At 36.3% G+C, this 72,089-nt stretch overlaps 1 protein-coding gene across 1 annotated transcript; it reads right to left on the bottom strand.

Moving 5' to 3' along the window:
- Nucleotides 1–27,508: 27,508 nt before the first annotated feature.
- Nucleotides 27,509–58,881, bottom strand: ELOVL4 (ELOVL fatty acid elongase 4). Its single transcript, XM_041725605.1, has 6 exons — nt 58,474–58,881; nt 36,979–37,166; nt 35,315–35,395; nt 33,819–33,990; nt 32,077–32,204; nt 27,509–29,583 (listed from the first exon to the last, which is right to left on the bottom strand). The coding sequence occupies exons 1-6, from the start codon at nt 58,571–58,573 to the stop codon at nt 29,308–29,310; spliced, it is 945 nt and encodes a 314-aa protein (XP_041581539.1). The 5' UTR covers nt 58,574–58,881; the 3' UTR covers nt 27,509–29,307.
- Nucleotides 58,882–72,089: the final 13,208 nt, after the last annotated feature.

Genomic DNA, 72,089 nt, shown 5'->3' with positions numbered 1-72,089 from the left:
GGAGAAAACAAGTCCTAAGAGAAGGTGTGAAGCAATGGTTCTCTGATCAAAAACCTTTGGAAAATGCCTTTGCTATAACAGAACTGTGCCTTGTATATTCACAATGCATATTAGCATATTAAATATTCAAATACTAGCAACAAAAAATATTTAAACTTTCTATCATCTTCCAAATTCATGTCTGTATAGAATTCTTTTTTAAAAATAGCATCAAACATCTCAAGAAACATCCTTTGGGAAATTCTGCTAAAAGAAGCCGAAGCAAATTGACCTCATGATCATCAAGCAAAAAAAAAAAAAAAAAGAATGTATACTTGGAGAACAGGCCAATTATTTTTATGGCCTTGACCTTTACCAATAGCATAGTCTTGAGCAAGTCACTTGATATCTCCACATAGCAAACAAAATGATAACACATCCTCCTCAGATAGCCCTAGATAGAAGGATCATTACGAAAATTCATGTAAGGAAGGAATAGAAGTTGCCAAATAAAAGTTTCAGTGTGCATCCTAACTTTTGCCAGAATAAATGCCAAGATGCATTTCCTAAGACTAAAGCTTTTTGATATTAGATGGCTGGGAGGAGGTTGAGGTATGGTCAGGATATAGCTATTAACAAAAGCATAGCGTAAGTGTCAGAAATGAGTAGGCGTTAAGTCCGGGAAGATGGAGAAAAGAAGGAAGATAATTCAGTGCTGGCATGCTGAAACCACCAACAGAAATGGTGAGAAAAAACGAGTCAGAGTGGCAGAGGGGCAAAGTGAGACTCTTTTTTTGATGTGCTAGTTTTGAAGCTAACAAACCAACCGGTTGTGATTTCATCTATCTGGCCTTAGAAAAGCAATCAGAGCTTGAGAAATAAACTGGGGAATCTTTAGCACATTGTGGTGAATATTTTAAGAAAACGATCATGTCTTTTTCAGTTTCCTATCTTCAGTCTTTAACCTAGTGTCTGGTATGTGGTAGAAGCTTTTAAAATGTTTGGAAAATAAATGAACAAATTAATACTCTGCAAATCTGATAAAGTAGATTCCATGCCAAATGGCTAGAATAGGAAAAAAATATTAAGGGAATAAATAAAATGATAGTTGAAACAACGGAACAATGAAAGGTGTGTAAAGAAAAAAAGATTAAAAAAAAAAAAAGGAGACCAAGCACTAATATAAGAACTACAACCAGAGAAAACAGAGTCAGAGAGGCTGATGGAGAATCAAGTGTTTTCTAATATGACAGGAAGGAAAGAAGAAAGTGGGTAGTCAGCAATATCAAATACTCTGGGAGGTCAAGTAGGATGAAAATTTACTTCTTTCAGTCATGATCTGGAAAGAGCAATAGGACAATAATACCAAATCCTGATGTCTGGGATGTAAAGTCTCCCCTACATGCACATTAGAATGTGAACATAAAATAAGCTCACTCATAGGAGGAAAACGCAGACCTAACTCTTTGTTGTTTCTAACACAGGATAATTCTTTTTAAACTTTTAACTACAGAAAATTTTAAATTAAAAAAAAGAAAAATTTAAATATGCAAAAATAGAGAAGTGTAATGAACTCCCAGGCATCCAGCACCCAGCTTGAACCCCTGTCAACTTCGTTTTGTCTCTACTTTCATCCACTCTCCCACACACATACTAGATTATTGCAAGGCAAGGACTGGATACCATGTTATTTCAATCATAAATATTTTTGTTTGAGACGGAAGGGTATAAGGGCAGGCAGCAAAGAACACAAAAATTTGGTGTGGTAGGTCTCCTTCTGGAGCAGATGAACACAACAAACAAAAGCCCAACACCAAGAAGGGAAACCTTCCTCTCCCAGAGCATGTGACTATAACCAGCAGAAAGCCATCAGAGTGAGGCTTTTTTCTGAATGGGAAAATAGAGAAAAATTGCTAGCTTTATTATAGAAGAGAATGCCTTTGAATAGAGTTGAAATGCCTTTTTTTCCCTTTTTTTTAAAGATTTTATTTATTTATTTGAATGAGAGAGAGAGAGAACACAAGCATTGGGAAGAGCAGAGGGAGAAGGACAAGCAGACTCCATGCTGAGCACGCAGCCCGACAGAGGGCTTTATCCCAGGTCCCTGAGATCATGAATTAAGCCAAAAGCAAGAGTCAGACACTTAACCAACTGAGACACCCAAGTACACTGAAATGCCTTTCTCCTAGGTAAATTTACCTTTAAAAAAAGACAGTTTTCAAACCTTTCTAATTTGAGACAAAATTGTATCTATGAAATTAAGGTAAACAGTCTTGAGGAAGAAAGCAATCTGAAATCAGAAAAGTTTGGTACTTGAATTTAAAAACATTTAATGGGGATCCCTGGGTATATTCATATCAAGAGATATAGAATGTGGATCAGATGATTCAATATTATTAAGGTATCAATTGACATTCTCCTAAATTTGATCTATGATTCATTGCAATCCCAATAAAAACCCTAGCAAGATTGTCTGTAGTAACTAATAAGATGATTCTAAAATATATGGACAAGTCAAAGGACCTAGAATAGCCAAAAGAATTTTGAAAAAGAACAAAGTTGGAAGTTAAACTGCCTGATTTCAAGGCTTAGTAAAGATACAGTAATCAAGAGAGTGTGGTATTTGTGTAAAGATAAACATTTAGATACTTAGAATAAAATAAAGAATCCAGTAATAAAACTACATGTATAGATTCAAAAAATTTGTATTACCAAATTTTGTATTACCAAAATTTGTATTAGTGCCAAGGTAATTAAATGAAGAATGGAGAGTCTTTTTAATAAGTTCTGCTGGAAAAATTAAGTATTCATTTGGGAAGAAAATGAATAATCCCTTGTAGCTTACACAATATGCAAAACTTAACTGCAAATATATTATAAACCTAAACATAAAATCTAGAATTTAAACTTTTAAAGGATTTTAGGAGAAAATCTGTGACTTTTGGTATAGAAAAATTTCCTATATGGACACTCAAAGCACTAAACGTTGTAGGAAAAAAATTATAAAATGAACTTCATCAAAACTAAAAACTTCTGTTCTTCAAAAGCCACAGACGGAGAAAATATTTGCAACATACATATCTGACAAAAACATGTATCCAAAACATAAAAATAGAACACTTACAACCCATTAATAAGAAGATAAACAACTCAATGTAAAACAGGCAAAAGATTTGAACAAAACTTTGCAAAAGAAACACAAAACATGTGCAACATTGTTAGTATCAGGGAAATACAAATTAAAATCAATATGAGACACCATTACATACCAAATGGAATGGTTAAAATTAACAACAAAACTAGCAAAAACATTGACAATACTAAGTGCTTGTGAAGATATGAAAAACTGTAACTCTCATATGTTGTTGCTAAAAAGGTAAAATGGTATAATTACTCTGAAAAGCAGTTTTGTTGCTTTTTAAAATATTAAACCGGGATCCCTGGATGGCTCAGCAGTTTAACACCTGCCTTCACCCCAAGGCGTGATCCTGGAGTCCTGGGATTGAGTCTCACATCAGGCTCCCTGCATGGAGCCTGCTTCTCCCTCTGCCTGTGTCTTTGCTTCTCTCTCTTTCTGTATCTCTCATGAATAAATAAATAAAAATCTTAAAAATAAAATAAAATATTAAACCATGCAATTACCATAAAACCTACAAATTGTGTTCTTAGGTATTTAGCCATGAAAGATGAAAATATATGTCCACAAAAAGATTTGTACATGAATGTTCACAGCAGTTCTATTTATAATAGTCAAAAACTGGGAACAACCCAAATGTCCATCAATAGGTAAATAAAACGTGGTACTACTAATGCTACTCAACAGTAGAAAGGAATAATCTATTGATACACAACAACAAGGATAACTTTCAAAAACATGCTATGCAAAAGAAGGTAAGCACAAATGAGTACAAAATATTTAATTTTATTTATCTGAAACTCTAGAAATTTAAATGTTATATTTATATTTTAAAAATAGTAATATATATTTATATATTATATAAACATTATATATAATATATTATTAATAATAATATAAATATATTCATTTACTCTCAGGTATATTTTCTATAACAATGAGACACAAATGATAATGAAACAGCATCCAGAGGGTTGAGGGGAAAAGATGTGACCCAAGAACTTGATAATCATTGTGTAAAATCAATGTGATGAGGTCAACAGAAAGATATTTTCAGACAGATAGGAGCTAAAAAAGTCTGCCAACACTTACAGACTTAATGGGAAAAAATTACTTGGAGATATGTTTCCATCCACTGTGATATGAACTAAAACAAGAAACTGGGATGCCTGGTTGGCTCAGCAGTTGAGCGTCTGCCTTTGGCTCATGGTGTAATCCTGGAGTCCCGGGATCAAGTCCCACATCAGGCTGCCTGCATGAAGCTGGCTTCTCCCTCTGCCTATGTCTCTGTCGCACTCTCTGTATGTCTCTCATGAATAAATAAATGAAATCTTAAAAAAAAAAAAAAGAAAGAAACTGAAAATGTGCTACTTGTTGTATAAGGTGGTCAGTGGGCCTCATTAAATACAGTATGAAGGGTAGATATTATTGTGATAATAATAATATTGGCCTAATGGATAATGGGAAAAATAATCTTTAGAAGAGGATCTTAACAGCAACAACAACCAGGATATAGAATCCAAAATTATAGTAACAAATACTGGCTAGCAGTAAGTAATGGTAAGAGTGTTTTGAGTGCATAAGAATAGGAGCAAGTAAGTTTTTAAAAATTGAAAGCTAATCACTAATGAAATAAAATTTGCAACACACTTTCAAAATATCAGAATTAAAAAAAATCAGAATTTTAAAACTATAAAATAACATTTAAAAGAGTGGGGAATATAGAAATAGCATAAAATACATACGTTCTTAAAATGAGCAACAAATACCAGTTTGATGTTTTTTGATCATTGGTAATAAATGCAAATGGATTAAAATATTTTACTAAAAATGAAAGACTTTCAGGGGTATCTGGGTGGCTCAGTCAGGTAAGCATTTGCCAGCTCAGGTTGTGATCCCAGGGTCCTGGGATTAAGCCTTGCCTGAGGCTCCCTGCTCAGCAGGTAGTCTGCTTCTCCCTCCCCTTCTATCCCTCCCCCTGCTCCCTCTCTCTCTCATCTGAAATAAATAAAATCTTTTTTAAAAATAAAATAAAAATGAAAGGCTTTCCAAAAATTTGGATCAGAAAACCAAATCTAAATAAATACCATTTCTATAAGACATTCTTAAAATAAATACAATACTTAAACATTATAGGATGTGTTAAGAAAAACCAAGAAGGAAAAAGGAAAAGAAAGGAAGAAGTAGCAAAACTAGCAGGAGATAAAATAGGATTCAACAACAACAACAACAACAAAAAATAGGATTCAACAACTATACACACTAAATAGGACTGGTAGGTGATAAGTGATAAGGATTTAAAAATTTTGAATAATATAGTTAAAAGCCTGATGTAATAAACATATAATTTTATATACTAGAGAAAATACATCATTTTGAAACAACATGGCAATTTTACAAAAAATTCCAATGCATAGAAGTTCTTCACACCACACACTCTTGTTACAGTCAGAAATTAAAATATTTAACAATAATATAAAAACAGTCATTCATATAGATCTAAAATCACTCAAATAAATTTGTTTTCTTTTTAATTTTTTTTAAATTTTTATTTATTTATGATAGTCACAGAGAGAGAGATAGAGACAGAGGCAGAGTCACAGGCAGAGGGAGAAGCAGGCTCCATGCACCGGGAGCCCGACGTGGGATTCGATCCTGGGTCTCCAGGATCGCGCCCTGGGCCAAAGGCAGGCGCCAAACCGCTGCGTCACCCAGGGATCCCACTCAAATAAATTTGGAGTTAAAATAGATTGCCACTATAATTCAATCTCGTTGAGAAAAAGGATATAATGAAGAACACTGAGTTTTGAAATTTACAAGACAACATGGTAAATGAGCAAAGAGGAGCCCATATTTTTTTTAATTTAGTAAGAGGGATCTGTACGATATGACATTAAACATTAGGGAGCCATAATAATTAAATCAGCTTTCCTCTAACTCTTGTACATTAAATACCTGATCAAACTCAATCTGGCCTGGTAATCTTTCTTGTCCTTTTGATTTCCATCTTCAGTAGCAACACCCCACTCCCTGCTGGATACTTGATCCTCTGATACTCTAAAAGATTTGAGAAGTAAATCATGGAATGATGGCAAGGGAAAATGACAAGGTAGATATGGCCAAATCTATATTGGCTACATGAAAGTCCTGTAGTCATGAGGGTGACTTTCCAGCCACCTACTACTTAAAGTGTAGTTTACTGACTAGAAGCATCAACATCACTTGGAAACGTATTAAAAAGGTAAATTCATTGACTTCACCCAAACATACTGAATAACTCTCTGGAAGTAGAGCCCAATATGTATTCAACAATCTCTCCAGGTCATTCTTACATATGCTAAAGTTTGAGAACCCCTGCTCTAATCTATCCTTCCCTTTAGAACTCAGCTTTGTCTAGTACTGAGCCAGGTTGGTTTTCCATCAATGAGCCAATGCTCCCTTTAGATAAGCAACAAGTGTGTGGGGTTTGAGGGCTGTGTGTAGGGAATGGAGAAGGTAGAGGTGGGGAAGACAAGGTGGAAGTCATAGGAGGTGTGATTACATATTTTTCCTATGGGATAACACTTTATACTTCCTATTCCATATGAATGGAAAAGCTAAGTACTTCTTCTAAATGAAATTTGAGCTCAGTATTGGATTGGATAACCAGGCAAAAAACAGAATCATAGATTATCTCCCAATTGCATCTAGTTTGCTCTTCCTTTCTTCTTTTTCCCCCTAATTCTGGTATCTAAGAATTACTGCCATCAGCAACATTGTATTATGCTTAAATATTTCTTCCACAGATTGACAGTTTTCTTACATCAGATTCCCAAGTTTTCAGAAGAGGAGAAGGCCATCTGTTAGACTGGGGGTCCTCTATCCATACACTATGTAGGACCATGGCAACCATGCGAACCCCCCTGCCTAGAGAGCAGATACTATTAAAATAGTCTTATGTGTGTTTCCTGCAATATCATCACCTTAAAAAAATACCCATCTTAAGACTGCAAAAGAGGTACATATCCCTTCTTTTAAATTTTGGAGAGCATATGATCCATTCGGCACAGGAGTAGATCCTAACTAACACTTCCCTTCAAATGGGGCAGACCCACCCTTTCCAGGAATGAAGAATAGTGGCTATTAATCTGTGACAAAACAATCCATGTAGGATTCCTAATATTTTCACAAGGAGTAGCCAGGCTTTAGGAAATACGACATTGCTAATGTGATGTAGTAATTTTGCTGGAGGCTTAGCATAATTATTTCAAACAGGTCACTAGAATTTGTCTTTTGGGTGGAGTCCAGCAGAAACAAGCTAAGTGTTTACACTAACCAAAAAATAGCTTGAGTGCTTTTCAGCATGTTATACATACTTTCAAGGAATAATGATATTTTAGGAATGACATTGAGAAGATACAGATAATTTTGTTGCCTTAAAAATCATTACTCACACTAGAGTTATGATGCCATTTATCTTTAATTTTTAAACCAGGTGTGTGCTGCAAGTCATGATAATTAAATCAAATTTAGATTCTCTTACTCTTTCATAATTTTTTTTTCCATTTGAGACTAACGACAATAAAAACTCTCTCACCTTGTTATGCTATTAAAGCACGTGTTGTACTAGGTAAAAGTTAATGACTGGGTTGACAGGTGCAGCAATGAAGAATTGGGTGGAGCTTAGCAAAATTTTGAATTTCACTAGAAGAGATTTTGTTTATTAACAAAAAAACAACAACAACAAAAAGCACCTTTTTCCAGGTGCTTTTCTTTAGTTTCTAAGGTAAATTCTATTATATAAGAGTCAGATCATTTTAATGTAAATGTTTTCTCAAAAACTGTTTACATGTAAACATAAATGACTAATTCTTACATCATGGTTTTCCTGTTTTCATCTTTGCCTCTTTGTTAAGCTAGTGACTGTGTACCACAGGCAAACCAACCAGAACTGAAAAACCTGGTCACTGTAACTCATTGTGGTTCACCTGTGTGGCCACACCTCATGATAGGAGCCTGGAAACGCCAGTATTGCCCATCCCAGTCAAAAATTATCCACACCTCAGAAACTGATCCTCTCAGTTTCCCATCTCTTCCCTTTCTCCCTATGCACATATGATTTTCCTCTGAGGACATGAGTCTGCCCCTCCTTTTCTAGAAGGACTTGTCCTGATTCTATCCTTAATCCGATGTCTTTGAGATCATAATTAAGTAAGAGAAAGAGTCCAGGACCTGGTCTACTCTCAGGAGGCCTGTATCCTGCTCCACAGTTGCCACTATTGATCTGTCTGAGGTGGGTGAGAGGCACAAGTTCCTCTGCCTCACTTTCCTCACTGGCAGGAGGAGAGGGCTGGCCTGGCTTATGGACAACATTCTGTGACTCTAGTTCTCCATTTCCTTTGACACTGTCTCCAGCTGACCTACTCAATAAGTGCTGTACAGTTTGCAAAGCTCTTTCATACTTCTACAGTTTTAAAAGTCTTTCACACACCTGCTCTCATTAGATCTTTGTAGCAATTCTAGGGAATAGGCAACGTAGTTTGTATTACCTTCATTTTAGGAGTGAGGACACAGGTCAATGCTGACATGCTCAGTGGCTCATGGACTCTGAAGGGTGAAGCCAAGACAGCAGCCACGCTCTTAGCAACCAATCCCGTATTCCAGGTAGCTACATCTCATGGCTTATCAGTGCGTAACAACTTAGAAGTCGGGTCCTTCCACTCTAAGTTCCAATAGTTGAAAATACAAACTCCAATTTCTTCGTTTTTTGTTTCCGAAATATCTTCTCTAATCTAAAGCTCAGAAAATTTAAAAGTAATTCAAGGGATAGATTCCAAAACTAACCAATGTAAATGGGTTGAACAAGGATTATTACAGTAATTGGAATAGATGGGGACAGGTCTAGAGTGAAGGAAGTGAAGCCTTTGCTGTAGGCACAAAATTTAAGAGGATATAAAAAAATCAGTAATCTAGATTAATATTATAATGCAATATTTTTAAAAATCAGAATTAATGCAAAAAATGCATAACAAACAAAATAGCAACATCTTAAAGTTGGGATCAGTAGAGAAAAAGGGCTAAAATTATTTGAAGTCAAACATACTAACTAAATTAGTACTTTTGAGTCTCATTGGCTGAACATACCTATTCCCTAGAACAGCATTTTATACCAAGGAGATGCACAATAAATATGTATTGATCTGAAAGAAATTCAGATGAAATTTTTATCATTCAGATGAAAGAAATTCGTATTTAATTGAGAATATTTATAAAATAAAATGTTAATAAGTTATGGAGATAATTTGAAATTGCTGGGATAGACAGGGTTGAGAGGCAGTTGTGAGAGGGCCAAGGCAGGTATTCAATCATTAGCAGTATTATGTTTACTATTGATTGTTTGAGGGAATGCTGATTTTATTTCCAAAGATTTCTAAAAATGTGATACCTATCTTCTTTTGGTTCATGGATGCAGTTTAAGTTATCAGTTTACTCCTGAGGCAAATTATATATTATATATTAATGACTTTAGCCACTACTAGACAAATCACAGCAGCCACTTTTAAATACCTGCTTATGCCAAACTCTGAGGCTTGCAACATCTATTCAAAGACAAATAAGATACTGCTCAGCCCTCAAAGAACTCACCATTTGATAGGAGGCTTATAATTGGATGGGATCTTTATCTCCCATCGGCCTGTTTCCTCCCGCCTTTTGTGCCCCATACCTAGCCAGGCCTTGATCTTTGGTGGTCCTGCTCTAAGCTGTTGGAGCTGTCAGCAATGGCGTGCAACTCAATCGATTCCTGCTTCCACTGGGATGAGAATGTCAGCTATGGAATTGGCACCTCAAGTTAGAGCTCTGAACACTTCCCCCTAGATAAATACTATTGATTCACTTGATGGTTAAGTTTTAAGTACAACTTTTTATTCCAGATGAACTTTAAATAGCCCCTGTGGGTAGACCTGAGGTTTAATACCTACATATCACACTTTTAGCTGGAGTGCCAGACAGATGAATGATCCACAAATTTTGGAAAACAGCTCCACAAAAACTGGGAGACTACTTATATAAACGTTTAGTGCATTGTGTAATATCACCATGCCCAGGGAGTGTTCCCATAGTACCAACTTAAACTAGTAGCAATTAATCCAAACTTGCTTAGTAAGGCAAACTCCATCATCATCCTTTATGGATAATAAACACCTGGTTAGTTACTATTGCATAAATTAATAATTACAAAATGACCTGGTTCAACCTGGTCTCAACTAGCTCTTATTTTTGACAAGTTTAAAATTCTCCTTAATGTTCCCAAGCATTTATTATGTACACTCTAGTGATATGTTAGCAGTTGCCATTTTCCACAACTACATATCAAAGGAATGGATTAAAATATAGGGCATTCTTCAGCACCATATCAGCAATCTTTATTTCTACAACATTAACTCTAGAAATTTGTAATAAAAATCCACTGTACTAGTTTTAAAGGTTCTTTTTTTAAATTGCACCATCTTTTTATATTGAACAATAATCTCATTTCCAGTAGATATGAAACAAGCTGACAAATTACTTCTTTGAGTTTATTTTATTTAACCTCCCTCACATGTAGTAATGGCCTCTAATTATTAAAGGTGACAGTACAGACTAGGAAGGAGGGTTCTTAGAATCTGGCTGGCTGAAGAGCTTGGTCAAATTTTTCTGATTTGTACTCTGATTTTTTTTATACATAGTCAAATAAGGTGATTTTTAAATTAAATATCTTCCCAGATTCATGTTTCCATTAACACATTTCAATGAATTCTTCAATTAATTTATAGAAAAGTAGTACGTTTCATTAACATTGCATCAACATCTTCCATTATAATGTGACATGTAAGACTGCATTGGCTACCATAAATGTTAAATGGAAATCTGTTCGTCTAGGCATGAAAATATTATTCCAAAAAGCTCTTTACAAATTAGAAATGTGCTTTTCTGAAGTGGTTAAAACTCTTATCTTTGTCTAGACCTCTATTTTAGCACCTTTTATAATATAATTATTTGTTTCTTTGCCCATCTTCTCCACAAGTCATTGACTTCTTTATAAGCTTGATATGTATATTATTATCTCTCTCAGTCTAGCACAATTATTGGTACATAGAATTTTTTTAAAAAAAGAATCTGTTAAGTATTTATGAAATGAGTATATTCAACAGTAATGTAAGAATATAAAGTAAAATTACCATAGAAATGATAGGCAATGCTCTCTTTATATTACAGGTTCTGACATAAGCACATTATGTCTTGACAAAAAATGTTTCCAGAATTACATTGTTGCCCCTCTCCAAATGTTTACATAAATTATGGTTGTGATTAGGAAATCTCTGACTTAAATCTGAATATGAAGGGGTAAAGGTTGCATAAATTGTTGCAATTTTAACCTTTAAACAGCCTTTAAAACTTTTATAAATTGTAATTTTAATCATCTCTGAAGATGCTTAAAATTAAGTCTTTGAAAGATAGTTAATTTCAGGTGATAATATAATCCCATAGCCAGGTCTAGGTATCTAAGGAAGCACTTACACCATAATATTTATATATATATATATATATATAATTCATAATATAATATATATATATAATTCATAATATTATATATATATAATTCAGATATATATGTAAAACTTTCAGATTAAAATTTTCTTTATGTAAATGAAAGTTTCAAAGATCAAAACAATATATTAATTTATACTAGTTAATAAATCTATGAGAAAAATATTAATGACATGCATATCTGCTTTTTTTTTTTTTTTACTCTTCTCCATGTTACTATTGTCCCTTTCCCCTTACTAGAAAATAGTTAACATTGTGCACCCACAATGGTAAGAAGTCCCCTTAGGTCATGGTGCCCTACTTTATGTAATTCCATGAATAGAAAAATCAAAACTTTCTTCCAAGGCAGCCCGGGTGGCTCAGTGGTTTAGCACGGCCTTCAGCCCAGGGCCTGATCCTGGAGACCCAGGATCAAGTCCCACGTCAGGTTCCCTGCATGGAGCCTGCTTATCCCTCTGCCTGTGTCTCTGCCTCTCTCTCTCTCTCTCTCTCTCTCTCTCTCTCATGAATAAATAAATAAATTTAAAAAAAACTTTCTTCCAGTTGCATATGATATGCCTATCAGTTGTCCCTGAATCTGCTGCCTAAAAATAGGCTCCCAGTCCAGGGTATTTTGAAGGCAATCCCTTTCCTGAACTGAGCTGGCCACATGGTGCTGTGAATTCTACAGCAGATGAGCACTACTCCCCAAGTTTATTTATGTTGATATTTATTTATGTTTATCCCAAGTATATTTATTTTGATAAATATAAATCAAAATGAAATAAAAATAATTATTATGCAGATTTATAATTATATGACAGTAATAATAAAGATTACTATTATAGCAAAAATATTATGGAAACTCTATGATAATACTATTTGTTGAGCATTTAATATGTGCCAAACCCTAGGCTACATGCTTTTTAAGCAACATCTCATTGAATCCTCATCAAAACCATGACCACTCAGTTATGATAGAAAAGTGGGAAAACAGACATGAATTTTTAACACAAAAATGAAACATGAGGTGAGCTAAACTACCTCAATTTCTCACTGGAAAAAAAGAATTCTTCTGTCCCCTTTCCTTAACCATACTGATGGCAATATATATATATATATATATACATATATATATATATATTCGATTAATAATATCTACATAATACATAATAATATCTACATAAATACATAATAAATACATAAATAATACATAAATACATAAATAAATACATAAATACATAATAAATAATAAATAAATAAAATAAATAAATAATAAAAAATAAATAAATAAATAAATAAATACATAATAATATCTACATAAAACTAACTGAATAAATGAGGAACATAATTTTAAATGTCTGTGACTGATTATTCAAAGAACCAAATGGTAGTGCTTTATTAATAGTTTATGGTTGATATGACAATATATTTATAAAATCACAATTTGTCTCTAAAAAGCAAGAATTATATAACTTTGGAATATATTTACACCAGCTGTATCCCCTTAAGAATGATAAATTACTTAATCCAAAAACTAGGACTTATCAAGACAGCAAGAAGACAAGTCACAGAATAAGAGAAAATATTTGCAAAGGAAACATCTGATAAGGAACTGCTTCCCAAAATATACAAAGCATTCCTAAAACCACAATAAGAAAATAACTCGATTTTTGAAATGAGCAAAAAACCTGAACAGACACCTCACCAAAGAAGATGTATAGATAGCATATAAGGATATGAAAAGATGCTCCCATCATATGTCATTAGGGAATTGCAAATTAAAACAACTTTGAAATACCACTACACACCTATTTGCCTGGCAACACCAAATGCCGGCAAACCCTAGGATGTGGAGCAACAGGAACTCTCATTCATTGCTGAGGGAGTGCAAAATTAAGTACAGCCTCTTTGGAAGACAGTTTGGTGATTTCTTACAAAAGCCAAAATTCTCCTACCACATGATCCAGCAGTTTGCTCTTGAGTATTTACCAAGGATCTGAAAACTTATGTCTACACAAAACCCTATGTATGGATTTTATAGGAGCTTTATTCATAATTACACTTACGTTCAAACTGTAGGAGATTTATAGATGTATACAGGGATGGGCATGGTATTAATAATGTTTCTTAATCCATGGATCCATGGCAGGCCCCTCTGGATTTAAAGTCATTAATTTCTATTATTGTCACAGTGCCCAACCATGAGCCCTTAATCTGATTATCTCTCCTGCTATTGTAACCATAGCTATTCCAGCACTGTCTTGTAACAAGCACAAATTAATTCCTAATATAAAACAATAGGAGCTAATATAGAAATGTCTTCAAGTTTATTATCCTAGTAAGTAAACTTCAAAATGCTTCAGTACTTGATCATAAATCATGCTATTTCCTTTAGTGATTTTCTTTGCCTGAATTCAAATTGTAGTATACTAACCCACTATCAATAATATCAGGACAGCAGAGATACAATTAATACCCCAATAACTCTAATTGGAAGGTCTCCATCTGCACTAGAGATTTTATTTTTGAATCTCATTATAAATATTTCTCGAGGGGGCCCTAAATTCAGAGCATCACTGTAACTGGTTTGTAATAAATCATAATATATTAGCTATGCTATGCAAATAACCATGCACTGAATTCTTTACTAAACAGTTAATATACTCAGTGTATTATGTTATCTTTAAAAAGTTTAATACAATCAAATCATAAGAAGGGCTCCATAATCTTCTAATATAGCAAAGCAATTTGAGAAGTAGGTTTAAGCTATAAATAGAAAACAAGAAGAAAATCATAAATTGTCTTAAATAAGTAATGACTAGTTTGTTTCTTTGAGGGGAAAAATAACCTTTTTTGAAGGTGAAAATAAAAAGATTGTGGATAACTTCCAATTAGAAGAAAGCCTAGGGCAGTAGTCTTTTTCTTTTTATAACTATGGAAAGAATAACAGCCCTGAAAACTGTCTAATTACCACCACTACCACCTCACCTTACTGCCACAAAATAAATTAAGACATAAAAATAAAACAATTCTATCAGATCTGAGAGTGAATGAACTTTCTAGGAGGTGCCAAGAAAAATGTAAGAAATTCACATGAAGCAATTTCTATGAGCAACATACTGTACTAAATACTTTCTATACATTTTCTATTTAATTCTTACATATATTAACTATCTAAGTTAGACATTATTATCCCCATTTTACAGATGGCAAACAGACACAGAAAGATTAAAGAACTTGTTCAAGGTTTTATCAGTGACAAAACTCGGTTTTAAAATCCCCATTTGCTTTAAGAATGTCTTCAAAAATGTTTTCTTCTTCAGAAACATTAAAGAGCCCTCTGACTCAAGATAGTAGAGTGGGCTCACCTATTTATTTTACCTATTTTTTAAATCCTGTGTACCTATTTTATAATTATTACCTACTTCCATCCCTCTCAAAGCTCTATTTAAAAGATAATAAAAGAGTAGTAAAATGTCTAAACCCACAACAGGGAGAATATGAAGGGGCCACAGCAAGGGTGAGATTTCAATAATTTTCTGTAAGATGGAAAGGGGGTGGTTAATTTTTGAAGCACGAGGCAGGATAGAGGAAGCTGTTTCTGAGTCACGTGCAGAGTAGGCTATCGTGAAGAAGGGAGCCAACATTCCTTCCATAACGCCTCGGAAATACCACTCTGATGGAGATTGGGCATGAGAATTTGAGTTGAAGAGAGGGGTTTGGGAAGCCTGTGTAGAGCACAATTAAAAATTCCATTCCTTCTAGCACTCTCATCCACAAAATTTATAGCACTACAGTACCAACCTTCACTTCTTATACTGTCACTGAAAAAAACAAAGTTCTTATCTTGGACAAGAAAAATTATGGTAAGAACTAAGGCAGTTAGCACAGGTGTTGGTGCTTTAGATTACACTCCCTTTCATTCTGGTGTTGAGAGGCCCCCACTGTAACAGGTACTTGTCAGCTCACAGTTTAACAGACAACACACCCTGACGTGAGCACACAATTCTGAATCAGCCTTTGTCTTGGGTCATGCTCAAATATGAATTGCAAGCATGGATTATATAGCTCTGAAACAGTAAAACCAAGATAGATACACTGAAAAGTTGACCCTAGAGGAAACAGAGGTAGTTCAGAGAACAAAAATAATTTTGGTTTTTTTTTCAAAAATAATTTTGAAAAAAATTTTAAGAATGTTAGAAATATTCAAGAATATGCTGCACCTAAAAAACAAAAATAAATGCTATGGAGAAAATAAATAATCAGAATATAAATATTCTTATAAATTTTAAATGTGATTGATGAAACAAAAGTGCAATAGAAAGATTGAAATAAACATTAAGGAAGTCTACCAGAATGCAGAAGAAATAAAAGGCAAAATCTAGTAGCAAAAACATAAGGGATTCAGAGGATCAATTCAGGTGCTATAACATCCAAATAATAGTATCTTTAGAAACACCAGAAAAAGAAGGAAGCAAAGGAATTGTAGAAATAATAGAGAATGTTCCTTTATTGAAAAGAAATGTATTTGTCAAATTAAGAGACTTCCAGGTATGTAACAGAATACATGAAAAAAAAAAAATAACTGCCCAGAGACAAATCACTGTGGAATTTCAGGAACCTAAGAGTAAAGAAATACTGTCAGACAAATGCATGTTATTAACAAAGGAATAAAATTCAGACTGGCATTCAATTTTTCCTAAACAACATTAGTCATGTGAAGACAATGGGTATTTTCTTCCCAAATTTCCAAGGGAAAAAATATTGATATTCAACCTATAATTCTACACTCAGCCGAATTATTAAGCACATGAATAGACAATTTGAGGGATGTAAGCACTCAGAAAATATACCACTTACATAGCTTGTTTTAGGAAATGATATAATCCAAAAAAAATGAGAGACTAAACCAAGGAAGGGAAGATACAGAGCCAGGAAGCAGCATTTTCAACCCCTGTGAACCATGAAGGGAATTACTAGAATGACTGCTGTATAAAAGGTCTGGGGAGGACACATTCTGCAAACCTCAAGGTGTGAGATAGCTAGGGACAAAGGGGATCCCATAGATTTTATAGTATCCTTGAGACATTGGAAAATAAAGAGAAAAAAAAAAGGTAATCCAAAAGTCTAAGAAAAACACAAAGCTATATAAAAAAGGAAATCTAATCAGGACACAGTTTTGAAGATCACTTAGTTTTTGAAGATCACTTAGTTTTACTTAGTTTTGTTTTTTGTTTTTTTTTTTTTTTAATTTATTTATTTATGATAGTCACAGAGAGAGAGAGAGAGAGGCAGAGACACAGGTGGAGGGAGAAGCAGGCTCCATGCACCGGGAGCCTGATGTGGGATTCGATCCCGGGTCTCCAGGATCGAGCCCTGGGCCAAAGGCAGGCGCCAAACCACTGCGCCACCCAGGGATCCCCGTTTTACTTAGTTTTGAAGATCACTGAATTTACATAGTCTAATGCACATGGATTTTATTGATTTTTCAACTTTTATAATAATCTTGAAGACAAAACATAGGAGACTTAATTACCATAACAAAAAAGAATGTAAATAATATCACTATTGACAATAGAAGCTAAAAAAATACAGACAGAATATAAATTGGGGAGGAGTGGAGAGAAAGGAAATACAAGGGCAGTTATACTCACATTTTACAAAATGTGAGATCACAGACACTTCCTATAGCTCATTTAAAGAGAAGTAGGGGTATATCATTAGGACTTAAACAAGGCAGGTGTGGTGTAACAGAGCTGAATTCTCATCTATGACAGTGGAACTCAATATATAATCCCTTCAAGTTGGCAAATCTAGGAAAGACATTTGTTAATTAGAAATATAAATATTAGACTGCCAGAAGATAGATCTTTAGAAACAGAAGTAAGGAGCACCTGGGTGGCTCAGTTGGTTGAGCGACACACTCTTGGTTTTGACTCAGGTCATGATCTCAGGGTTGTGGATCAAGCCACAGGTTGGGCTCTACCCTTAGCAGGTCTGCTTAAGACCCCCCCCTCTCTCTCTCTCCCTCTCCCCCTCTCCTGCTTGCATGTGTTTTCTCTCTCTTTCTCTCTCTCTCTCTCAAATAAATAAATACATCTTAAAAAAAAAAAGAAACACAAATAAAAGACCACCAGAAGAAATCAAACAGGAAAGTTAAAAAGTGTTACTTCTAGAGAACAGAATTGAGGATGGAGAGGAATGACGTGAAGGACTATTGACTTAAAATTATAAGATTCTGAATACTTTTTAATTGTTATATATGTACATTTATATCTTAGGAATTTTTTAAGTATTCAATCCTATCAGATTCTTACTTGTGACAAGCAATGAATTAGAGTTATGTAAATTCTCTAAGCAATTTGCTATCACACCACCTGCACAACCCTTAAAAAACTCTACAGCCTACACAATGAATTTATAAACAACTATACATACTAAAAATTATACTATAGAGAGTAATTTTTTTTAAGGAAGACTTCTTAAGAGTCAAGTCAGATAGAGATGAAGCATTTGTTGCTAGAACCTCAATCCCTCATTCTTGTTTTAGGAGCACGTATATGAGAACCATGTTCCCTCGAGTCTCTCTCTCACTTCAGTTCCAGAAGGGACATTTCTATGAAAACAGGCAGTGTCCCATTTCAAGCTATTTTTGTTGCTCTCCTCTGTTTTCTGCCTCAGGGCTGCTTACTCTGAGAATAGGCATATTCTAGAAATCAGGGGGAGAGTGCAGGTATGGAGAATATTCTCCAATGAGGCACAGAAATGTAGAGACAGATGCCTCAGTCTTCCATCCTCCAGATAGAAAATTCAAAGATTTCTTTATGGCTTACCAGAGAGTTCCCAGCAGAACTGTATTCCAGTTACCGACAGTAGTAACTAACTTAACATGTACCCTTTATTGGCTTTTCCTCTGTGCCTATCTTGCTTTATTTACATGCTCACTCCAGCTTCTCAGAATCAACTCTCAAATTATCTGTATCCAAGACATTGTCTTAGGTTCTTCAGGAACCACCACTCCCCCAAAAAAGACGTAAGATGTTTAGGAATCAAGGCTGTGCTGAGACATGTGGCTGCCCAAGTTAGGTCAATTATTTGGCACCCCTTCAAACATAGAGAAACGATTCAATACTTATTTACCAACACACTTGGGCACAGTAAGGGAAAAAGGCATGTCAAAGAGAAGAATGACCATTTTAGAATGCTAGAGCTATAAATAATTATATTGCTGCTACGGCCTTAGAGTAGTTTATATCATACTTATTTAAAATTTGAGTACTTATGAAATTTCTTAATACTCACTTGTACTACTTAGGATTCTGTGCAGGAAACAGAAACTCATGTTTTTTAAGCAGGAAGTATTTTAGTATTGGAAATTATGTGCTTACATAATAGTTTAAGTCTGGAAGAAGAGAAGGCAAGAGGCCACCACTACATTTTGTAATCCAAGGAATCATTCCTGTGACTGGGATTCAGGGTCAGGAAACTGCTTCTGGCTGCCATTGCTACCACCACTGATGACTCACAGCTGCTCCACACTAGTGAAGCTGATGATGAATAATGGAATATGGGATCCAGCTGCTATCAATGTCAAGCCCATCTGAAGAGTCTGGAATGCCTTCTACCTCCAAAAAACACAGTCACTTAAGTGCAATTCATTGGCACAATATAAACCAGGTCCAGGACTCTAACTTCAGAGAAGTCTGAAAATGTGGCTTTTAGCGCTCCAGCCTTTGCGATACATGACATGGGAGAGCGGAGGATAAGGGGGTGTAAATGGATGCCATGTCAATAGCCAATAATGGGTACAGTCCACTGTGTAGCTACTCAACATCCACCATCTTCTACCCATGTTTAACTTCCAAACAAGCACCAGAACAAAACCAACATGTTCACAATCTTGCATAATACAATTAGCCTGAACATAAACAAAAATGTGCTCACTCTCTCCCGAAAGAGAAGATCCAGTCTACTCAGTGTATCCAACAATATAATATTCTTCATTTCTCTTCTTGCTCAGTAATAATCCCATATTTATATCCTTTATAATAAGGAATAAATCATAAATTTTCATATTTCTTCTGGAGGCTCTAGAGGAGTATCTATCTGTTCCTTGTTTCTTCCAGTGCCTAGTAGCTGCCAATATTCCTGACCTGTATCACTCCAAACACTGCTTCCATCTTCATATTACCTTCCCTGTGTATCTCTCATCTCTCTATTATAAGGACACTTACAATGCATTAGGGACCCCCTAGATAATCTAGGATTATTGCCTCACCTCAAGATCCTCAACTTAATCACATCTAAAATGACGCCTCCCCCCCCCTCTGAAATGGGGTAACCTTTATAGGTCTCAGGGATAGGCCTTGATATCTTTGGGGCCACCATCCAGCCCATTAAATTTCACCTTATTTTGTTTATGAGCCCATTAAGCAAACATGGGGTGGCTAGGAAAAGAGGCCAACTGATATCCATAGAATTGGTCATTCTGTCCCTCTGTTGAGAACCTCTTCTGTAGTGGGTGCTTTTGGTAAGCATTTACATGGGACACAAATAATGTCACACTCAGTCTTCTTGTCATCAATCCTCAATTTTAACTCTTCCAAGTCCTTGAACATCTGGCCAAACCATTGTCAACTATCCAAAAACCAATGAATATTTATAACTCTGGCAATTCTTCCTTCTGGAAAAGTGGGAAACCAGATGTGCTGCCCAAAGTTCTTTAAATGGGAGCATTTTCCTTCCACATATCTGCCAGGGCCATTCCTAACTAAAGCTGTAATGCCAGCACAGCCCATTTCCAGTTTGTGTTTGTATATATGTGGAATTGTTTGTAAACCAGGATCAATTATTTTCTTTTCCAATTTCTTAATCAGGGTTCCAACATAAATTAAAATTTATCCCATATGCCTTCAGTGAAGAATTGCTTATAGAAGTATAGGCAAGGTTAAAGGAACAAAGGATGTTGTGTACCCAGAAACAAGAGAAGAAACAATGATCCTGGAGCTCAATGAGAATTTAAACTATGATAGGGGCTATGTTTGTAGAGGGAAATAGCTAGAGTCAGAGATAGAACACTGGAGTAGGGAGAGAGCATAGAAGAGATAATCCTACCTACTCTATCCATCTACCTGTTGATCTTCTATTGATTGCACCCAACTGGAAACCAGCTGGTAAGGAAGACGAGGTGATGGTGTCCACATGGGTCACTATCCTAGGACACAAAACAAGGCAAAATGTATCAGAGGTGTGCAAACACAATTAGCCCACATTTCGTAGCAACTTTCAAGAGGTCAAACAAGTAGATTTAGGGAGAAGTGACAAAGCATCAGGAGTGATGCAATGGTCATGAGGCACTGGTCATGCCACTTACCTATACCTTCATAACCTTCCATTTGATGAAAGAGTGCTGCTGTACATGCCCTGGTTTATTAGATGGTGGATCAGATAACACCTAGTCCGTGACAGGCAGCTTAGCTTACATGATCATTCGATGCTCTGTGCTCAGATACGAAAATTTCTACCATAGTCCAGTAGCAACCCAGGATCTGTTTCTTAAAAGAATAGTTATCTGGAGAATAGGTCATGGCTTTGCCCTAAACTGTAATTCTAAATCAAGATTTGCCAGAGGCCCCTAGAAGATTGCTGTCAGACATTTCAAGCACCATTTGATCTATTGGATCCTAAGGCTCATATGCAGAATACCTTGCACTGCAGTCGATAGTGGTAACAAAGCCTTCTCTTACTCTGGCCCTATTCAGAACTGACAGCCTTCTGGGTTACCTGAAAAGTGTATAACAGCAGTATCCTGAAATGTATATATGTTGTTTCAAAAGTCCAATGAGATTTACTAGTCTAAGAAATTCATTTATTTAACAGTGATAGGTGTAGTGATCATCTTTCACTGAGGAGCAGAAGTCTTAATTTTCTATAGATCACAGGACTACCAAAAACTTTATTGATGTCATGGCCCTTGAATTTATATTATCCCCTCCCACCTCTGGCATAAATGTTCCTTACCAAGGAATCTATGGTACTTGATACCTCCTATTCACCAAATGCAATCAACATGATGGACCAAAGCAGTGTCTTATCTTGATGAGACAAATGAAGTTCCTAGATTATTAAAGAATATTGAATAATTGATACTGTCCTGAGGCAAGACCATGAAGGAATACAGATGAACAACACTTCTTCTGTAATCTCTTAATTGGAAAGGAGAAGCAAACATTTAGCAGATTGATCACTGCATATCAGATGCCAAAATTATGTTAATTTGCTTCAGTTAACTGAGTACATCTGAACTTAGAATTACATGATTAAGTTAATGCTAATCCACTGTTATTCCCTAAGACTCTCCAATTTCTATTCAAGTCAAACAGAAGAGTTAATGGGTATATGATAAATAATCATCTAATTCAGTCCTAAGGGCATCATAATAAATTAGCCACCATCAGACGTACTCATGTACTAATCCATTCTAATAACCAGTCTGACTCTGCTGCCCATTACTGTAACCATGTCCACTCTATCTCTGGCATTTAAGTACTGACCTTTGGCCTCTAGTCATCTGTAATTCCATCATTCTTACTGAAGTCCGAGGGTCCATTTTAGAGACAGCATCCTCCCTCCCTCCCTCATCATCCTGAAGCAGGATCAGAATATGTCACCCCAAAATATGCTACTTTGACATAAAGGTTATTTTGAGCTGAAAGCAATTGAGTAAAGCAGACCCAGGAAGAGCCTTCCCTCTGCCTAACAGCAGGGCATAAATTTGTGAAGCTGTCCCCCTCTCCTGCATCAAGAAAAGGAGAATAAGCCTTATCAGTGGAAACAGTGAGGGCACTGAGATGAGTCTGCATAATCAGAACTTATGAAATAACTCTTACCTATACCTTCAGTTTCCCCCAGTTTATCAGTCTCTCTTTCCTTGTCTAGTCACTTCTCCACAATTTATTGCCTTTTGTTAAATCCATAAGGCTAACCACTTCTGCGAGTTTTTCTCTTCTTTCCCATGAAGCCCCCATGCACATAAAACTAAAAATGTTAGTATCAATAAAAGTTATAAACTTTTCCTATTGTCTTTCGTCAGTTTAATTCACAAGTCTCACTCACTAACCTAAGCAGGTGGGAGAAGAGTTTTTCCCCCCCTATAGTCCCTAGCCTTCGGAAAACAGACACTACTTTTTCAAGGACCAATGTACATTTGCCTATGTATTTCTCAAACATAGTGAGGGGGTGGTCAAGTGGATGGCACATGATAAATCATCGCCAACATTCCTCACTCCCTGAGCTTTGCATTATTCCAATGAATTTCTAACATATAGCTCATTTTAATGTTGGCCACCAGTGATTTCAGATTTTAAACAATTGCCAAGTCATTAAAGCTACCTCTCACTGTTGAGCTTTATCTTTAAGAATTTCTAGTAAATGCACCTATATTAATAATTTCAGTCCAATCTAAAGGTATGTTTCTTCCTTCTTTGCTTAGCACTCTTAGATCTATTCCTACACATTTCTGGAGGTAAAACTAGCCAAATCCTATCATTCCAAGCTATCTCCTCCCAAGGTAGATTTTGTACTTGTCTTCCTGAGACATGCTCTGTTCTAATTATCTTTACAGATCTGATGGCACTAAAAGAGTAGATGGCAGGTATAAGGAAAATCAGTATCCCTTGGAAAGTAACTACCTTGGTTGAAGCCATTACAGGATCTCGAGCAATAAAGAACTGAGGTCATCTGACAGGGGAAGAGAACTGCTTTTGTCGGCCAGCAATATTTAATGGGATTTAGAGATTCAGGTTCTCAGATTCATCTCAATCTAAATCTTCATTCCAATTCTTCAGGTCCTCCCCCTCCCCCTACTTTCCTAATTAGTACCACAACTTTCACTTAGGAAACTATCGATGTTGTGAACTTGTAAGTTGTAATTCTGCAACCCACTTTGGATCATCACCCTTTTTTTCTCCCTGAAGTTCTGCAGGGCAATCAGAAGCAATGATCTCACTCAAATCTCTTTATTTCTCATTTTCATCATAATACTACCATGCAACTGTCACTTGTTCAAAGACTTTGCTTACAATGATTTCATTCTATGAGGCCATATGTGAAAAATTCAGCTATTTGCTACATGGAAAACAGTAGTCATTATTTCCCAGTGGTCATTATCACTGCCTGTAAACTCAACTAGTTCAGTAACCAATTTCATATCATCTTTGTTTCCTGATCAAATTTTAGCACTGAATACTTAATTAGATAAGGCTCACTGCATGAAATAGACACTACTCAGGTATTTTGAGCAGAGAGTGCTTTAATTCAAAAGATTAGATTACTGGTAACTTGGAGGAATGAGTCAGAAGGCCACCCCTAGTCTTTGACTTCAAATTAGTATGACCACATCCACCATGATCACTGTCTCCATTACCACTACCTGCATTTACAAAAGCAGTGTCAAGATAGTGGATCACGTAATTCAGCTGTTGCCAACACTTACATCTGTAAGGAGCCCACTAATATAATTGCATTACTACAGAAGGATGGCATCCACCTCCCTTATGACTTCCAAAAATTTCATGAGTGCCTCATGTTGACAAAACCTAAATTTGTGAGGGAATCAGAAATGTAATTTCTAGTTTATATTTTAAGCTCTAACACTGGAGGAGTGAAGAAGGGAGAGATATTGAAGGGATAGAGATGGATTCATAGAACCAATAAATATCTAGCACACTAATCTACAGATGGTGCTGGCTTTCTGAAGTAGTTAATATTTAGGGTAGACTCTAGTATGTAAACTCCAAATCTCAACTGTAATTAGAAATGAGAAATGTGTTTCCCGAATTCATCTTTCTGCTCTTTTTGCCTCACAGGTTCCCATCCTCCTTTTCTTTCTGGAAAAAATACCAGACCCCACTTTTACATAGGCTGACAGTAATAATTCAAGTGTAATGAAAACACTTAAATGTTGGTGAATAAATACAGCTTTCAAGAGCAGCTATTTGTTCTTTTGTGACCATGTATAACACCTTTATTAAATTTTCTCTGATGAATGAACTAAAAAATATTTAAAACCAACTGTGCACGTACAACTGATAAACCCTAACTGCATAATATGCTTATAAAAATGTAAACATTGTATTTGATTCTCAGATTTATTAACAAAATTAGAACACAAGCCACTTTCAAAGGTGAGGTGTGAGTGTCACTAACATAATTCTACCTTCTGTGCAAGACTCATAACCTACCACCCTCTCATTACCAAATAGCTGGGTAATCATTATTCTTGAAAGACTGGTTCTTAGGATAGCTTCCTCACAGGGAGGAGAAACTCAGTTTAAATATGATGCATCAGAGATGACAAAAAAGGAATTTCAACTGGGTGCTTTGCTTTTTCCCAAAGACAAATTCAAAGAAAAGTCTTAAAGCTGAGGAAAAGAGCACCTAACTGGCTTCTCTCAAATTGCAGGAAAGGGATTCAGGGATTCTTGGAACTGAGTATATGGAATATGCATGTGGACTGACAAATTCTCTTTACACTTCATAGTCTTGTACTTAAACTGAAAAATACCCAATAATTTCCAATAATACCCTATCTTTTTAGAAATAACTGAATTATTTATACTTTCCAAGATTTTGTTTTGAAAATGGCTTTTAATTTGGACATATTCTCTATGTAGATGTTCAATTACAATGTGACCTTCTGGTAGCTGCATTAGATTATTATAATTAGGTAGATAGATATCAAGTGATGTGTTTTAGCATGTATTTTTTTCTCAAAGGAGATACTACTTTAAGGACACAATCCCTGGGAGAACCTCACCTATGAGAGTGAGAAAAAGAGAAAAAATTCTGTGGGATTCCTATTTAAAACCAGATAGATCTCCAAGGAATGAAAGTATGAAGGAAATTTGTTCACATGTGGACATGTAAACATGTCTTCATGAGGTAAAATGAAAAAGACAAAAAGAAAAGGAGATTTAATTACTAGGCCTTTTTTTCTTAACAGGTAAGAAAAAGTTTAATTTCTCCAATTTCTCTAGCAAAACCTAGAGCTATAAGTCTAAAAGAACATCAAGGTGTATCTCAGATAATCCCTTACAAACCTAAAATTCTTATAATGATCTAAAGACAGCTGATTGACTACCTTCTTCATAACTCACATGGTCTTTTACTGATAAATTCTAAAATCTCAGTCTTCATCTGAGTAGTTCTATATATCAATTATAATTAACTTCTACCTCTGAATCCCCTTCAGAAATGTAAAGTCATGTTACATCCTATTTTTATAACTTAAAAAAAAAAGTATGCCTTTCAATTCACAGCTGTGCCTTTCCTCAATAATTTAGGAGGGAAATTGGGAAATTTGGGAGAGAATGAGGGAAATCAACTTCTAATACTTATATGATCTTGTAGTGTTTTGAAACAATAAATGTTTATATTCCCCTGCCTCTTCATAACTGTTTCTCTGGTTCAGATGGCATCTGCCTAAATAACACCTAAGATTAAGCTAAAATACACTATGAAGGACTTGCTTTTCAAGGTGACTTGTCAAAATTGCTTGCATGCTGAGGAGGCAAGCGACCAGTCTCATGAAGCAGGTCTTAAGTACCTGTGTGTGTAGCTCAACATCTCAGCCCTGCTAGTCCTATCTACCACCCAGCAGGATCCCAAGTCGACCTACCTCACCCAGGTCTGTACTTAGCACTCCTCTTGAGCTCCTATACAATCTACGGCCCTCTTTTTCTCCATAAAGAAGACGGTGTTAGGAATTCAGCTGGCTGAGTGTTAGGCTACAACAAGACAAGAGCTGAGAGAACAGGACAGCTCAGTATGATGTTGCATTCTCGCAAAGGTGCCAATTATCAGTACATAATGCCTGGATTGTTGTATTATCAGATGGATAGTGTAGCAAAAATCACCTCTAGGTTCTCTTTCATATTTAGAGGATAACTGAGTTGCACATATGGAACAAATCTGTAAATTAAAATATTCCTAATAAACTATGAAACCACTAGACTCCATGTTTTAAAATGTGAATATAAAAGTCCATATGAAAATACTTTTGAATACCTAGGAAGTGTGAAGAGAAAAAAAAGAGAATGACTAAGTTAATAATGCTAAAAGTGAAATCAGTCATCAGTGTCCATCAGCAAAATGAAATCAAGAGTAACACAGAAAAGAGAAAAAAGAAGAGATACAGTCATCCATAATTCTATTGGAAAATGCACTGTCATCTGCCTAAGGTATTTCTAGCCATTTCAAGTATGTTAAAAATTCCATTTTCTGTGCATGAAAACATTTCTTTAGTTAGTGACAAAATTTTACCAAAAAAGGACGTAGTTCCCCTCCACGAATTTTTAGGTATGAGGCATGCAACTCAGTGTGATGACTGAGGAGAAATTATGAAAGTTATCAGAACAGGCTATACATCATAGATTAAAGACATCCAAGATAATGAACTTTAAAAAGTGTAGTAAGAGCTGAATGATCTAACATAACGTAAGATCACAAGAGCTCTTCCACTTTATTCTTGGAACCAAAAAACCCACAGCATTAAAAACTGCTAAAGCTTACATTTGAAATGACAAATAGAAGAGTAGTTTAAAAGAAAATTATACGTTTTATATCTGGATCCAAAAGATCTTCCAAAGATGACTACCTTTTAAAGTAAAAATATGCCATCATTAAAAAATAAGCTTTTCTCCAGAAATTTTAGACACTCTAAGTTCTAGTTTCACATCTTTTCTACATTAGAAATTGGCAGCAAAAAAAAATTTACAATATTAACTGAATCAAACATCTAGCAGATAATTTATGTAATAAACTGATTAACAAAAAAAAAAAACATTTTTCCCACAGCAGTTGTATATTTATTGTGCTAAAATCAGGTAGCAGGGAATGAAGAGGTCTGGGGAACCAGTACAGAATGTTCACAAAGATTTACAAATCTCTAGTCATTACACACCGAGCAGCTAAGACAAAGGTGCTGAATCCTCTCAGGCCAAACTATTTTAAATGTTGCAAATATTCTATATTTCTCATGACTGCATGCCTTTGGGGAAAAAGGTGTGTAATTTTAATGCACAATAAATATTTTATAGTTTACAAATATTCTAAAATAGTTCGTCTGCACAAACAGCATACATCCTGTACATGCAGTTTTGACATGTTGAGATACTTAGAAATATTCATGCTTTTTTTGTTGTTGTCACATTTTCTTTCTCTATAATGATCCCTGGTCAACATCTCCTAACAATTTAACCAATGTAATAAAACAATGTACAAGTTCTCTTTCCTAGTGTATTTCCAGTTGTTCATTTATATTACATGAAACACTCCATTTACACATAGTAAACTTCATTTTCTCGTTCTGACTACTCTTCACTTTAATTCATTTTGTGTCTTAATAATTAACACCTTGTAACAATCACACACTAAATTTAATGATCTTTAGCACCAAGGAGTCAAGAATATCGCACCAAAACGGGTTTATACTTCATATCTAGTTAATAAATAAGATCTTGCAACTTTGTTATAAGGAAAATATCACTCCAAAATTAATCACATTGAAAGAGAAGGATAGTTTCACAGAAAAGTTGGGTGTATGCTATTTGTAAAAAAAAAAAAGAAAAGGCAAAAAAAAAATACTAGCGGATTCGAAAGCTAATAGTAAAATTTACATTAGAGGACTCCTTGATTTTTTAATTAAAATTTATTTAATTTTAAATGTTCTTTCCAACAGAAGAGGTAGGTATATTTCCACATATGAAAAATCGGTAACAGCCACAAATCAAAACAAGGAAAGCCTGATAAAAATCAACATACTCTCTTCTAACAGCACATAAATGTAACTCTTTTCTGATGTTACTTATAAAGATATGAGTTGTTTCATGTTCCAATCAGACAATAATCCTAATTTTCATAATATACTTCTGATAGTAATAGGAGTATTGAAAGGCTGTCTTTTCATCAAAAATTGTTTCCCACAGTGATTTGTGCCGCAAGTCATGGTGACCTTTGGGTCTCTAGACAGGATTTTACTGTAATTCTTATTTTCACCAACACCATCATCATCAAGCCTCTAAGAGTCTACAGAGATCATCAGATTCTTTAAATTTAATTACAACCAAAAGGGTATATTCAGACTAGAGGTGGAGAGATTTGACCATACCAGTCAGCAAATGAATTCAAATGTGCAAATTTTAAAGTATCTACAGTTCCAGCTTTGGACTAGAAAATGTAAGGTAACTGATTGTAATCAGTAGGTAATAGTAATTTAGCCAAAAAATTCATACTGTGTTTCTGTGATCATCAGACTGAAGAATGACTGTATATAAGATACATGAAAAATGTCATGCATTAGACAAACGGATGTGAACAGAGGGAGAGCCTCCAAAGTCACATAATGATTGCTTTGGTCTGGACGACAACAAGGCTAATAAAAAAAAATGTTTAAAATAAAACTTCATAAATAAAACATCCGGGCATTGTATTTAACACTTTACTCTATCTAAAGGTTACTAAGACATAGAGCACATTTGCCTTTTTCTCCCCACCCCCAAAACCCTCATTTGCTTGTTTTCCCTGAAATTTTATATGAAATGGGAGCTTCCTCACTGTCAACAACAGTTAAGGCCCAGTTCAATTTACTCTCCTTTCGCTTTTCCATTTTTCTGCTTTTTTCCATTTTCTATCACTAGTTGTTTCTCTGATTTGCTCACACCATTTGCTGAAATACCATTCACAGCTGTTTTTCCAGTTTTTGCTTTCTTAGGCTCTTTGTATGTCCGAACATAGAAGTTAAGAAAGAGAAATATGAAGCTGATTGCATAGGCGATGAGAGCCCAGTGCATCCATTTTGGGAAGGGGCAATCAGTGTAAAGAGACAGCGCCGTGTGCCCAATGGTCACGTGGAACTGAACCTGAAAAACAAAACAATGTAGGATACGTTTACTGTGAACAGTGAGTAACTTCACCAGAATCTTCTATTTAGCTAAGATAGGCCCAAATCTTGCCACAGTGTCCAAAGTTTCAATAGCTCTTTGGCTTTCATGCCTGATTATAGCTCCCTCTCATCAGGCTGCAGTTCAGATGTCATCCCCTCAGCAAGAGCTTCCTTCCAGCTAGGACAAAGGACCTCCATCCGGCTGGCCTCTCAACCCTATTAATGAGGGCTTTCGTTTTATGTGGGTTTTTTTCTTTTTAACAATTACAATTATCTGTAATTCTTAACTTCTTCATTGTCCATCTTTCCACTAGTATATAACTTCAGAGGGTAGGGTTCTGTGTTGCTCTCTGAAGATTCCCGAGTCCTTAGCACAGGGTCTGGATTCAATGAATAATTTGTTGGATAATGTTGAATAATGTTTAATGATAGGGAGTTATCAATGGCCTAAGAGAATGAAATAATAGTACCATATATTATTTTAGATTTTTTTTCCTCCCAAATTTTAGACTGATTTCTTTTCATGAAACTGTCAGCAAGATGGTACATATACTTTTAAAAGTGAACCTATCATTATTTATTTCTTATAAAATAGCACACAGGTAAATCTGCATTTGAATTAACATTCTCCTTGTTGTGCCTGAGTGGCTCAGTTAAACATCTGACTCTTGATTTTAGCTCAGATCATGATCTCGAAGGTCATGGGATTGAGCCCCACACTGGGTTCCATGGTCAGCAGGGTCTGCTTGAGATTCTCTCCCTCTTGCTCTCCCTCTGTCCCTCCCTCACTCCATGTGTGCACATGTGTGTACTCTCTCTCTAAATGAATTAACATTATTCTTTACAAATTTAGATTTTTTGGTAAAATTTAGTAGATATTTGATAATAAGTGCAAAAAGAAAAACTCACTTTCTACTTTAAAAGTTTTTAAAAGAAGAAAAAATTAAGATGCTTTGTAATTCAGATAAGACAAATCAGTAGAAATTCCAACATATCAAATGAATAGTTCTCAATATAAGAATTACAAATTCCACGTGTTAACAAGGGTTAAATTTTTACAAGATTCACTTACATGATTAACTATTGTGAAAACTTATGGCTTGGAGATACTCTACTCTTCACAAAATTAACATCCTATTTGGAATGGGCAATTGTGGTTTCTCTTTTAAGTATAGTCTTACCCATATTAACTAGTATATTAAAAATTATTAAAATAATTTATTCCATGTGAGCCCCAAATTTATATTAGACTGAAAAACTTTAAACTCTCCATGGCAAAATGCAGGTTTTAAGAACTTTTGATTTCACAATGGTTCTCAGAACCTAAATCATCAAAAAAAGCTTATGCATATAGGTGTGATTAAGTATGGCATCACTCAAGAAGACTCGGGTGAGGACTCTGACAAAGTAGATATAAAGAGTTCAGATGACTTTTGTCCTCTCTTCATTTTCTTGTGACCATTTACTAATTACTGAGGAAACTGAATTACACAAACTATATAAACAGCTTACACAAAAACTGGAGGAAGCTTCCTGTAGCATTTTAGTTACAAATGAATCTTTCACACCCAGCATTCCCCAAAAGTTGTGTTTCCTGTTCAGCCAGCCAGCTGTTTAGCAACTTAAAGCAGAGACGAATAATATTTCCAAATGTGATTCCACTGATAAATTGTACACATGCTATGATTACAGCAAATTATAATAAATTCCAAGGCTTGAAGAACAGCTGCCAGGTTGGCTTGGGATTTCCAGTTTGATTACTGGACTAACACCTTGCTTTGAATGTTTCACTGAGGTACCCAGATGCTACAAGAAGTCCTCCTAGGAATATGTGCTGAAAATTGTCTGCTCTAAAGGCTAGCCTTTGAAAATACCTAGCTCTGCTCTCTAAGAACTATGTGTTAGACAGTAAGAGGAGTTCTCTTGTCTTTGTTCTCTTCCTTCACCCCAACCCTTCCTTGGTTCTGTGCCTTCTCTTCAATTTTTATATCCTAAATGTAGAGGATCTGTTAGCAAGGACTAAAAAATGGAACAGAAAACAAAATTCAACCAAGAGCAGGATGAAGAGAGGTAATAATAACATCTTGTTAAAAAAAAAAATCACCTGAGAAAGAACCTATATTATTTTTCTGTCATATATAAGTCTATGTACTTTATGGTTATGCTTAGATCTTTTCTCATCCATTTCACAGATATTTTTTTTCACAGATATTTTTAAAGAACATTTCTTTTAGAGAGATAAGAGCTATTTTTAGTCTTTTAAGAACATTAAAAAGGTTAGTAGCAGTGACAACTAGGTCTATGAACAAGAAACTCCAAGAGCCAAGCAGCCTCAACTCTCACAGCTGCAGCACAGAGAAAGCCAAATTTGTAACAGAAAATTGTCCTGGATAACTTAGCTCTTCAGAATTAGTCAGTTCAAATATTTTCAGTGTTTCACCAGAAGAAAGTTCAGAAGAATTTAACTCACCAGCTGCAACATGGTTAAGTATCGTTTCCACCAAAGATACTTCTGAATCCACGGGCCAAATGCAGTTAACCCATAGTATGAGTACATAATCACGTGGATGAAGGAATTCAGCTGTGCTCCAAAAAATGCTTCAGAAAAACAAAATTACAAGATACTGAAAACTTTAATAGGCAATAAACCATCTGAACATAAAATAAATGAATCCACATTATTTTCTAACTAATCTTGAGTACAGATGAGGAATAAAAACTGTAAAGTAGAAATAATGAAAAAGATTTCAGATCATGTTAGGTCTTTTTAAACTTTAGACTCTGGCTTTTAGCATATAAATAAAAATGCGTGTTCCTCAAATGCAAAGGACTTTCAAAGTAGGCAAGTTTCCAAATGGAGTACCCCAGTGGCTTATGTATGCCATAATAAAAAAGTGCTGCATATATTATTTTTCAAGCTATTTTTCTCAGAGAAAAAAGACATGCATGGTACATTTAATTGTTTCAACAGGTTTTTAATAAGTGTGTCTGGCTGCCTCAGTCAGAAAAGCATGTGACTCTTGATCTTGGTGGGGGCCCTAAGTTCAACCCCACATGAGGCATAGAGATTACTTAAAAATTTTTTTAAATAATGAAATAAAAAGGATGTTTTAGGGATCCCTGGGTGGCGCAGCGGCTTAGCGCCTGCCTTTGGCCCAGGGTGCGATCCTGGAGACCCAGGATCGAATCCCACGTCGGGCTCCTGGTGCATGGAGCCTGCTTCTCCCTCTGCCTGTGTCTCTGCCCCTCTCTCTCTCTCTCTGTGTGACTATCATAAATAAAGAAGAGCTCCTTTTAAAAAAAAAAAAAAAAAAAGGATGTTTTAAAAAAATTAATAAAAGGTAGATTGAGATTGATAGACTTTTAAAGCCTCATTATTGCTTTCAGATATGCCCATAAACATATCAACAGAATAGTACTTGTTTGTTAGGTCTCTGAGCAATTTTAAATGAAAGCAGAAGGTGAACTGTACTACTATAATGACCTATAGCCTTGGTTCTCTAGAGAGAAATAATCTGTTTCCAGCTCAGTGATGTAAAACATCTTTAGTCTATAGGCAACTGAAAGCCTGAAGACATATCTTGGCCAAAATGTGAATTCAGATCCTTTATAACAAAGCTATTTATAATTACCTTTGAGTAAGAACCAACAGGTTCATTTAAGGCCCATTTTAGAGGAGTGGGCTCTGGGCTTGGACTGGAGATGGAGCCTTCAAACTAACTGAGAAGTTAAAGCTTAGTATCCTTTGTCTTTTTTTTTTTTTTTTTTTTTTTTTTTTTAGGTAGGCTTCACATCCAGTATGGAACACAATGTGAGGCTTGAACTCAGGACCCTGAGATCAAGACCTGAGCTGAGATCAAGAGTTGGATGCTTGACTGAGCCACCCAGGCACCCCCAGCTTAGTATCCTTTGAATCAGAAACACTACAGCCACTCCTCATTAAAATCTGAATTTGCTATATTTAAGATTAGTTTATGTTTATCTCAGAGGCAAATCTTTATGTATTTAAGTAGCCATAGGTAAAAAGCTAAAGCTTTACTTTCTTCAAATTTCTTTTTTTTCTTCATATGTCTTTAAAATGAAATTAACACAGAAATAATTAACTATGAAAGCAAGTTAAAGACCAAATCATATTCCCAGCTTCTCATTACTTTTCCATTCAACACATTTACATAATTTAATATATGCATCTATGTTCCTGAAAATGCTCACCTTGTCCCCCTGCGACCCACTTAATTCCAATCCACCACAATGTAAACATTGTACAGTGATGGTATACATGAAGGAAAGAGACTTGGTTGTTTTTCTTCCTTAGGATAAAAAATACAGTATCCAAATACTCAACCCCTTTTGATACAAAGTACCACCAAAGAGCAGCAGCTATCTGTAAAAAGAATGGAAAAGCATGTTATAAACACCAGAGTGACACTATCATATGGTTTTTTTATTCATTGTTAAGTTAGTCCTAAACAATCATTATTGCACAAAATGTACAAGGCATGGAGTCATTTTTGCCTAAGTAGGTATGAAACCTAGACATCTATCCATGGGGGCGGGGGTAATGGGAAAGAAAGAGTCCAAGTCTCTATTTACCCAGTGGCAATGATATAGAGAAAATTTTTAGTCTGTTAGAGAGCCAGATGTCATGAAGTACCAAACTACTAAATATAGAGCTATAAACGCCTTCATACTGCTATGTTTTTCAATATGGTAAAGAAACTGAGATATTTATTTTGTAAAGGTATTTTGGTTTTTCATGCTTAGCCTATAGTACCTCAGATATTTTTGCAAGTGTGTTTGTGTAGCCACTGGTCTCTCTTAGTGTCTGTCTCTCCCGCTTTAAGTGCAACAAGTACCTAATCATAGTACTTTGTATTAAGCGGTAAAATCTTTAAAGTTGCAAGTTGAAACAAACAAACAAAAATAACAAATACTTCCTAGGTCATAAATATAATCCTACTTACATGAATAAGTCTTTTCTTTTCCTGGGCTCTAATTAAGACACCAGATGGTACAGAAAGATTATGTTACATGCTGAGATTAAGGATCCAAGGATCCAGTAAGAGGTGACCTCTGTGAATGTTTTAAAATATTTTACAAGAACCTTACTATAATAGTACCTAAACTCAACTTTTTAAATGTCAAGTATTTTCTATAATGTATGTCCTATGTACAAACAACAAAGAAAACAGTACATAACTGAAATCTGTTTATAAATTTCTGTATGTCAAGGGTGACTGGAAAGTAAGATATGGTAACATATTACCAATAGTTTATTTTCTGCAAATATAATAAAAACTGAGTTTATACCTATATAAACTGTGCAATGCTCAACTTACTAAACATTACATAGTTTATAAAATATTTGTTTTTCCTCAGGCTCTTAACAAATGAATTAGACTTTCTTTATGAGTGTCCATTCTTGACCCAAAACACAAAAATCCAAAAATGTCATCTTTACAGTAAACATAGAACTTTTTAAAATTGCTACATTCTAGTAATCCAACACATATTCATTCTCATACAACCAAACAGGTCACTATAACTATGAAAATTTTTCAATTATGTACTTTTAAAGAAAAGTTGACTTTTATTGATTCAACATGATCCTATACACTTTTACCATTCTTTGAAAGTAGGTTTTTCAGAGTGGGGATTATAAAATTAAACCCACTTCTACTGATTAATGGGATTAGGAATGTACTTACCCTAACTTCATTAACATTATCAGAATAATCCACACTCTGGCAAATATAGCTATATCCTGCATTATATGATCCCATGAATAACTAGAAAAAAAGGGGGAATAACATTTAAAGCAAAGTTTTAGTAGATATGGAATTTCAAAACACTAAACACAATATGCAACATTTCAAATTACTTTAAAGAACAATATTGTCTAAGAAATTCAAATGCAATAAACAATGTGTTGTGGAGTTTCTAAAATTTGTTGTGTGCCAATTTATTCTAAAATTGAAATCTATATTAAAAACAACATGTAACTCTTGGACTGAGACTTCAACTGTCATCTACTTTATAATATTAAGAGAAATTATGATTAACCATGACTCAGATCTAACAGTTACATTGATTTCTATTCTTGACCCAGAGTGGTTTGTATCAAACAAATGAGGTCAAAGTATCCAAATAAATTAAATAAAAGTTTTTGTGAAGTTGAGATTCTCTAGACTAAGCTGTCAATTACAGATTTCTTTAAAGAAGAGTACTGTTTATTTTCTTAGCATCACCAGTCCAGTTCTCTGAATTCATACAGAATTTTAATGAAGAATCTCTTGGGAAACAAATTCCTTCCACTCTTATAACTTAAAAAAATGCCTGTATCAACTTAGCCTTTAGGATTTCTTTTCAGAATGTCATGGAGAATTTGCTAGTGTCCAGAAAAGTACATGATGATTAGCAGCAACAATGTATAACAGTTAACTCATTTTTGTTCAAACCCAAATACAATGACATTATGTAATAGGATTTAACCTGACATCAGTATTTTACATCTGCATTTTTTTAAAGATTTTACTTATTTAATCATAAGAGACACAGAAAGAGAGGCGGAGACACAGGCAAAGATAGAAGCAGGCTCCATGCAGGGAGCCCAATATGGGACTCTATCCTGGGTCTCCAGGATCACACCCTGGGCTGAAGGCAGGCGCTAAACCACTGAGTCACCCAGGTGTCCTACATCTGCATATTTTGATCAGTTAACAAACCTGAAACTACTGAATAAGAATTACAAATAAGGAGCTACAACTATTTACTGGCTACTTAATATGTGCCAAATACTATGAAAAAAATTTCATTTATCTCTGATCTGGAAGGCAGGTTTTTAATCTCTATTTTACAGAAGGGGAAAATGAGTCTCAGAAAAGTTATATCACTCCTACTGTCAGTTAATAATGGTTATTTTGGAATCTAGTATGTCTGCTTCAACATTCCATTTTAAACAACTGTCCTGGGCAGCACAGGTGGCTCAGCCGTTTAGCGCCGCCTTCGGCCCAGGGTGTGATCCTGGAGACCCGTGATCAAGTCCCACGTCCTGGAGACCTGGGAATCGAGTCCCACATCAGGCTTCCTACGTGGAGCCTGATTCTCCTTCTGCCTGTGTCTCTGCCTCTCTCCCTGTGTCTCTCATGAATAAATAAAATCTTTTTAATAAATAAATAAACAACTGTCCTATACTTTCCATATATCTCATATTTTTGTCATCGAAACATGAAAAATATCAATAAAGTAAATTTTACTTTTTGAATAGCCAACAGTTATCTTGGGATACAATATTACAATAATGGTTTGACATATTCTAATGTCTTAATTTCTAATAACCCTGGGGAAGAATAGGTGACTTCAGTAAACCTACCTCTCTGAAGATAAAAAGGTTAAGCAAAACCATCCCAAAATTATAGATAATGAGCACTAAACGCATCTGGAAAGGTTCTCGGTCCTTCATCCATTTTGGACCCAGCCACACAAACAGGAGGTAAAGAGTACTTATACAAAGTGTAGGCAATGGGGACTGCATCAGAGGCCAATTCTCCACACGTTTATCTAGAGAGAACAAAATCACATAAAATTTATTAAGCACTAAATTTGTTTGAAATGAACTTGTTAGGAATTATAGTATTTCAGCTTAGCTTTTTTCCTAATTTGGCCAAATGCAGGTCATTTTTCTTTGAATTACAACAGAAAACATGGCATTAAAACCAAAGGAATGAGACCAATTCCTGTGAGTAGCTTTTGAAAATAATGCTTCACTACATGTGGCATACATTAAGTTTTATAGAGACCAAGAGAACAAAGACAAGAAATGAACTTTGCTACAAATATAGGACAAGCAGAGGATGAAAAGTTGATGAAAGACTTCACTGACAGGAGATAAATATTTTAAGGAGAAACCTGTCTTCCATATTAAACATGTGAAATGTATCAGTACAGTTTGGAAGTTGCGCCTTCCTTGCGCCTAGCAGGAAAAGAATAGTAAACTGAAGAGGTAGAGCAATGGAAGTCATTTCCTGAAACACTTTTGGATACTGAAGACAAGAGTACAGTTACAGTGGGGAGAAAAAATTAGGGGGGATTACAGTTCTATCATTTCTTTAAATGGAAATCATCATATTTAAGACCTTTTTCTTTTTCTTTCATAGCATGAGCCTATTCAGCCATGACTATAACCAGCTTATGTACTTTTCTCTAAAACTATAAACGTTTACCTCATATATGTGTAAATATTTCATTTAAAATGAGTACACTGTCCTTAACATTCAAATACGCAACCCTGAATCAATTTTATAAAAGTTTTGCCACAAGTAACATTTCTAAGAGAAGCATGATAAAGAAATATAGAGCTAACAAAAATTGACTTTCTAATACATTATAAAAAGATACTGAAATTTATATTTCTAAAACCTAAACAGTATTTTATAGGTTGTGAATCTAATGTCTAGTTTATGCTTGGTAATATAAAACATTTCTATGTTCTATGCTGAGAACATATAATAATAATATATGTACAATATAATAACAATAACAAAATTATAATAATTTTATAACAATAACAAAAATAATAACAATAACAAAATTCTACATTTTAATCAGTTCCTAAAGCCGAGCCCAAATGAATTTAACTTAATTGCTCATTACTATGTCCCACCATACTTAAATTGCCAGTTTCACTAAAACTATATATGCAGAATAGCTCTGGATTAGATAATTAGGTTTCAAAATATCTTACTTAAAGTTAGTCTGTTTCTGTACACTATTCATAGAAAATAAGATAAAAGAAGGACACAGAAATGAAATGTTTAATCACACAGTCTCCAAAGTCAGGAAGGGACATAACTATGGTTTCTATGAAATAAAGGTTGTTAGAAAGATGCATTAGCAATCTAATGCATGCATAATGTTTTCATATGTGAACAAGAAAAAAAACAAGAAATAAGAAAAAACAAGAAATAAATGAAAACAAGAAAACATCGAAACATGAAAACAAGAAAACAAAGAAACAAGAAAAACAAGAAAAAACAAAACAAGAAAAAACAAAAACTGATTTAAAAAAATTTTATTTAAATTCAATTTGCCAATATATAGTACATCATTAGTTTCAGATGTAGTTTTCAATAATTCATCAGTTGCATACAACACCCAGTGAAAAACTGATTTTATTTCAGAGTTTATAGAAGAGGCTTACTATCTATATATTCATGGAAATTATGGTTCTGTCACTCAAATCAAAATATATTCCAGAGTTAAAAATAAACTAAAACACTTACAAGAGAGAATAATCCTCTTACAAGAGGGTGTGGCTTAAAAGATGAGTGGCTGACTTTTGTTGAAGGCATTGTACCACTATGATCTTATCACTGACTTTTTAATAGTCATAATATCGCGCTATGACCGTATCCCTCTGTGACAAAGTCCCCTTAAATATGGTGTATTTAGCTATTTATTTATTTCCCATAGGAGAAACACTTAAGACAAACTCCTAAATCCTAAAGCTCTGCTCTACTTACTTCAGAAACTAGAGAAGGAGTAGCTGTGGCTTCCTATTCCTATCCAGAACTAGAGACTAGACACTGTTTTTTCCATGCATTTGATACAAAGAGCAAAAGGATTCTGTTATGAGATAATCCTATGTAACAAAGAAGGAATATAAACTCATCTGTAAGGAGATTCTCATATCACAGATTATATCACACTCTTTTCTTTAAAAAGATTTATTTTAGAGAGAGAGGAGAGACCATGTGTGAACAGGGGGAGGGGCAGAGGGAGAGAGGAGAGAGAGAACAGATCCTCAAGAAGACTCCCAGCTGATCGTGGAGCCCAACGTGGGACTCAGTCCCAGGACCCTGAGATCATTACCTGAGCTAAAATCAGGAGTCAGTCACTCAAATAACTGAGCTACCCAGGTGCTCCAATGCTATCACTCTTAATCACACACAGAATTCCTGCTGACTTCAAAGTAAGTTCTGAGCAACAAGTAGAAAAAAATAAGAGAAATAAGCCCCCAAATTTCCCCCAAATCAAGAATAAATAAAAATGCTCATTCTTTTTGGATGGTTAGCCTGTGCCATTCTCTCTTTCAACAGAGATATTTAAAGAGAGAAATAAGAAAGACAGTGAGAGGAAGAGACATGAGTCAGAAGCTGAAGATGTGACAATATGAGACACTAACAGAGGCCAAACAAGAGTAAAAAGGGAGAAGGGAGCAGATAAGAAATAACAGAGATAATAGAAAAGGCATTTGAGACTCCATCAGTAAACAGATGGGCTGAGTTCTAATATCAGCTCTGCTACTCTGCATAGGCCCTTAAAGGCACAATCTGTCTTCATCCCTTCATCTATAAACCCTGTTAGAAAAAGGGGAACTCCGTTAGTGCTTCTCCAACTTCAGTGAGAAAAAAAAAAATCACAAGGGAGAGAGGCATTGTTAAAATGCAGGTTCTGGGATGCCTGACTGGCTCAGCAGTTAAGTACCTGCCTTCGGCCCAGGGCTTGATTCTGGAGTCCCGAGATCAAGTCCCACATCAGGCTCCCTGCATGAGTCATCTTCTCTCTCTGCCTATGTCTCTGCTTCTCTCTGTGTCTCTCATGATAAATAAATAAAATCTTTAAAAAAAAAATGCAGGTTTTGACTCAGTAGGTCTGGGGTGCAGCCCATTTCTAGGAAGATTCTGCATTTTCTAGGAAGCAACTGATTCTGTGTCACTATTCCATGGATCACCCTCTGAGTAGCAAGAAATGAGATAATCCCTTAGGTTTTTTTTTTTTAACTTTTGAAATTATTACTCTTAAAAATGATAATTAGGCAGAAGAATGGAATTGAAAGTGAGGAAAACTGGACCTAAAAAATAGGCAATTTTCATTGGTCAGGGGACCTGTTTTGCATACAAGTACCTGCACGTTTCTATTCCACAATGGCACTCATCACACTGTCCTGTTACCTTCCTCTAAAATGCAACCCTCTTGAAGGCAGGAGCTGGGTCTCTCATTCGTGTACTGTAAGGCTTATCAGCTTGTCTAAACAATACTTATTTGATGAATAAATGATGAGTGGGCAATTTTTTTCATATTAGTCCTTTATTCTCCATCCCTTCAGATAAAATCTACTAGTGCATTTATTGATATTCCAAGTTTTTCAGTGTCCAGCAACCCTTTCCTATAGCTCTTCCCAGTTCCTCCTTTATGCTGGCATACAACTTGAACCTGATGTCAACAACACTTCAGTATTTAGAGGGCATGTGTGCTCTCTCTATAAGGCTCCATATCTTTACTTCATTGCTTGCTCCAGGGAAAAAAGGTAATGCTCCCATTTCTTTATCCAACCAGTGCAAGTTGTGCGTTCAATCAACAATCACTTAACAAAATCCTGTCTTCAGCCTATAAACGGCCGCAGTTCACATCATATCCTTCTCAGATTAGCCCTTCTAGTTCACCAGGGTCAGAACACTCTTAAAAATTCCACCTCCAATGACCATTATAGAAATTGTAGTAACTGTCAGTAACCTGAACCACAACATTACAATCCCATTCTATGATGATATTCGCGTGATATTTCTCCATGCCTTTGCAGTTATTTGTGTTTTTATAAATTTGCATAAATATTTCCCTTAGTACTTCTGATCAGATTCAAATATCTAATACTTCTTTTACTTGTTCCCTTTTCCATTATAAAGGACTGAGTGAGTCACAATAGTGTTATACAATGATATAAAAATTTAGTATTACTAACAGGTCCCCTTGCAAGTCTGGAACCAAAAAAAAAAAAAGAAAGAAAGAAAAAAAGAAAGAAAGATGTGGAATTAGAAAAGCAAAGGAAAATCATGAGTACTGAAGCTTCATGTATTTTATATAACCTTAAAATAATGAATTATCCAGCCTTTCATTAACTCAAAAGTTCCAATAACATATTTTTATGTTGCCTTTCTTCTAAGAAAGATGTATAAATATTATAAAAAGCAAGTTCAGGAGCAAAAAACTATATTTTAATAATAAGAATTACTAAGACACATTACCTTAACCCTTCTGGACCCTTAAGGGTTAACTTTTTCTCAGGAAATAGTTTCTATTTAGAACATTTTGATTGTTTCCTAAAACTCTTGCCAAGTAGGACTGATTTATTTACAAACATTAGGTCACTAATCATACAATTTTATCTGTATTAAAAGGTCATGTAATGGTTATACAACTGTATGTGCTTGTCAAAACTCACAAACTGTTAGCTAAAAGGAGTTAATTTTATTATGTGTAAATTATACCTTTATACAAATGGGAGGCAAAATGGTATATCTGAAGTGGGCCTTCTTCCTGCAAATACCCTCCACCAACAGGTCTTTATTTTTACCCTGATCTCTATCTTAAAATCACACAGCATGATGGATAGATAGAACAGACTTTCAGGTCAGACTCTCCACCCCTTCTGAGCTAAGTGATTTGGAGGAGGTTATTTGGTTCTTGACCTCTGAAAACTAATTTACTAGAAAAGGAGACAGACACAAAAATCTATTGCTTTTCAGGATCATGAGTGTAATACAAGAGGCCAGTCTTAAGAACAGTGATATGGCAGGTGAGATGGAACAAGATGGACTTCAAGAACAGACATTTGATTTTTCTTGAAGAAGAGGAATTTGCCAAACAGAGAGGAGGAAGGCCTTCTTACAGAAAGAACCCTATGTATAAATATCCCCAAAGCAGGAATAATACACTTATTCTGGAAACTAAGCAGGCCTGAGGTAGAGGATATTTATAAAGGAAGATGGCAGGAAATGACTAGAGACTTACAGGTCATACTGGACCCGGCAAACTGGGAGAGTCTTACAAACTATGCTGAAGAAGTTAGAATCTGTTTGGTAGATAATGGGGAGATGTTTAATTGGTTAAAAATAGGGGATCACATTTAGCTTATAAAAGATAATGGCAGAAGCAGTGAGAGATGGACTGAAGGGGAAGAGGAGATGTCAAGAGGTGGGGAAACCAGTTGGATCACTGTTCTCAAACATCTCTATGTTGCTGGGCCACCCACAAAAGGACCATCTGCTTGTTAAAAGTATAGATTCTTAGGCTTCACCCCAGATCTACTGAATCAAAATCTCTGGATAGGGCCTAGGACTGTGATCTCAAATTCATCTGGTGATTCTCGTGGGCAGCCAGACTTGGACACCACTTTAATGCAGAAATTATGGAAACCTGAATATAGAAGGCTGCAGTGGTGATGGCCAAGACAGGGAGATATGAAAGTAAAATTAACAGATTTGGTGACTGACACGGATATGAGTTAAGAGTGAAAGAAAAGTTCAGGATTACTCCCAAATGTCTGGCATGGCTGGCAGCAGAGATGGTGAAGTCATGATCCTGGACAGAGCATAAAGGAAGAGGAACAGATCTGGAAGGAGATGATCAGGTGAATTTTTAAACATCCTATGTCTGAAGTACTTGTGGATTCCTGGATGGAGGCATCCAGTAGGCTCTGAAGCTGCAGAGAACTACTGGCGTTGTGGACACATGGAGGAGTCATTGGCAATGAAAAGCACATCAGAGTTTGAAGTCACAAAGAGCACGTGGAATGAGAGAATAAAATGAACAAGGATCAAATACTGGAGAGCACTTAAGGGAGGAGTGGGAAAATTGGCAGTGAAACAACCAAAGAAAAATAGAAAATAATGTTGAGGAAAGCAAGAGAGTATGATGTTTTCAAAATGATGGGGTAGGCAATTGACAGTTATAGATGGAGAATCAACTGTTCTTTTCTCTTCAATGAGGAAATAACTACTTCCCAGGGTTTTGATGTGTGATAATTAAATGTAAAAGTTGTAGCACACATAAATGCCACAGAATTGTTCCTTCTGCTGTACCCTATCCCCTATCCACACCACATTTTCACACAGGTGTGTCTTATGTCAAGAATAATCTGAACCCCTCCCATTAAAAGTCAAGACCTTTGATGTCTTCTAGGTCTTTTCTTCCTGATCTGGAGAAGTTATCTAGGTTCCAAATATTGACTCTCAAGTCAGTCTACCAACATTAGAATCCTAGCTCTCTCATTTACTAGGTAAATACACTGAGTGAGTTACATAAGTCTCTTTGGCTTTATGAATAATAACAGGGTTGCTGGGAGGAATAAGATATGGCTATACACATGGTCCCTGACACACAATAAGAGCTCAATAAATGTTGACACTGTCATTATTATTGAAAATAATCAAACCACTAAATCCTCTTTTCCAAGAAAAGAGTTGAACCAAAATAAAGAAAAAGTACCATCAATAATTAATTGTGTAAGAGTTTAAACTGAGAAAACAGAACATTTTATAACTTACATACTGAGGGGGCACCCGAATGGCTCAGTCAGTTAGGCATCTACCTTTTGCTCAGGTCATCCTGGGACTGAGCCCTATGGCAGGCTTCCTGCTCAGTGGGGAATCTGTCTCCCTCTCCCTCTCCCTCTGCTTATATTATATATATCTCTCTCTCAAATAAATACATATTTTTTTAAAAACTTTGTATACAGAGAAAACAACACATTCTATAATGTATTCAGGAGAACAATACATAACAAATCTGTATCTGAATTTTGAATTACTTTGGCTATTTTTTTAAATCCTCTTTTTTCAAAAACATGTAAAACAGATTTTAATAATAATAAAATATTTATAATCCAATAGTTTTGAAATAATCCAAATCCTTTAGAAACCTCTACTTAAAAAAAAAAAAAAAAAAAAAAGAAACCTCTACTTAGGGGCACCTGGGTGGCTCAATTGGTTGAGTATCTGCCTTTGGCTCAGATTGTGATCCCAGTGTCCTGAGATCAAGTCCCATATCAGGTTCCCCTCAGGGAGCCTGCTTCTCCTTCTCCCTATGTCTCTGCCTCTCTGTGTCTCTCTCATGAGTAAACAAAATCTTAAAAAAAAAAAAAAAGAAAGAAAACTCTACTTATATACAAACAATTGTAATTAATTCTTATAGGAAATATCACTGTGTATATTAAAGGAACTTCCTTAAAAATCTCTAATATGTTGGAGCACAGGCTGGCTTAGTTTCAGCTCAGGTCATGATCCTGGGGTTCTAAGACTGGGCCCTGTGTCAGGTTCCATGTTCAGCAAGGAGATTGCTTAAGGTTTCCCTCTTCCTCTGCCCCTCCCCCCCACTTATGCTCTCCTCTCTCTGCCTCAAAAAAATAAATATCTTTAAAAAAAAATCTCCAGTAGGCCTCTTTTTTTTTTTTTTTTTGGAAAGGCTGACTTTTCTTAAAGACTTTCAGAATTCAGGTTGTCTACTAGTTAGAATGTGCTTTATTCCCCAAATAGTCTAAGCTAGCTATCATCTCCCAAAAGAAAAATCAGTAAAAATTTGAATTTCTAAGACATCCAAATTCCTAGAATTAACGAGAGTGAGCACAAAACCAGTAAATAATCCTAGGTGGGTGATGACTTTAGAAGATACAGGGACACTTGGGTGGCTTAGTAGTTGAGCATCTGCCTTTGGTCAGGGTGCGATCCTGGAGTCCCAGGACTGAGTCCCACATCGGGCTTCTTGCATGGAGCCTGTTTCTTTATTTGTTTTTTTTTTTTTTTAAGATTTTATTTATTCATGAGAGTCACAGAGAGAGAAGAAGAGATACAGGCAGAGGAGAAGCAGGCTCCATGCAGGGAGCCTGATGTGGGACTTGATCCCAGATCTGGGGATCATACCCTGAGCCAAAGGCAGATGCTCAACCACTGAGCCACCCAGGCATCCCATGGAGACTGCTTCTTCCTCTGTCTATGCCTCTGCCTCTCTCTGTGTGTCTCTCATAAATAAATAAATAAATAAATAAATAAATAAATAAATAAATAATCTTAAAAAAAAAAAAATACATGGAACAGAGGGAATGTGCTATAGGGGCAAGGAACAGTGCTTGAATTAAGAATAACCAGATTCCAGATCTATCCATCATATGCTAGCCCCATGACTTGGACCTGAAATTCTTGAAGCACAATTCCTCCTATGCAATGGGGGTAATAATAAGATTATCCAAACCAAAGAGTTACTTTGAGGTTCAAATTGACAGCCCTCTGTAAGAAGCCCCTCCAACATTAACTCTTTCTTTGTACTTACAAATATTAAATATGTATCTCTCTTGAAACCTTTAAAGCACACTTTGATTGCCTCTATCATACCATTCCACTGTCCTTTTAGTCTGCTTAAGTGTGTTCCACACAGATGAGGCAGAGACAGTACTGCTATTTCTATCGCCACAGAGGCTTACAAGAGTAGATATCCCAGCTAATGGCTAAGGACTAGCAGACCACCAAATAAAGGCCACAAAGTTTCTAGAAAAATAAATGTTATTAAGGCTACTGCTATTGTGAGAGTAGACATTGGAGACATTTCTCAACTGCCCTTTTGATTAAAGGTAGAGTGAGCAAGAGCTAATAGTTCTAAAAGATATACAAAATCCCTGTTGGGGTAGAAAACAACTAAATGTTCTATAGAAATACATGCCATTGTATGGCTTTCTTAAATATATTTTTAAATCAATAGCTTAAGAACATTTTTAATTCAGGATACCTGGGTGGCTCAGCACTGAATGTCTGCCTTTGGCTCAGGGCGTGATCCCCGGATCTGGGATCGAGTCCCACATCAGGCTCCCTGTATGGAGCCTGCTTCTCCCTCTGCCTATGTCTCTGCCTCGCTCTCTGTGTGTCTCTCATAAATAAATTTAAAAAAGAACATTTTTAGTTCTTTTTCCATCTTAGTATATAGCAGCAGATTATCAAAGAAATTAGGAATCCTCAATTCCCTCACTATTCAAAGTGTGGTACAACAGCAGAAAAGTATCTCTTGGAAGCTTACTAGAAATGCAGAACCTCAGGCCTTACTCCAGACCTACAAAGCCAGAATCTGTGTTTTAGTAATATTCCCTGTGATTTACACATTAAAATCTAAGAACTGCTCTAGTCTACTCATAAATGTAAGCCTATTCTGTATAATATATAATCCAGTCATAAAAGTTTGTTTTATTTATTTGTTCCTAGAGTCTACCTGAATGAATAACCTTTTTTCTTTTAACAATATCTACATGTATTTAACCTGCCACAAACAAAAGAAAAACACATGCCTAACAACCAACTAGAAATAGTGAGTAGCTTCCAGAGTATATTTAAGACATCAAGATGTATGTACTATATACTATTCTCCAGAACTATTCATCCTTCTTTACTATTTTTAGAACCAACAGCTGCAAACCAACATCATGTTTTTATACCTCTCTACTAAGCACTAATATACAAGTGATATTGTTAAAAATCCATTTCCCTTTATTGACTACACACACACACACAAAAAAAACAATGTCACATTTTACACTAGAGGCCCACCAAAAGGAAGCTGAAGTTTTTTTTAAGGAGGTGGTCAATGTCTTCCTCCATTTATTATAAAGGTCATGAGGGCGAGGGCCACAGTCCTTATTCCTTGATGTATCTCTAAAACAATGTCTAGTATACAAGGCCTTCAGACATTTGTTGCTAAATTTTTAATGAAAAATGTAGGTAACTGTTGTCAAGCAGTTTGAGAAGAATTTTCTATGATAGGGATAAACCAAATAACCACCATAACGCCTCTTCTAGGTTCTAGTTTAAAATGTGATGCATGATATATGCTCCACCCCACGTAAGATCTTGGGTATCAGTGAGGTGAAAAAGGTAGAAGTAAAGGAGAAAGGGTTATCACACAACTGGATACAATGGACAGGTAATGATCTGAGATATACTCTAGGACTAAAGCACAGATTCTGAGGATGGTGGATGAATGAGACTCCAATCAGTTCCTACTGAGTCAGGGTGATGATTGGAAAATTTCTGCTTTAACCTGCTCTATGTCCTCAGGAAAGAGGATGACAGTTTTAGCTGGAAAGAGTGCCTGGATGAATGTAAGGACAGGACAGCCCTTGAGGAGGTGGACCAGGCAGAGGCTGGGCTAAAAAATGACCAAGAGGTCAGTATACGATGGGCAGACAGGAGGGAATGAGGTCTTCACCAGCAAGGCAAGATATATTGCAGTGTCTGAGAGGGTGAGGGGGGCAAATGGCCTGAAAGCATTTGGAACAAGAGGGCAAAGATGTTTTATGTAACTCAGTGGGATTACACAGTCACCTAAGTGCCTGAAAGAATGGATGGAGGAGTTCAAAAACAGAAAAAAGGAAAGAAGAATTTAAGTTCCAAGTCTGCCTGAACAGAGATCATGATAAAGGTAGAAAGTGAGAGAAATAATAAAATTTCCCACAGAGAATACATAAATAGGGATGACTCGGAAGCTGAAAAGGAGAAAGGACCGTCTATGACACAGATGAGCTGAGTGAATCAGTGTGCCTTACAAGCTGGAGACTGATTACTCTGAGGTTTAATTTGGGAGGGCAAGTAGTAGATGGAAAAGATCCAAGAAAAGTCAGTTCACTTGCTTGGAAAAAGGAAATAATAGTATGCAGCCCAAAGGAGTATGAGGATTAAATGTGATAATACATGTGAAGAATTAGACATAGTACCTGGCACTTAGTAAGCATCCAATAAATGTTTGCTATTATTACTGGACAGTAAAACAGTATTTGTTGATGAACAGGAAGCCTGCCTTAGGAAAAGGTCATTGATGTGGGAAGGTGAAAGATCTTGATTAGGTCCCAGCTCCGTTACTTTCCAGCTGTATAGTTTAAAGCCTATTTCTGCAGCACGGAATGATTAAATAATACTTACCTTATGGGGATACTATGAACATTAAATACGGTGTACAAAATGCACACTACAGCATTTCATAGTCCAAAAGAGTCCTGTACTAGAAGCTCAATAAACAGAAGTGAGTTTTACTATGTGCAGATGATATCCAAATCCATCGTTAAAAAATGGGATATATATATATATTTTTGACCCTTAAACAATGTGGGTTTAAACCACATGGGGCAACTTAAATTCTTGATTTTTTTTTCAATGAATACAATACTGTAAATGCATTTTCCTTATGATCTTCTTAATAACATTTTTCTCGAGCTTTATCAGTAAGAACACAGTATATAATACATATAGCAAAGTACGTTAATTGACTTTATATTATGGTAAGGTTTCTGGTCAAGAGTAGGCTATTAGCAGTTAAATTTGGGGGGGAGTCAAAGGCTATATGTGGATTTTTGACTGTGCAGAGGATTGGTATCCCTTAACCCCTGCATTATTCAAGAGTCACTTGTGTATCTTCCCCCCAGACTTATTGCCTCAAATCCCCCCACTTTTTGCTACTGTCTTCCTTTTCCCTATGAACACAATTTTATGAATATTTCATCATATATATATGTATTTGATATAAGAGAATGATACCTCACATCCTGGCAGGCAAGGTAAAATGCAGATAAATAGTTTCTTTCTTACCTCATTTTCACATTTTGACTTCTCAGAAAATGCAGTCATAAAACTTCCTCCCTGTGCTAACCTGGGAGTTAGTTCAAAGCCCAAATATCCTCCCCTTAGTGCCACTAATGATCTTACAGATTTAAGAAAACTGAAATTATGTTTACTTTCAGCAAAAAAAAAAAAAAAAAAAAAGACAAGATACCATTGGGGCATGTATATGTGTTTTAATGGGAACTGTGGCCTAATATTCTCTTGCTAACATTCTACAAGCTGAGTATCCAATGAGTAAAATACTATTGGTCCTGAATTTATTCCATTTCACTAATTACCAGTTGTTTCAGTTTTCTTAAACTGTGAAATTTGGCAAATATTTCCGTAATTCTCTTTGAACATAATTTATTTGTCCTAGCCACTCCACCATATAGAAGTCAACTTCATCTTCTCAGGCTACCATTTTTTACATATGTATATTCATATATATATAATTTAAATATATAAATTTATGAAAATAAATGTCACTTTTTAGTTTCATCTCATACAACAGCACTTATAGTACCTTTGAGCATTTCAGATTACCTTTGGTGGTATTACAACTTTGTTCAGATTTTTAATATTCTAAGTAGTGATACTATATAGATAAGATAGCAGTAAAGAAAAAATATATAGGTCAGAGGATTGATTATTGCTTTCCTGCTTGGCTAGTGTGATGAGACAAGAGCACTGGACTAAGAGACAAAACAACCTGTTAAGCCCAGTCCCACTACAGTGTTCATCCACAAATAACTTAACTTCTATGACTCTCAGAGACTTCTAAAGATATGAAAATAACAATGCCTGCCAGGCCTATCTTCGAGGGTTGGGAAGTTCTTCATAAAATTGTAAAGAAAAAAAAAAACCCAAAATACAAAAAATAAAGGTAAGTTTGTCTTCCTTGCTATTTGCTACTTTCTAGCACTGGGCACTTTTCTAGGTAACAGCTATTCATTGTCTTTATAAAGCTATTCTACTGTAAGCTAAAAAAATAATAATAATTAAAAAATTGTCTAGAAAAATAAAATAGCCATTAGTTTACCAGTAAAATGAGTTTATGTGAGGACAGCAGAGGAATTACAATTTTGGACACGTAAACCACAGTCAACCATAGACAAGCCCTGAGAACAAAGGAGGAGGGCATCCTTTTAACAGAGAAAAAAAATAATAAGTTGGGCGGGGTTGTTTAGGATGATCCATTGGAAAAGGGTGAGAGTTCAGGTTTGTGGCAACTTCTCACTGGCTGGGTTGCTGCTGGGCAAAGAAAAAATCTTCCTTCTGCTGGGGTGTTAAAGTAAGCCTTTTCCTGTAGGTTAGAGTGTATAAAGTAGGCTGTGACAAGTGGTACATGCCTGAGAGGTCCTCCTTCAGAAGTTCTCAACCCCATTTTTAAAATATTTATTTATTTATGTTTAAGTAATCTCTATTCCCACCATGGGACTCAAACTCATATCCCAAGATCAAGAGTTGGATGCTCTTCTGACTGAGCTAGCCAGATGCCTCCCCAACTCCATTTTGAATGAGTTTTTCCTTTACTCACATAATCAATTGTTTTACCACTGAACACTGAAGAAACATCATGTCTAGAGGTACTATATTAATGTCCTATGAAATGTTTAAAAAATTATCGTAAAAAAGACATAACACAAAACATACTTAACCATTTTAAGTGTATAGTTCAATGATATTAAGTATGTTCACACTGTTGTACAACCAATCTCCAGAACTTTCTCATCTTGCAAAACTGAAACTCTATACCCATTGGACAACTCCCCATCTCCCCCTTCCCACAGGTCCTGGTAACCAACAGTCTACTTACTGTTTCTATGAATTACACTACTTTAGAGACCTTATATAAATGGATTCATCAATATCTGCTTTTTGTGACCAGCTTATTTCACTTAGTATAATGTCTTCAAGGCTCATCCATGTTGTGGCATGTGTCAGAATTTCCTTCCTTTTTAAGGCTAACTAACATTCTTTTGTATGTATATACTACATTTTTTCTACTCATTCACAAACGGACATTTTCCATCTCTTGGCTATTGTGAATAATACTTTATGGACATGGGTGTACAAAGCTGTATGAAACTCTTTAACAATATATACCTGTGCCTAAGTTTTCAATTGATAAATAAAAATGAAAACAAAGCTTACTCCTTTGACTACTCCAGCTCAAAATCACAAATGCCTTTCTGTGATTACACCTAACAGGGAATAACTGATTCCTTCAATAGATTAATGTATTTCCCTTTCAAATTTCAAGACTTATATTCTAAATAAAATGTAATCATAAAATATATTGAGAAGTATTTAAGAATTACAATATTTCATGAATAAAAATATATGACAAAACCAAGATCTTTTAAATTAACATTTGATTAAAGAACATACTTACACCAAAATTATTTAATTTCTTTAGTTTTCCCCCTACACTAAGACATATTTATTTGTAGAAATTTTATAAGAATTTTAAGCCATACTTCTAAATTTTAGAAATGCTTATAAACTGAAAATCTTTTACAATGACATATGATAAAATTTTGCATTTTCTGTAGAAAAAAATATAAAGTAAGGTTAAGTTTAGACTATTTAAGCTACCACTTTAGAAGACATTATGAGGATTCAATAAAGTGGCCATAAGAGATGACCTAGTTTCAACTATCTCATGGTACAGGTAGAAATATGAAACCCAAAAAATCATAAACCACTTGCCCCAAACTACATAATAAGCCATCCTCAGAAGCTGTATGTTACATAATAAATGTAATATATAGTATAAATTTAACAGACTAATATATATATAGAGAGAGAGAGACTAATTTTCTTAATGTTAATGCTATTATTTTTGACAAAATAGATAACTCTTGGTTATTCAAAAAATACCTAGATAATTGAATAGGTAACAGTGTTATAGCAACAAACACAGTGCTACGCCAAAGCAGGTACTTAAATAACTGCATCCCTCTGTTATTCTTTTTTTTTTTTTTTTAATTTTTATTTATTTATGATAGTCACAGAGAGAGAGAGGCAGAGACACAGGCAGAGGGAGAAGCAGGCTCCACACACCGGGAGCCCGATGTGGGATTCGATCCCGGGTCTCCAGGATCGCGCCCTGGGCCAAAGGCAGGCGCCAAACCGCTGCGCCACCCAGGGATCCTCCCTCTGTTATTCTATTCCTGTACCTATTTCTTATGGGGCAGATAAGAGAGTAAAAAGAATTAAATATGAATCTGTTATATGTACTATCTTAGCAACACTAATAATAGGTTTGTTGGACAAGGTTGGAATTATTGCACAGTGAGGTTTTTAAATTACCGACCACTGTATGTTTATTTGAGGTTGCATGACCTATTTAAAGAATTTTTTAAAATTTCATATATATCCAGAATGTAACAGCCAAGTGAAACCTTAGATATTACCTAATTCAACTCTTTCAATTTACAGATGAAAAAGTCAGGATTGGAAAAACAAAGGGACCTGCCCAAACTCTCACTGCTAATCACTGAGACTAAAGTCTAGGACCCTAGCCTAGGTCATATGACTCCCAGTCCAGTGTTCTTTCCCATTCTTTACACCATGCTGCCCTCCTCACTTCCACACTCATCACAATACTTGGAAGACAGAATTATATCTGATTTTACATCTTTTGAAAGTAACTGTTTTATGCTAATAAATGATTTAATGGTTGATTCCTTCATTAGATATAGTCAACATCAATTGAATTTACCACTAACTCATGATAAAGATCATTAAAAAAAAGAAAACTTCCCAGAATTTAATATGGAACCAAACCCTACTAGTGCTTAGCATCCAAAATATCTCACTATTTGTAAATCATGCTAGATTAAGGGGGTTATCTCTTGATACCTACCAAATCAACAAAAACAAGGGCACTTCCTAGTGTTTCGGAGAAAAATACAAAGTGCGAAAGAGTAAATAATAATAAAAGTTAAAACAGCCCAATATGATAGAGTTACAGAAGGAATCGCACAAGAAAGTGCACAAGCAACTGCTAAACTGATGGAATCAAATGAAGGAATGAACTGCTCCAGGGCACCCTGGCCAAGAAAGGCTTTGTGAAGGAGGGCTTCTGGAGACATTTGGAGGAGAAAGGGCAATGAAGGCAAAGGGAACAGTGTGATAAGAAACACAAAGATAGACATGTGCAGGTTTTACTCAAGGGGGAGTTACCCAAGTTGGTTAGAGCTGCAGGTCCACGGGCAGGTATACAATGGCTGACCAGGTTAAAAAGGAAATTAGGAAATTTGGTTTTGAAAGGCCATGTTCCCTCCCTTTTCTAAAAATCAAAACCCTGATGAGCCTTAAAAATGTTTTCAATTCATTCTCATTCCGAGGGAAAATACAACTATAGCACCTTGATTTTTAAAAGGAGAAATGTCTCAATCATGAAAAGGAAAAAAAAAAAAAAGCCATCTATAGTGAGAAAAGACAGATTCTGTTACACAACACTTCTCTGTGTTCTTCTACATCTAATTCGAAATAATGACTAAAAAATCCAAAAATAATACTTAGGTTACTAAATTACTCACTAATGACATTAGCACATGACTTGAGGAAAAAAAAATCTAACAACTTCAGTTTTAAAAGGATGACCAACTTTTTTTGTGGCTCACATAGGCACTGTCTGATTACCTATGTTAATTCCTAAAACATGGTCTCCCTGAGCCAAAATATCTAACTACATAAAACTGTCCCAGCACCAGTTTTAGAATTTGCATGGTTTTACCCTCCTGTAATTTCATCTGTGATTGGATGTTCTGCTACGAGGCTGCTGGGGAATGGACAAGAGCATGAGACATTTAAGTCTAAGAGTCAGCCATCAGAAAAAAGAACTGACCCAACAACAACAAAAAAAACCTAAAATGGTATGGATCTCATAGAGGCTTGAGGGAGGTTATGAGAGAGAAGGATAACTCTAGGATTTCACTGAAAACATTAGCTAAGGAAGATGCCATGTTAGGAGCTGGTGATGTTCCACTTATTTGTCTTTAATTAGCTGCCTAGACTTTAGAATGTCTTTTTGAGAAAATACATTAAAACTGGTAACCAGGTTTCCAGGAGAGGCTAAACAAACAAAACATATTTTAGACAGTAACAAAGATTAAAGACTATACATTGACTATAACAAATAATAATACTAATGTAAATATATTGTAAGACACATGCTCTTCTGGGACCTAGCACTCCCTGGGACAGATCTTTTACCCCAGAGTATCTGAGCTGAGTTTAATGTCCCTTCCCACAAGCCCCCAGTTTCAGCAAGCCAGGATGACTCACTGATTCTTAAAAACATTCCCAGTTTCCATGAATTTTTAGTCTTTGATGCCCTTTTCCTTAGTCTACCTATCCAAACACTCTCTGACAAAATAAACATCAACTCCACATGGTGATAGCTAAAATATTCTAAAAATAAAGCTTGTTAGATTCTTCTAACTCAAGACTATGGTGCAGGTAAAAGTTAAGATAGGAATAGTAAAGAAGGACTTTTCTGACTTCCCTATGCGCCAGCTAGGCCTGATTCTGACAGATCACAGATCATGCCTTTAGACCATGATACAAAGCAAGGTGGAAGAGCCATAACTCCATAAGCTGCATGGGGGCAGTGACCAAATATCCTCATTCTCTCTCCAGAGCCCAGAACTATTCCCACACATGGTAAGTGATGAGGAAAGAATATATGATTATATAAGTCTTGCTTCCAAATTTCATCATCATCCTACAGCAGTCTTCCTTCCTCCTGTACTACTCTTCCCTTCTCTCTTCTGCCTCTCCAAACTGAATTAAGAAGGCTAGCTAGGATGGCCTTCCATGCTCTAAGTTCAATTCCCAAGTAGACACAAATTTTGCATCAAAATATGGGCTACTATATCTGTAAACAGAGAGCAATGCGAACTCCCCCTGAGCATGTGTGTGTATATACTTCATGAACAATGGGCTGTTTAAAAACATGTGGTTAAGGGAAGCCTGGGTGCCTCAGTCGGTTAAGTGTCTGCCTTCAGCTAAGGTTATGATCTCAGGGTCCTGGGATCGAGCCCCACATTGGGCTCCCTGTTTAATGGGGAACCTGCTTCTCCTTCTTCCTGCTGCTCCCCCTGCCTGTGCTCTCACTCTCCTTCTCTCTCTCTGTCAAATAAATAAATAAAATCTTTAAAAAACAAAAACGTGGTCAAAAAGAAATAAGTGGCTCAGGAGCCATCTGGCTTTCCTATACGCATCCTGGCTATTAGCTTTGTAGGATGCTTCTATGCTAAATTCATTTACACAAAAGGCTACTTAAAAGCATTTATTAAAATAAAGAAATACAACAGATAGTATAGATAATTTGAGCATTTATAAATTGGAGAATATTAAGATTCATGTTTTAAAAGTCTACATGAAACTTTGATTACATTTATACTTTGAGCCTGATCCCAGTCCTAATAATTTTAATGTACTCATAAAGTAAAAGAATAGGAAAAAAAACACATTGACATCAGAGTTCTTATTCCCGTGCTCCCAACTAGTATAAAGTTCTACATCAGTCTAAACTTTCCTATAATATAAATCGAGACTAACTTACTTGTTCAAAATATCTAAAAATATATAGGGAAGTAGAAAATTATTTTTGTTGTTTTCCTAAAAGAACAACTTTTTCAAAGTTTCAGTACCAATGTATAAAGTACTAGTAATTACAGTAAAAGTAACGTTTTCTGTGTTAATACTCTATGGGCTATATTCTATATTTGCTAGAGATGTGCCTTTGAAAAGCCCGCTTTTTATACACTACCTTGAATATTGCTTTATGTTTTATTAGATAGCACCATTTGATATAATAGCACAAAATGGTATTTTTCTAGAAACTGTCTACCTGAGGGCAAAAACCTCTTGAATCATCAAATATACTCTAGAATTCTGTAACTATTCTTATTATGACAGTCCAAAGTAGATATACTCATTTACACTTAGGTAGAAACTTCAGTAGGGAGAAATAGTTAATGAACCAGTAAAACAAAGGCAGAAGCATGGAACTACAACCTGGGGATGAGCCAGTCAAGGGAGGGCACGGAGCCTAGTTCATATCTTGCTCTCTCTGAATAATTTGTATCCTTTCGCCATACTCACCAGGATTTCTCAAGACCATCTTTCTCTCCACCCAGTCTTATTTCCCCCTCTTTCCAAACATCTGACTCATCAACTTTTTACTCAGCCTCATCTAATAAGCTACTCTCTTACTTAGAAACTCATTCACTCAGATTTTTGTGAAATTATAGCAAGAGGAGATCCTTGGAGGAATCAGAGCAGTGTGAGTAAGTCAAAGAAAGGGAACAAAGAGAGCATGGGATAGAGATGAAAAGAAATGAGACATCATAGGGTTCAGGTCTATTCTGGCTGAATCCTAAAATACTCCTCTTCATAGCAGCAAGGCAGAACAAACTATATCCCACTAAGCCTCTAAGTTGGTTTAAGAAATACCATCTACCTACACTAGGTAGCTCATTACAGAAAGCAAGGAAGCAGTCTCAAGTTTCGTAAGTGGATAGCCACAGCAGGGGTGAATAGCTTGCCTCTGACTTGCTAGTGAGAGGTCAGCTGTGCTCCAGTGGTTACTCTCTTTTCTCAGGCTTAGCCTATAATAAATATTATTTTATATGCCCTTCACAGAGTAGCAGCAAGCTTTCACATGAAGCAACTGCACAAAATTTTCTATTTCACTCATGGTATTTTTTACACCAGCATCATTAGGAAGGAATTAACCAACACAAAAAGGTGTATTCTACGTTTGTGCTCAGTTTCTTTCTGACACTCAGAGGTAGGAAAGCTTTGCGATAGGAAGGGAATGATAGACAGGAATGAGAACTTTTGGGTGTGGCTCTGGCTCTATGGAGATTGGAGGACCTTGACAATGTCTGAACTCTGAAGTATGCAAAGTGCAATTATCTGCCAAAGCTGATGTTCAGCCCTGCACAATTGTGTAATGGGAAACCCTGATGCAATGTCTAAATAACCAAAATCGCAGAGATGAAGGGAAGGGTACATTCTTTCCAGTTTTTGTAGGTATAGCATGACTTCAGTGTGCAGAGAAGAAAGATTTGAGGAAAGACTCCATTTAAAACTGTCTTTTAACCATTTTCAACTGCGATGGCCAATTAAATAGCTTATTTCTCAGTGCCAAACTTGAGATTCCTATTAAAGACGCATCAACATCAAAGAATCATTTTATCTCACACAGAAATAACTCCAACACACATTTTGCCCCACAAAATGTATCTCACGTACTGCAATCATGTTGTAACCATTGTCCCATTTACACTAACAACAAATACAAAACTACATGAATATATCTTCATTTCTAGGGAAAGGAGGCAGAGTCACAACACGAAACGTTAATCTCTTCCACTAACTGGGATGCAGCGCAATACTGCAAAAGGACTAGATAATTTTAAATCATAAGATCATTTCTAAAATCCTTTTAGGCTAATATTTTATTTCAAAAAAAAAAACACTTTTAAATCCTTTAAAAAAACAAGAGCAACTGAAGGGAATTAAGAAAATAAATGGGCAAATGGAAAAATAACAAAATAGCACAACTATTTCCACTAGAGGAGCTGCATAAATCAACCAATTGATGATCCCTGTCAAATAAACCCAAACGGCTCAAGGGAAAAGTTTGCTAATTTAAGAAAACTGTGTATGTGTAGGCTGTTGGGACAACCTCTAGGTGCTGCTGTAGAGACCCCCTTCCTAAAGACTTATTTCTTTCCCGGGTATTTTAGCCTCCCCCTCCCCCTGACTGCACTGCACTGCGCATAGCCATTACAGACAATCACCTCAAGCATATTTGCTGTTGAAAAAAGCCTCAGAAACTGACATTCTTCAAGGTTCAAGAAGCCAAACAATGGCTTTTTTACTTTTTATTCCAAATTACAGTATAGATGGATGAGCCAGACAAAAATCCTAGCAGGTTAGCAGGTTATGTCAAAGCAACCAGGAGGCCCAAGAAGCAAAAAAACAGCTACCACTAGAGCCCTCCTCCTTCCCCCAACCATCTCTCCAAATGGACTATTAGTTAATGTTCAAATCAATCCTGTGCATCAGTTAAAACTGTCAGATGAAACCGGGAGATGTGGGCGTACGGTAGGGCGGAGTGGCTCTTGCGCCGAGCTCTTAGCAGCACCGGCTCCATCTGATATGTCAGCTCCAGCATCCGAGGAGCTGATGAGAGATGGAAGCTCAGAGGAAAACCGTGCGAGCGTCGGTGGGGGGAGGAGGAGGGGGAGGCCTTAACGTTCGGATCCGATTAACCAGTGCCCGACCGCGGTCCCCGCGCCGCGCCGCCTGCCCTGATCCGCAGCATCCCAACAGCCGCAGGGAGCGCGGGACTACGCGGCCGGGCGGGGGACGGGGACGGGGACGGGGACCGGGGACGGGGACCCGGACGGGGACGCCAGCTGCTTTACCTGTGATGGACCAGGTCCAGCGGTAGAACTCCACGGTGTCGTTCAGCGCCGTGGACACCACGCTGAGGACACTGCCCGGCTCCGAGTCCAGGAGCCCCATCTCGGCGGGAAGCGGGCGCCGGCGGCAGAGCGCGGGGAGGAGAAAAGGGAGACACCCCGGGAGGGTGGACCTCGGAGGCGACGGCCGGCGGAGCGAGCGGCGGCCGGGCTCCCCTCTCACGGCGGCGGCCCAGCTGGCGTCTTCTCCTCCTCCTCCTCCTCCTCCGGGCGCCGCGGCGACAGGGATGCGGCGGCCGCGTGGACCAGCCGGGCGGAGGAGAAGGTGCCGTCCAGGCTCCTACGAGACCGAGGAGGAGGAGGAGACGTCGCCGTGAGCGCCCAGCGCTGCACCAGTCTGCCGCCGCGCGCCGCCGCCGCTCCAATCTCCTCGGCCCGAGTCACGTGGGCGCGCGCGAGGCGGCGGGGCCGGCGCCCCTCCCCCCGCCCGCGCGCTAGGACTCTTGCGCAGGGATGCGGCTGCCGTGGGACCGCGAGAGCCGGGTCCGCGCAGGCGCGCGCCGTCCCGCGCCTCTCGTCTCCCACCCTTCCCTCGGGTCGCGCGGGAGCGAGGCGCCTGGCCCCTCTCGGGTCTCTAACCGCCCCCCCCCGCAGGTCTCCGCAAGTCTCCTTCTCGGTCTCGATCCTCCGCGGGAGGGTACGACGGCGCTGCGGAGGAGTACGCCGCCTGCCCACGGGTGACCTGGCATCCGCCCTCTTACATCTTAGGAAAACAGGACGGGGAAGAATGGGCGTTTTGTGGGCAAGGAGGAGGTAGGCGAGGCGCTTTGGTCCCTACCTGTCATTCCCTTCTATTTCCTTGGGGTTCTGGTTTTTTTTTTTTTCACCTCCACCAGCACATGCCTGTCCTGACAAGAGCAATGCTCAAGTTATCCCTCTAAGTTAGTCAAGTGATACTGTCTTCCAAGCTGCAGTGGTGGAGAATGGACTTTGGGGTCTACTCGTTAACCAGGTTGCAAATAATTCGAATGAATGCTTGCATGTGCTTTGTAAGCTCTTTGAATATACGTGGAACCATCAAAGCAATAGAATTGTATTAAATTAAGGTCCTTACAGTTTCAGAGAAGAGGGAGGATGAAGAGGGGACTTGCAGTTGGAGAAGTCCTCTTGGACCTGGAGGAGTTCAGGTGAATGTAAAAGGATAATTGCCCAGCAGGCAAAGGAGGCAACTTTCTAGGTGAAATAAGAAAACATATTTTTTTAATTAAAAAAAAAATGTTTAGGAGCAGCCCTGGTGGCTCAGAGGTTTGGCGCCGCCTTCGGCCCTGGGTGTGATCCTGGAAACCTGGGTTCGAGTCCCACGTCGGGCTCCCTGCATGGAGCCTGCTTCTCCCTCTGCCTGTTCTCTGCCTCTCTCTCTCTCTCTCTCAATCTCTCTCTCTCTCTCCCTGTGTGTGTGTGTCTCTCATGAATGAATGAATAAATAAAATATTTTTAAAAAATAAAAATTTTTAAAAATGTTTAGATGATAAGGTGGGAGGCAACAGGCTGGCTAATCTACCCCCTGAAAAGTGAACCCCTGGAGTGCTGCAAATACACACTACATACTGTTCTTGATAGTTTCTGACATCAAACAGGACCTTTGAGAGTGATCCAATAAACTTCCTACCTACTTGTTATTTAAACACATCACCTACTTTTTGTTTAACCTTTCCTCTGATTGTTGGTTTAGGATGCTCCATTTGAAGGCCACTGAATCAAGTAGGTGTGTGATTGCTTCTTCCCTTTGACACCGTTAAAATGTGAAGACTGTTTTTTTATCATATTTATTTATTTGTTTTCCAGTTGACTTGGTTATATACTCTAATTTTATTTTATATTGGAAACATCTAGAGAGTAAGAATTATTTTTGGTTCTTTGTTGAGGACCTAACCCAATGCTATTTATTTTATTATATATTACTTATAATAATTAATATGTATGACGATGTCAAAATTATGGCATATTTATTTCAGAACTTAAAAACTATTGTAAGTGACAGAAGCGTTAGGAAGAGAAAAGGTAATTAAATGTAACTGATTTTATCAAGCAACCTGTCTTCTTTAATGGTCTATTCCTGAAATTAACCTTAAAAATGTAATTTATCAAATATATTTACCAGATTAAAGTTTTTGGATTGAAATTATGGTTTCTCAAATCTCGACCCCAAGTTATGTGTATCATACTTATTTCAGAAGACATATATAGGTATAGATATATAGATATCTATATTTAAAATATATTTTATAAAAACCCAGTCAAGTTGTAATACCTGGAGAGTAAATATCAGTGATCTACTCCTGTACCTTGATGACCTAGCAAAGTTCAGATTAGCTTGATCTTCATCTAGAAAACTGATTACTACTTTTATGTTATGAAATCCTGGATGCTTTTTATGGAGAACACATCCCCGCTCTCATCTGTATTCACATGCACAAAAATTGGCATCTTTTTTCCCAAGTTTTTATTTAAATTCTAGTTAGTTAACATATATGGTAAAATTGGTTTCAGGTGTAGAATTTAGTGGTTCATCACTATGTATAACACTCACTGCTCATCACAAGTGTGCTCCTTAATACCCATTACTCATTTAGCCCATCCCTTAATACCCATTACATCATTTACCCACCTCCCCTCGGTTTATTCTCTATAGTTAAGAGTCTATTATGGTTTGTTTTCCTCTCTCTTTTACTTGTATAATGCAGTGTGAACTTGTTAAACTAGCTTCAGATATTTTTCTAGCCTTTTGTAATAGAGGCCAATTTAAGTCCCTTTATTCACTAGGGGGCGCCTGTCACATATAAGAAAATCCTAGTCAAGTAATGACAAATCTAAGTCAGGGATGGCACTGAACCTTTTGTCCACACTACCTGGAAGAGTAGTATGTTTATTTGCATTTTTGAGCTGTCTAAATATATACCAAGAAGAACCCTAGAACTTATCCACCCAGGAGCTCTATTACTCAGCATAGAGTCTAACAGTCTAGTACAAAATCAATTCACAGGTGGTTTACAAATACTAATGGCTGACCAAACCAAAGCCTACCTAATCTGTACAAAGGGAAGGAGATGTGCATATTTACTCACCTTGAGTGGCAGCCATCTAACCAAGATATTGGTGGCATCATGACAAAACAGTAGTCTTTTTTTTTTTTTTTAATTTTTATTTATTTATGATAGTCACAGAGAGAGAGAGAGGCAGAGACACAGGCGGAGGGAGGAGCAGGCTCCATGCACCGGGAGCCTGATGTGGGATTCGATCCCGGGTCTCCAGGATCGCGCCCTGGGCCGAAGGCAGGCGCCAAACCGCTGCGCCACCCAGGGATCCCTCATCATGACAAAACAAAATCAAATATAAACATCCAGGACGCCTGGGTGGCTCAGCAGTTGGGCGCCTGCCTTCAGCTCAGGTCATGATCCTGGGATGCAGGATGGAGTCCCACATCAGGAGCCTGCTTCTCCCTCTGCCTGTGTCTCTGCCTCTCTCTCTCTCAGTCTGTGTCTCTCATGAATAAATAAATAAATCTTTAAAAATATATATATAAATATCTATAGTATCTGCAAAATTTTGAGGATTAGAGTTTTTTGTTGTGGATTAAATACAACTAAGATATAGTTATCTGTACAAACTGAGAGAGGATATGATTGTAACAAAAATTGATTTTATATAAAATAGCAGAATATTTTAACATTTCTCAGTTCATACAGAGGTAACAATGTAAATCAAGCTATCCATTTTTTTTTCCCTTGTGTTTCTGCCTTTCCATATTGTCAATAGTGTCAGAAACCTATGCTTTCAAAAAAAAGCGAACCTGAGAATCTGTTGAATCATAAGTGAGAGCAAATAGTTTGATGAATTGTAGAAAGACCTTATATCTTACAGAAGTAAATTTTAGGTAATATAGAAAATGGAGAAAATCATTAGTAAAACCGTTGACCTTGAACAACACTTACAGTTCAAACTTCCATAAGTACTGAAATTCGTACTGAAAATGCAGCTTTTATGTGGGTTAAAACTTCCATAAGTTTGAACTATATGGGTCCAACTTACACATGGATTTTTTCCCATAAATATATTGAAAATTGTTTTGGAGATTTGCAACAATTTCAAAAAATTCTCAGATGAACCACATAGTCTAGAAATATCTAAAAGAATAAAAGATATGTCATGAATGCATAAAATATATTCTATATAATCTATTTTATCATAAAATATATGCAAATCTATTATAAAAAGTTAAAACTTATCAAAACTCACCCACACATTTATAGACCATACATGGCACTATTCACAGTTGTAAACAAATGTAAAGATATAATATTAAGTCATAATTGCATGAAATTAACTAGTACATACTGTACTACTGGAATAATTTCATAGCTCCTTCCTGTTGCTACTGTGGTGAGCTCAGGTGTTGCCAGTAACCACTTAAAATACTGTGTGATACTAATCATCTCTGTGTGAAGAGTTTGCCTCTCCAGCAAATAGCAAATGACAGTTAAAAGTGATCTCTGGTGGTTCTCACTTCCCTTTTATCATGGTTAATGCAATACTGTAAACCTTGAATAACACCGTGGGACCTATAAAAATGTGTCACATTTTTAGAAAAGTGATGCTGGAAGTGCTCCCAAGAAGCGGAGAAAAGTCATGACTTTAGGAAAAAAGTTGAATTGCTTGATATGTATCATAGATTGAGGTATGTAGCTATAATTGCCTGCCATTTCAAGATGAATGAATCCAGTTAAGGACAATTGTTTTATAAAAAAGAAAAGTCATGAAGCTGTTACTATGCTCTGCCAGCAGGTGCAGAAACCTTACACTTTTTGCAAAATCCCTTTTATCTCGTACTGAAAATGCAGCTTTTATGTGGGCTCAGGATTGCTATAAGAAGGGCATAGCTATAGACTCTAATATGATTTGGGGGAAAAAAGCCGTTATTATATGACAACTTAAAAGGAAGCTGAATTGTATGATGTTGGAGAACTTATTTTTTTTAAAGATTTTATTTATTTATTCATGGGAGACACAGAGAGAGAGAAAGAGAGAGACAGAGACACAGGCAGAGGGAGAAGCAGGCTCCATGCAGGAAGCCTGATGTGGAACTTGATCCCAGGTCTCCAGGATCAGGCCCTGGGCTGAAGGCAGCGCTAAACCTCTGAGCCACCTGGACTGCTCTGATGTTGGAGAATTTAATGCCAGCAAAGGATGGTTTGATAATTTTAAAAAGAATTTTGGCTTTAAAAATGTTAAGATAACAGGAGAAGCAGCTTCTGCCAAGCAAGAAGCAGCAGATGAGTTCCCAGACAACATTAAGAAATCATTGAGGAGAAAAAAAGGAAAAAGAAGTAATTAAGGAGAAAGGGTATTTCCTTAAATAGATTTTTAATGTCGACAGAAGTGCCCTATTCTGTAATAAAATGTCACAAAATACATTTATTAATAAGAAAGATAAGTCAGTACCAGAATTTAAGGTAAGAAGGGATAGGCTAACTGAGCTGTTTTGTGCAAATACAATCAGGTTTATGATCAGGACTGCTTTTATCTACAAAGCTGCTAACCCCTGAGCCTTGAAGGGAAAAGATAAACAGCTGCCAGCCTTTTGGTTGTACAATAAGAAGGCCTGGACCACACGAACCCTTTTTCTGGATTTATCCCATTAATGGCTTGTCCCTAAAGTCAGAAAGAACCTTGTACGTAGAGGATTGCCCTTTTTATTTTTATTTTTTAAGATTTACTTCTTTATTTTAGAGAGAGAGAGTGAGCAAGTGGGGGCAGGGACAGAGGGAGATAGAGAATCCTGAAGCAGACTCCCCACTGAGCTCAGAGCCTGACCCAGGACCCTGAGATCATGACCTGAGCCAGCCTCTTAACCAACTGAGCCACCCAGGCACCCCAGGGATTGCCTTTCAACATTCTTTTGATATTGGACAATGTCCCTGGCCACCCAGAATCCCATGAGTTCAACACCAAAGTTGTTGAAGTGGTCTGCTTGCCCCCAAATAGTGTATCTCTAATTCAACCTCTAGATTGGGGTGTCACAAGGATCTTTAATGCTCATCACACATGGTACTCTATGGAAAGGATTGTTAGTGCTGTGGAAGAGAACCCTGATAGGGAGAATACCATGAAAGTAAGAAAGGATTACACCATTGAAGATGCTATCACTGTTATAGAAAAAGCTGTGAAATACATCAAGCCCAACACAGTGAGTTCCTACTGGAGAAAATGATGTCCAGATTTTGTGCATGACTTCATAGGATTTATGACAGATGATCAAGGAAATCATGAGCGAGATTGCGAGTATGGCAAAACAAGAAGTGGAGGGGTGAAGTGTTTCAAAATATGTATTTTAGGGTAATTCAAGAGCTAATAGACATCACACAACAGGAGTTAACAGAAGACGACTTAATGGAGATGAGTGCCTTTGAACCAGTGCCAGATGAAGAAGAAGACATAGAAGAAGCAGTGCCAGAAAAATTGACGTTAGACAATCTGACAGAAGTGTTCCAATTATTCAATTATACTGCTTTTGACTTCTTTTATGGCAGACCCTTCTATGATACATTTGCTTTATAGTTAACAGTAGAAGAAAGATTGGTACCATATAAAAACACTTTAGAGAAAAGAAAAGACAAAAAAAGTTATACAGAAATTCCAGTGCATTTTTGTAACATTACACTAAGACACCTAATATGTTTGCCTCTTCTGCCTCTCTTTCCACCTCCTCTACCTCTTCTGCCTCTGTCACTCCTAAGACAGCAAGACCAACTGTTCCTCTTTCTCCTCCTCCTCAGCCTACTCAGTATAAAGATGTTGAGGATAAAGACCTTTATGATGATCCACTTTCACTTAATAAGTAATAAATAATCATCATGACTACAGTTAACAAACTTATCTGTTGTATATGTGTGTGTGTCTTTGTGTGAAAATCTTATAACTGCAGCAAGAACTGAGTTGTTTGTGTCATCATCATCATCATTGGGTAAGTATTCATTGTGTAAAACATGGTGTGAGGGACTTGTACAGAGTTAGAGACCCTATCCTTACATAGGCATAAGGTGAGTGATATTAAATAGGATCCCTGTACTATTAAAACACAATTTTATTATCTTGTCTAATTATTTTCTTAGCATAAATTTCTACAGGAAAAATTTCTGAATCAGGGAGCTTTATTTATGTATTTATTTTCAAGGAGCTTTCATTTTAAAATGTTGATACATGGGATTCCTGGATGGCTCAGCAGTTGACCATCTGCCTTTGGCTTAGGGTATGAACCTGATGTGGGATCGAGTCCCGTATCGGGCTCCCTGTGGGGAGCCTGCTTCTCTCTCTGCCTGTGTGTCTGCCTCTCTCTCTGTCTCTCATGAATAAATAAATAAAATCTTTTGAAAAAAATTAAAAAATAAAAATAAAAATGTTGATACATGATTGCCTTCCAGAAATGTTACATCAATTCACAGTTCCACCAAAATCTATGAAAGTATGGTCATATACCCACACCCCATTTTCCTCACTAAATTTAATTATTCTTTTAATCATTACCAATCTAATAGGCAAATATTTCATTGTTACTTAATGGCTTATCATGCTATTGGCATTTTAGCTTCTTTCTTTTGAGATCCACCTATTTGCATTCTTTGCACAGTTCTATTCATTATATTTTTCTAATTGATTTGAAGAGATTTTATGTAATAAAATTAATAAGTTTGTCTGCTATATATGTTATAAGCATATTTTCCCAGTTTGTCTTTTACTGAATTTGTTATAATACTTTTTAACTGGGCATATTGGAGGCTGGAAATAAGTTAGGCTCACCTACCACCGTCTTCAAAAGAATTATGTATCAGAATGTCTTGTGATGATTTTCAAACTGTATAACCCCTGGAGTTTCTAATTCACACTTCTAGGAGCACATGCTACTCCCTTTCTAAGAATCTTAATTACAAATAGCTTACATTGGATAATCATCATTTGGGGGTTATCCACTATGTACACCTAGTCTATAGTCCTTCTCTTTTATGGCCAATGCCACTGGTCCATTCCTTCCTTCATATAGCCATCCTTTAAGGTCATGTAGCCACACTTCAAGTCATGCATTCAAGAACAGAGTGATAAATCTGCCAAACTATGGTATTTCTACCAGCTCTTCCTGGATTGGTTTCACCAAGAAAAGTTCTGTTATTCTCAACTGAATACTGTCTAGGTTTCCAGTTCCTTCATTTACTACATCTTATAACATCTCCATCTTTACTGGCGATATAAACCTTAACCAAGAAATATGATAATAAAAGGAAAGTGTTAAGGAGATGCCTCTTCACCCTGCTCTTATCTTCCCATTACTAAAAGTGAGTCTAGTTCCATTGTTGGAAAAGCTAGAGGGGCTCTGGAGGGGAAATTAATTCATCATTATAGAGGAAAGAAATTGACTATATTTCAAGGACTCAGTATAAAAATCTTACTCTTGGTTCCAGGCCAGTGTTTAGCTAATTCAGGAGCCATCTTTCATGAGCCATCCTGATATTCTGAGAGTGCTTTAAGGAAAATAACTATGTGTGAATCAATTTAAAGAAATTTTCTAGTTATTGGCTACAATGTTTTGGGTCTAGCAATTGTGCAGTGGGACATGCACACAAAATGAATAATTATACGAAAATTAATAACATCCTTCAGACCTTGGAGAAACAACCTTCGCTCTGAAGCATCCATACACAAAACTGAAAGATATCAACAGAGGGAAAGTATTGACTTTAATACCATTACTTATATATCTGATCCCTTTTTCTCTTTTTTTTTTTTCTCATCAGCAACTTCTTTCTGACCTTTGAATGTCAGAGTTCTTTCTGATTGGTTTATAGTCTTCTTTTTTTTTATAATTATACTTCCTGCCATATTATTTGATTCATTCTCAAGGCATTAGTTGCCGCCTGTTTATAACTCCAAAAATTATATCTCCCCCTCAGATCCTTCTTTCAAGCTCATATATCTAATAGCTTGTGTAATACTTTCTCTTTGATGTGCCTTAAACGTCTAAATTTTGTTGTGCTAGAACCTATTCCCCCTCCCACATCTTTCATATTTATTTCCACACATGCCAAAAATAATTACTGGCACTTTATCCTCTCTTACCCCTGACATCCAATCCATAACCAACTATCAGTTCTACATGCAAAATTTATCTTTGACTTCTTATATTTACCTCAGCTCTACTACATATACTTTAACTTAAGCCTCCATCACCTCCTGTACCTTAATCACCTCAATCATCTCTTAACTGAACTCTCTGCATCAATTTCTTGCCTTCTATAATTTATTCTTACAACAGTTTTAAGTACTTTTTAAAAATTGCACACCAGATCATGGTGCTTCTTGACTTAAAACCTCAATGCTCCCACTGCACTCAGGAAGCTTCCAAGCCCCCACATATGTGCCTGCTACTTCTGCCTTCACTCTACAATGAAGCTATTCTTGACTTCTTTGTTTCTTCAAAGAGCCACGCTTGGGCAGCCCTGGTGGCTCAGCAGTTTAGTGCCACCTTCAACCCAGGGTATGATCCTGGAGACCCAGGATTAAGTCCCACATAAGTCCTGCACGGAGCCTGCTTCTCCCTCTACCTGTGTCTCTGCCTCTATCTCTCTCTGTGTGTCTCTCGTGAATAAATAAATAAAACCTTAAAAAAAAAAAAGAGCCAAGCTCCTCCTTTCCTCAAGGCTTATGCACACAAAGTTTCCCTTTCTTGGAATGCTCTTTTCATAACCTCCGATTAGAGCTAACTTCCACTTGACTATTAATATATCACTTACATCAAGCTCTTCCTGATTTCCATGTCTAGGTTTTATATGCCTTCATGGTATCTTATGCTTTTCTATTGTACTATTTATATCATTTAGTATTATGTATGTATGTATATATTACAGAAAAACTGCAAATAAGAGTGCTTAAAACATGATAGAAGTTTTTCTTTTTTTTTTCTAGAAGTTTTTCTTTTTATGACAAACTTAAAGTCAGAAGGTAGGCTGACGAAAGCTAGTAGAGAGAAAAGGGTCAGTAAAAGTTGAGCATCTTATATGTACTTATATATACTTAAAAATACATGAATTTTTAGACTAAAGTAAAAACTAGACAAATTCAAAATCATTGTCAGGGAATTTAATAGCCATCTCTTATATTTGAATACATGGACAAAAATAGATTTGTATCACAGTGTAAATCACTTGACCTGGCTAAGGCTTATGGGATACTAAATCCAATTATGACAGAATGCATATTCTTTTTAGTGCGCACAGAACATTTGCAAAGACCTAGGATTTTAGAGGTCCTATTATAATTCTCAATAAGTTTCAAAGTATTGAAATAATATACCCTATGTTCTCTGACCACAAGGAAATTAAATAAGATCAGTAACAATAAAATACTAATAAAATTGCTAACTACTTATATATTAAGCAACATGATCTTAAATAACACATAAGGCACAAAAAATAATTCAAAATAGAAATTAGAAAATACCCCAAATTGAGTAATATAATTAAGACACAACATACTGAAATGTGTGGAACATAGCTAAAGCAGCCATGAGAAGAAAATAAATAAAACACTTTTATTAAATAAGAAGAAAGATTTACAATCAGTGCTTTAAGCTTCTAAACTTAAAGATCTGTGGGTAAAGTAAAATCGAAATAGTAAAAGAAATAAAATAATAAAGAGCAAAAATAAAAGGAAACAAAACAGCCAGTTGAGAAAATCAGCATAGCCAGCAGTATGAAAGCCAACCTTTGAAAAGGTTAAGAAAATTGATAAACTCTGAGCTAAGATAAAAAGAGAGAGAGGGAGGGAATGCAAAAAAAGGCTATTATCATAGAACCTGAAGGCACTAAAAGGATAATAAGGTAATATTATTAATAACTTTATGCCAGAAGATTTGATAAATTGAGGCATCTGGGTGGCTTAGTGTTAGAGCGTCTGCCTTTGGCGCAGGTTGTGATCCTGGCATCCTGGGATGGAGTCCTGCTTCTCCCTCTACCTATGTCTCTGTCTCTCTCTGTGTCTCTTATGAATAAATAAAAAAATCTTCAAAAAAAGATTTGATAAATTGGATAAAATGGACTAGTTCCTCAGAAAATGTACCTTCTCAAAACCAAACCAAGAAGAAATATGAAATATGAAATAGCCATAAACTGTGAAAGAAATTAAGTTTGTAATTTTTTTTAAATTTTTTTTTATTATTATTTATTTATGATAGTTACAGAGAGAGAGAGAGAGAGAGGCAGAGACACAGGCAGAGGGAGAAGCAGGCTCCATGCACCGGGAGCCCGATGTGGGATTCGATCCCGGGTCTCCAGGATCGCGCCCTGGGCCAAAGGCAGGCGCCAAACCGCTGCACCACCCAGGGATCCCAAGTTTGTAATTAAAAAATGTCCCAACAGGGATCCCTGGGTGGCGCAGCGGTTTAGCGCCTGCCTTTGGCCCAGGGCGCGATCCTGGAGACCCGGAATCGAATCCCCACGTTGGGCTCCCGGTGCATGGAGCCTGCTTCTGTCTCTGCCTCTCTCTTTCTCTCTCTCTCTGACTATCATAAATAAATAAAAATCTTTAAAAAATGTCCCAACAATGGGAATCCCTGGGTGGCTCAGCCGTTTAGCACCTGCCTTTGGCCCAGAGCGTGATCCTGGGGTCCCAGGATCAAGTCCCGCATCCGGCTCCCTGCATGGAACCTGCTTTTCTCCCTGCCTGTGTTTCTGCCTCTTCATGTCTCTCATGAATAAATAAAATATTAAAAATAATAAAATTAAAAAATAAAAATGTCCCAACAAGAAGTTCCAGGCCTAGATAACATCATTGCCAAATTCTATGAAACATTTAAGGAAGAAATAATATCAATCTTACAGATTTATTTTTAGAATATGAAGGAGAAGGTAATTCTTCCCAACTTATTTTATGACGTCAACATTACTCATATCAAAATCTAACAAGGGGGCAGCCCGGGTGGCTCAGTGATTTAGCGCCGCCTTCAGCCCAGGGCGTGATCTTGGAAACCCAGGATCGGATCGAGTCACATGTCAGGCTCCCTGCGTGGAGCCTGCTTTGCCCTCTTCCTGTGTCTCTGCCTTTCTCTCTCTGTGTCTGTCATGAAAAAAAAGAAGAGAAAAGAAAAGAAAAGAAAAGAAAAGAGAAAGAAATGTATAGTCTAACATTCCTCCTGAACATAGATGTAAAAATCCTTTTAAAATTTATCAAAGCAAATTCAACAAAAAATACACACATCTTTAATGTGTGTGCACAAATAAGAACGTGTCAAAATACATTAGGTAAAAACTAATAAGACTGCAAGTAGAAGTTGAAAACGTCATTATTATATTGGGAGACCTAGCACCTTTTTTTGAGTAATTATGGATGAAGCAAGCAGAAAATTAGTAAGGATAGAATTGGCCTAAACAACATATAAATTAACCTGATCTGATGTAAAATACTCTTAACAACAGTAGTATATGCCTTCTTCTCAAGCTTATATAGAACATTCACCAAGGTAGACTATATTCTAGGCCATAAACACACCACACACCTTAACAAATTGAAAAGAAGAGAAGTCACACAAAGTATGTCCTCAGACCATAATACAATCAAACTAGAAATGAGTAACAGAAAAATAGCTTGAAAAACCTCAAATATTTGGAGATTAATCAATGTATTTCTATATAACATGGGTCAAAGAAGAAGTTTCAAGAACAATTTTAAAACATTATGAATTAAAATGAAAATATAACATTAAAACTTGTATGATGCAGCAAAAGTAGTGCTTAGTTTTTTTATAACATTAAATGAGTATATTAGAAAAAGAGATCTAAAATCATTAAGCTGTTACCTTAGGGAGCTAGAAAAAGAAGAGCAATGTAAATTTTTAAAAAGATTTTATTTATTTATTCATAAGAGACACAGAGAGACAGAGACACTGTCAGAGGGGGAAGCAGGCTCCATGCAAGGAGCCCCATGTGGGACTTGATTCTGGATCCCAGGATCACACCCTGAGCCAAAGGCAAGCCAAAGCCACCAGCAATGTAAATTTGAAGAAAGGTGTCCCAGCAATGTAAATTTGAAGAAAGCAGAAGAAAAGAAAAATTAGAACAGAAATTAATGAAATTGAAAACAAGAAAAAGAGAAAAATCAAAACCAAAGCAACATCTCTGAAAGCAAAAATTAAATTGATAAAGGTCTAGTAAAGCCAAATAAGGCTTAAAATCAAAAGCCTCTAGCCAAACTGACTTTAAAGAAAAAGGAAAGAAGACACAAATTGTTAACAGAAATGAAAGAATGGTCATCACTATTGGTTCCACAGACACTAAAAGGTTAATAAATGAAGACTAAGCAAATCTACATCCACAAATTTGATAACTTAGATGAAACAGACCAATTTCTTAAAAACATAATGACCAAAATTCATAAAATGAGAAATATAAAATGTAAATGGAACTATATCTATTTTTAAAATGTAATAAATAATTCATAACCTTCCAAAAAGGAAAGTATCCAGGCCCTGATGGTTTCACTGGTAAATTCCACCAAACATTTAAGGATAAAATGATATC

The sequence above is a fragment of the Vulpes lagopus genome, chromosome 1 (assembly GCF_018345385.1).
Source record: "Vulpes lagopus strain Blue_001 chromosome 1, ASM1834538v1, whole genome shotgun sequence".
NCBI classification, from domain to species: Eukaryota; Metazoa; Chordata; class Mammalia; order Carnivora; family Canidae; genus Vulpes; species Vulpes lagopus.
The sequence above is the reverse complement of the archived record's forward strand: the minus strand, read 5'-3'. Positions and strand labels throughout refer to the sequence as shown.

Bases quoted from the DNA above. Each gene is read 5' to 3' on its own strand.
- ELOVL4 (XM_041725605.1), bottom strand. From the start codon at position 58,573: ATGGGGCTCCTGGACTCGGAGCCGGGCAGTGTCCTCAGCGTGGTGTCC. The intron at 37,167-58,473 runs GTAAAGCAGCTG...TGTTCTCTCTAG, and splicing joins CTGGACCTGGTCCATCACAG to ATAAACGTGTGGAGAATTGG. The intron at 29,584-32,076 runs GTGAGTTAAATT...TTTGTTTTTCAG, and splicing joins ACTTAACCATGTTGCAGCTG to GTTCAGTTCCACGTGACCAT.